General features: G+C 38.5%; 4 protein-coding genes across 4 annotated transcripts; 2 read left to right on the top strand and 2 right to left on the bottom strand.

Moving 5' to 3' along the window:
* Window positions 1-32,236: 32,236 nt before the first annotated feature.
* Window positions 32,237-33,493, top strand: LOC113306881 (peptidyl-prolyl cis-trans isomerase FKBP43-like). Its single transcript, XM_026555805.1, has 5 exons — window positions 32,237-32,451; window positions 32,552-32,625; window positions 32,790-33,012; window positions 33,121-33,193; window positions 33,307-33,493. Exons 1-4 carry the CDS (start codon window positions 32,439-32,441, stop codon window positions 33,150-33,152), a joined length of 342 nt encoding a protein of 113 aa, XP_026411590.1. The 5' UTR covers window positions 32,237-32,438; the 3' UTR covers window positions 33,153-33,193; window positions 33,307-33,493.
* A 663-nt stretch (window positions 33,494-34,156) lies between these two features.
* LOC113306863 (peptidyl-prolyl cis-trans isomerase FKBP43-like) lies at window positions 34,157-35,509 on the top strand. The gene is made up of 4 exons (XM_026555779.1): window positions 34,157-34,332; window positions 34,421-34,494; window positions 34,700-35,021; window positions 35,103-35,509. The coding sequence occupies exons 1-4, from the start codon at window positions 34,317-34,319 to the stop codon at window positions 35,153-35,155; spliced, it is 465 nt and encodes a 154-aa protein (XP_026411564.1). The 5' UTR covers window positions 34,157-34,316; the 3' UTR covers window positions 35,156-35,509.
* Window positions 35,510-59,408: 23,899 nt separating this feature from the next.
* Window positions 59,409-60,656, bottom strand: LOC113303408 (ankyrin repeat-containing protein ITN1-like). Its single transcript, XM_026552439.1, has 2 exons — window positions 60,428-60,656; window positions 59,409-60,283 (listed from the first exon to the last, which is right to left on the bottom strand). The coding sequence occupies exons 1-2, from the start codon at window positions 60,452-60,454 to the stop codon at window positions 59,663-59,665; spliced, it is 648 nt and encodes a 215-aa protein (XP_026408224.1). The 5' UTR covers window positions 60,455-60,656; the 3' UTR covers window positions 59,409-59,662.
* A 1,026-nt stretch (window positions 60,657-61,682) lies between these two features.
* LOC113304249 lies at window positions 61,683-62,361 on the bottom strand. Its single transcript, XM_026553316.1, has 2 exons — window positions 62,205-62,361; window positions 61,683-62,040 (listed from the first exon to the last, which is right to left on the bottom strand). Exons 1-2 carry the CDS (start codon window positions 62,308-62,310, stop codon window positions 61,766-61,768), a joined length of 381 nt encoding a protein of 126 aa, XP_026409101.1. The 5' UTR covers window positions 62,311-62,361; the 3' UTR covers window positions 61,683-61,765.
* Between the last annotated feature and the right edge of the window lie 9,728 nt (window positions 62,362-72,089).

The following is a 72,089-nucleotide window of genomic DNA, read 5'->3' as shown; positions in this document are numbered from 1 at the left end:
TCGAGGAGGAGGAAGAAGAGGAAGAACAGACTACCAAAGGCAGTCGTTTACCAACAAAGACAACGACTGTCGTTCGTGGGTCATAGGTTTTCAACGACAGCAACACTTTATCTCTATCGTTGATTCTGGACGCCTTCTGTGGGTCGCATAATCCTGTTTTATATCATTTTCTTGTTTTTCTCTTCATTGTAAAACACTTTTGAGCATCAATGCAATATTTTGAGAGGTTTTCCAACATGATGAGCGACTAAAATACCTGGTGATTGAGGCGACGGAGGAGCTATTTATTCATGTTTGATTGGTAAATTCTTTTTATAATTTCTTAATTATTTATTTTATTTAATTCACTTGGATCAATAAAAAAGAGATAAAAATGGTTTTCCTAATTAGTTGTGAATCAGTTTGATGTTTTATGCTTAGAATTAATTCTTTGATAAATCATGCTTAAGGATTACAATTTAATATTTGGACACCTTATAGATTAATAAGTGATTTAATGGAAAAAGAGCTAGATAATAATTATGAAATATTTTTGTAACCAATCAACTTGAAGTAATAGTGAATCCGGAGCCTTAGTCCATTTTAAATCTTGACATCACTCTTTGAAAAATTAATTTTCTTTATTTTTATTAAATCTAAAAATTATTTTCTTCATAAATCTGAAACGAATCTTTTTACCACTATCACTACAACGACCATTTGAAAATACATCAAATTTTTGGCGTCGCCGACGCGGATTTGTGCTTAGGTAGAATTTTTAGGTTTTTATTATTTTTTATTATTTTCATTTGTTCCTCTTTACGTTTCTTTGTTTGTGTCTTTGATTTGTAGGTTTGAAGATTGGACACTAAGGACTTGGAACAAAGCTCAAAGCTAAAAGAAAAGAAAAAAAAAGAAGACAAATAATTTTTTAGGATTTAGTTTTATTATTATTTTTTTTAATTTTTAATTTTTTTTTAGAATTGTATTAGGAAATTTTTGTAATATTTTTGCACTTTACTTTGGACTTGGACTGTGACGTTGGACATTTTTAAGTTATTTTTACCCTACGGAAGGGTACCTTAAATACAAACTGTGTGCAGGGAAGGACGACGATTACGATATCGTCTCGGCCCCTCGGGTTCGTACATGACATATGAGTCGTGGCCCGATTCAACTTCAACGGTTCATCCCCCGTCTGGTACGGGAGGTAAGTCCATCGAAACACTCGTGAATCTCCTGTAAGCGAGTTACTGTATTCCTTAAGGTGATTCATTGATTGAGGACGAATTTGGACTATTTTAAAATTCCTAGTAAAGGGCAAGGCCTGGCAAATACAAGATAAGGGTTCGGATTTCATCACCGCTCCCTTCTTGCCTGCCTTGGGAAAACGAAACCTAACGCGAACCTAAGCCTAAAATTTTGACTAGAACGAGACCTATAGGGTAACGAGCTTAATAGGACAGTCATTCGAAAAATATTGGTTACTCTTTTGAGCATACTTCGAAGTTCAGGATTTTTTCTGTGAGTTGAATGCGTGACTGCGCCGCCTTGAATACTGGTGAGGCCTTGGGTATCAAAGATCCACTGAGCTTCCCTCGCCTCTATTCAACTCACTTTGACTCGTACTGATTCCAGAGAATTTGCTCAGATTGTAACGAATTCCTTTTCGAAGGATTATAAGTTGGTCTAGAAACAATCTAAGTGGAGCCATCATGCTTTTTGTTTGCTAGAAATTTTTAGGTTTGATTTGGTGGAGTCGGCATGATGTGTGTTTGCTTAGAACCTCCCTTCCTTAGGATTTTTGTTTGTGTATGCCAAGAGCGCTCGAGTCCTTTACAGAGCGTGCTTGGAAAAGAGATAATTTTGGCCGTTTGATTAGTGACGAGCCTAAAAGATATTCTTGTTTAAGCAGGGAGCTCGAAGACTCTTCTTTTGAGAGCCCCATTTTTGGAAACTTCAGTTTTGAGAATCTGTCTCTTCGTGAGGAAAGTACCCCTAGTATTTCTGTTGTGCCACCGATGGAAACTTTGAAAGATTACATGTTCCCAACTAGGTCCAACCGAGATTCGTGCATTAAATTTCCAGCCACTACGGCTAATTTCGAGATAAAATCTAGTATTCTTCAGATGATCCCTATATTCTTAGGAAAAGATGATGAGAACCCTTATTTCCATATTAGGGACTTTGAGGAAATTTGTGGGACAATTAGAATAAACGACCTTACTGATGAAGTCTTGAAACTTAAGATGTTTCCCTTTTCCTTGAGAGATAAAGCCAAGACCTGGCTGAACAACCTACCATCTTAATCCATAGAAACATGGCAGGAACTTATCGCTGCCTTCTATATGAAGTTTTACCCTAAGCATGAAACTGCAGTTGTTATGCAGAACATTAGTACTAGTGTGCAACAAGAGGGAGAGTCTCTTTATAGGTTTTTAGAGAGATTCAATGATCTCCTATCCTAGTGTCCCCACCATGGATTTGATAAAATGAAACTTGTTGAGATTATTTATAATGGTTTAGACTATTCGACCAAAGCCATGGTCGAGTTTATGTGCGCTGGTGAGTTCACTAGTAAAAATGTTGATGATGCTTTTACCTTCTTAGGAGATATCGCTGAGAAATCCCAACAGTGGGAGTCTTGTGTGGAACCACCTAAAAGACTCTTGGTCAATAGAAGTAGCACCAATATGGTAGATACGAGTTTTGCGTCAGATGCTAAGTATGCTGCTTTATCTAGAAGGTTAGAAGCATTAGAAATGGGTCAACCTAAAAATAAGTCCCTTGTTGAACCTAATAGAGCCTCTCAAATCTCTAGTTGTGGAATAGAGACCGATAACTCATTTTGGGAAGGTCGGGTTAGTGAAGAGCAAGATCATGTTGTCTATAACAATGCTAGGTTTGAGAACCGTCAGAAGTTTGACCCCTACTCAGAGACCTACAACCCTGGTTGGAGAAACCATCCTAATTTCTCTTGGTCTAAGGGCCAGAATCAAAGACAGTCTAGTAATTCTCAGCCTCCCCCAGGTTTTGGTTATACTAAGAACTCTTCAGGACAGACCCAGAACCCATCTGAGAATAGAATAACTAGCTTAGGGGAAACCCTTAGTATATTAAGGAAGAGCCAGGAAATGCTATCACAAAGCCAGGAAATGTTAGTAAAAAGCCAGGGTAATTTTCAAGAGGAAACCAAACAGAATTTTAAGAATAGTGCCCAATCGGCCAAATAGCTAATTATATTAATGAGAGAGAGGAAGGAAGGTTCCCTAGTCATACTGATCCTAACCCTAGAGGAGAGAAATCGTACAGTCATGTTAACTCTGTTTCGACCCTTAGGAGTGGAAGGAAAGTTGATAATAAGTTCGACATACCTGAAAGTGAACATGTTGTAGTTGACCCTTATGAGCCAGAAAATGAGGAGACTGATAGAGTCTCCAAAGAGACCAATGAGGGTCCTGATGAGCCCGACTTTGTTCCCAGAGCCCCGTTCCCCCAGCTGCTAGTTCCGACTAAGAGGGAGTCCAACTTTAATGATATATTGGAGGTTTTTAAGCAAGTTAATATCAACCTTCCATTATTTGATGCAATTAGGCAGATTCCCTCTTATGCCAAGTTCCTTAAGGACTTGTGTACGCGAAAGCGTAAGCTCAGTGTCCAGAAGAAAGCCTTCATAGCTAGTCATGTGAGTTCTATTATTCAGAATACCACTACTCCTAAGTATAAAGACCCAGGGTCCCCTACCATTGTTTGTAAAATAGGTAAGTACCGTGTTGAGAAAGCGTTGCTTGACTTAGGAGCCAGTGTGAACTTACTGCCATACCATGTGTACCTTAAGCTAGGACTTGGTAAGATTAAACCTACCCAGATAACACTTCAGTTATCTGATAGGTCCGTTAAAGTTCCTCGTGGTGTGATCGAGGATGTTCTCATAGAGGTTGACAAGTTTATTTATCCAGTGGATTTTGTTATCCTAGATACCCAACCTGTCCCTGACCCAGAGAACCAAATACCAGTGATTTTAGGTCGCCCGTTTTTAGCTACATCCAATGCGATCATTAACTGTCGAAATGGTATTATGAATTTGTCTTTTGGTAATATGACTATTTAGCTGAATATTTTTAATGTCAATAAGCTACATTCTAAGCTAGATGACACGTGCATTGAAGAGGTCAACATGATAGGAACCTTAGTTCTGAAGTCTGTACCAAACACCGAATCGGATGATCCATTAGAAAGTTGTCTAGCCCGTTTTAGCATGGATTTCGATGATGATAGCAACATTGAACAAGTAAATGCTCTATTGGATTCTATTCCTATGTTAGATACCGATAGATGGAAATCTAGGTTTAAACCATTACTAGCTACCGAATCTACCTTAAGCCATTATTTTGAAGAGCCTAAAGATCCTCCTAAGTTGGACCCCAATTATTCATTTGTAGGCCCATCTGAGATTTTGCCTATAACTTCCGATTTGGATAGTGATCATGAGATTAGGCCAGTAACCGTGCTTTAACACAATAAGGAAACTCTAGGGATGACCATAGAGGATATGAAACATATAAGTCCTATAGCTAGTATACCTCAAAAGAATTTAGAGGATGAACCACCTGATTATAACTCAGAGAAAGCAATTGACCTTTTTCAGGAACCGGATGGTCTAGAAATTAGGAATATTGTGACTAGTTTATCTAGAGACACCCAAAACTCTAAGTTTGGGGGTAGTGAACTAGAAGAAGCTCTAGAGTATTTTAAATACTCTCTGGATCCGGAAATTCAAGCCATAATTAAAGGTCTTACGGAGAATAGTGATTACCCTAAATTTGGGGGTAGAGATTGTCAATTATCACCAGTAGAAGTCCATAACTTGGGACTCAAGCCTAGTGCATCTGAGGTATCGCTTGAGTCTATTCAGACCCCACAACCTGATCCGCCTGATACTGTTCAGGAGGAAATCCATATATTAGAAACCTGTTTTTCGGATGAATCTATTTTTGAAGACACTCTTATGAAGCCCAACTGGAGGCTCTGGATAGATCCGGTTGTCTTGCAAGAAACCTTAGATGAGGATGTGCTCCTTTAGTTCATTTTTCTGAACCAGTGCAGTTGTCTCATATTGGTGTTAGCTCTATTTGGTATTATGGACCCACAACTTTTTAGGCTATTGGTATATGACTTTGGAAGGTGAAGATCCTTTTTGAGGTATTTGATGTCTGGCTGAAGACTTTAAACTTAGCACTTCTTGGGAGGTAACCCAATCTCACGCAACACGGTAATATCTTTCCTCAACCCTTTTTGCTTCAAGTGGTAACAATTTGTCCTTGTTCATGTTGTTAATTTTATCATTGGAAACATTGAGGACAATGTTAGATTTAAGTTTGGGGGTGGGGAAGAACCTTTTTGTTAGATTTTAGTTGCAATAAATAAACTCCAGAGCCTAGAAATTTATGCATATTCAGGATGGCACTAACTAATCTAAGTGGATGGGAACATCTTGGTTATAGGAGTTGAGGAACCAATCTGATTAGATGGAAACATCTATAGAGTCTATTCATAAAAGCACAGATCTCAGGTGTTAGAAATAACATGATAGTTGCACCATATCTCGTTGAGTCCTTTTCACTTCTATTTTTATTTTTTTTAAACTATGTTTCTCTAAGTGATAGGTGGGGACCACGATTCAAGTTGTTACCAATGCTAGGGTGAATTAGAGTGATTGAGATACCATGAAAAAAAAAATATTGAGACCAGACCATTTGACCAAAAGGAATAAATTCAATAAAGTCGACCACTGGTACCCTTGTATATGCCAGTTGTGTTGACCTAGAGTTAGGTTATCGACCACTGGTACCCTTGTATATGCCAGTGTGTTGATATTAGTCAGACTAATATCTCAATCCATTAGGATAGGTTCATTTTGGCGGAGGCCTTCAGACAGATATGGGAAACGCCGTTCACTTAGTAAACATCAAAACCATCTATGTTTTTCTATATCCATCTCTTAATCTTTCCATGTGATTAGTATGACTCTGAATATGATGTCCATAGTGCAACTATCTGAGTAGAGCTCTGTCACTTATATATGAATTTTAGTATGCTTGAGTGCAAACTCGTGTACATCAATTGGAATTTCGCATCAGGGTACTTCCTCTTGTAGTCAATAAGTATGCCAACCAAGGAGATTCTTTAGTGCCTTCCAAGGTTCGTTGTAGATAGCTAGGGTCTGGAGTAAAGGTTTTGTGGGTACACCTCTGGTAAACCCTCCGGAGACAACCACCACTAGGGCCACCTAGTGGTTTAACGGCTTGCTGCACGTGCTAAGTATAGTCATTTTACTTTCTAGATTAGATTTGCTCGAGGACTAGCAAATAATAAGTTTGGGGGTATTTGATAGACACATTTTTGTGTCTAATTTGTCCTCAATGTCCGTATTGTTGGAACTCTATTTTTGTACTAATATTGTGTTTTTATGTATTTTTAGGAAATAAACATTTTTGGAAAATTCGGCTCGAAAAGTTGATTTTGGCACCCCGGAGGACAAGTGTTATTCGGACTCTCGCTTTTGGATAAGGGGTAACCTAATTACTAAGGGCACCCCTGGGTCACCCCCAAGGCAGCTGCTATTCGCACCCCAGTTCTGGTTAGGGGGAGGACATCTTCTTCCCAAATTCAAAAACCAAAAATTGGCGGGAAAAATTGTTCTTGAACTGCCGTGACTAGGGTTGAGGATTTGAAGGTGTTCCAGTGAGATTCAATGGCCCAAATTAAATGGGTTTGTTCCTAGGGCCTAGATAGAGCTGGTATGGGTGTTGGATTCGGTCAAAATTGGTTAGATAACCGGTGGGAATCAAATCAGGGAAGATATTCTAAAATAGGAAAAATATTCTACTCTTGGAATTTTTGGATGGAAGTGACGTGCATGGGTTGATGCTATTGGCTGGAAAGAATCCCTACAGCTCAAGGATGACGCGTGAGAAGAGATAAAACAGGGAACAATCCGTAACAAATCAGAGAATTAAAGAAAAAATATTTCGGAATATTTTCTTTAATGGCCGGATATTCTTGGAATTATTACGAGGATTTGAGTGACCTGTTGTGTATAAATAGGTCCCTAATGTCGAGAAGCAGAAGCTAGCAAGTTTAGAGAGAATTGGGAGAGGTTTAGAGCACTACAGAGCAAGAAAATTGAAGTTGCAGAGATTCTGGTTCTGCTGCTGCTGCTGCTCGAGGAGGAAGAAGAAGAGGAAGAACAGACTACCAAAGGCAGTCGTTTACCAACAAAGACAACGACTGTCGTTCGTGGGTCATAGGTTTTCAACGACAACAGCACTTTATCTCTATCGTTGATTTTGGACGCCTTCTGTGGGTCGCATAATCATGTTTTATATCATTTTCTTGTCTTTCTCTTCATTGTAAAACACTTTTGAGCATCAATGCAATATTTTGAGAGGTTTTCCAACATGATGAGCGACTAAAATACCTGGTGACTGAGGCGACGGAGGAGCTATTTATTCATGTTTGATTGGTAAATTCTTTTTATAATTTCTTAATTATTTATTTTATTTAATTCAATTGGATCAATAAAAAATAGATAAAAATGGTTTTCCTAATTAGTTGTGAATCAGTTTGATGTTTTATGCTTAGAATTAATTCTTTGATAAATCATGCTTAAGGATTACAATTTAATATTTGGACACCTTATAGATTAATAAGTGATTTAATGGAAAAAGAGCTAGATAATAATTATGAAATATTTTTGTAACCAATCAACTTGAAGTAATAGTGAATCCGGAGCCTTAGTCCATTTTAAATCTTGACATCACTCTTTGAAAAATTAATTTGCTTTATTTTTATTAAATCTAAAAATTATTTCCTTCATAAATCTGAAACGAATCTTTTTACCACTATCACTACAACGACCATTTGAAAATACATCACCACACCATGCGCCAATGGCATGCCAAACCCTTGGCCCCACCATGCAAGCCAACCGCACCTTGCCTTGGCTCCAACCATGCTAGCCGCACCATGCGCCAATGGCATGCCAAACCCTTGTCCCCACCATGCCAAGCCAACCGCGCCTTGCCTTGGCCCCAACCATGCTAGTTGCACCATGCGCCAATGGCATTCCAAACCTTTGGCCCCACCATGCCAAGCCAACCGCACCTTGCCTTGGCCCCATCATACCAATCCGTACGTAAGAAACCCTTGGCCCCACTATGCCAATCCATCCGCGCCATTGGCCTTGGCCCCATCATGCCGTCCTTCCCTATGCGGCTACCAAAACGAAGGCGTGCGACGATCAACGGTCACCCTTCCATCCTAGATGCAAATCCTAACCGTCCAAGGTCGCCAAACAACGCATGGTAACCTTTGGCCCAAAACCTTAGTTTTGGCCAATCCAAACCGCGTCAAGGCATGCCAACCACCTTGTCGCGCCATACCATACCGGTCTTCCCCATGCGGCTACCAAAACAAAGGCGTGCGACGATCCACGACCACCCTTCCATCCTGGATGCAAATCCTAGCCATCCAAGGTCGCCAAACAATGCATGGTAACCTTTGGCTCAAAACCCTATTTTTGGCCACGCCAAACTGCACCAAGGCATGCCATGCCACATGTGCCAATGGCATGCCAACCACCTTGGCGAGCCACACCATGCTGGCCTTCCCTATGCGGCTACCAAAACGAAGGCGTGCGACGATGAACGACCACCCTTTCATCCAAGATGCAAATCCTAGCCGTCCAAGGTCGACAAACAACCCATGGTAACCTTTGGCCCAAAACCCTAGTTTTGGCCACTCCAAACTGCGCCAAGGCATGCCATGCCACATGTGCCAATGACATCCCAACCACCTTTTTGCGCATACCATGCCGGGCTTCCCCATGCGGCTACCAAAACGAAGGCGTGCGACGATCAACGGCCACCCTTCCATCCTGGATGCAAATCCTAGTCGTCCAAGGTCGCCAAACAACGCATGGTAACCTTCGGCCCAAAACCCTAGTTTTGCCATGCCAAACCGCGCCAAGGCATGCCATGCCACATGTGTCAATGGCATGCCAACCACCTTGCCGCGTCACACCATGCCGGTCTTCCATATGCAGCTACCAAAACGAAGGAGTGCGACGATCAACGGCCACACTTCCATCCTAGATGTAAATCCTAGCCGTCCAAGGTTTCCAAACAACGCATGGTAACCTTTGGCCCAAAAACCTAGTTTTGGCCACGCCAAACCGCGCCAAGGCATGGCATGCCAACCACCTTGCCGCGCCATACCATGTCGGCCTTCCCCATGCGACTACCAAAACGAAGGTGTGCGACGATCAACGGCCACCCTTCCATCCTAGATGCAAATCATAGCCATCCAAGGTCGCCAAACAACGCATGGTAACCTTTGGCCCAAAACCCTAGTTTTGGCCACGCCAAACCACGCCAAGGCATGCCATGCAACATGTGTCAATGGCATGCCAACCACCTTGTCACGCCATACCATGCCGTCCTTCCCTATGCGGCTACCAAAATGAAGGCCTGCAACAATTAACAGCCACTTTTTCATCTAAGATGCAAATCTTAGCCGTCCAAGGTTACCAGCTAACGCATGGCAACCTTTGGCCCTAATTTGGTCGCGCCTAAACAAAGCCAAAACCCTAACTTTTGGCCGCGCCTAAACTGGGACATATTAAATCCATATTGATCATACTTTCATGCCACTGCTACCAAACGAAAGGTTGCAATAATCAACGGCTACCTTCCTCTTAAGATGAAAAATCTCGACCGTTGAAGGTCACCACCGAGCCGGCAAGTCTCCCAAGCTCAAATTGCCATACAACAACAACATGCTACATGTTTTCCACGAAAATACTCGAGACATCAACACATGTCACAACCTGGGGGATGCTCATTGGGTATTGGTTTGGCGGTTTACAGCGTGCGGCGTACACTACGCTCGTTATTGGAAAGTGTTATAAGGATGAGGCGGTTAGTAAATTCAGGGAGAAATGGTGAAACACTTTTTTTATGGAACATCAACTCCAAGCGTTACCGGTTACCACCTACTACCATTTTATCACCCGTTTTCCATTTCTTAATGAGACCAGAGTACGTTTCACTTCGACTTGTATAAATAGGCATTACCTATTTCCACCGAACAACGTGTTCTGGTCAGGAGCATACAACAATCAGAAAACGTTTGCTAGCTTTCCCATCTGTTAGGTTCCCTCTTTCTGATACAAGTCACAAAACAACTAATTTTACAGAATCAACTATTCTGGTCTTAACACTCTCTTCGCTTCCCTCCCCAAAACCAACCCTTCTCCTCCACTTTGTGACCGAAGCAAGTCTGGAACGGCCATTTCTTGGTTTAGGCCGGACTTGTACAGATTGATCTCTCGAATCTAAATTAATCCCTTGTAGTACATTGTTTAGGGTTTAGATTTGTTTCTCACCCACATCACACGAAATTACCGAAACCAGCAGAAACTGTTTTCACCCTCAAACAGATAATAATCAAGGTGAACAGGAACCAATTGATAATCCGGTCTTATATTCCCGAAGAACAGCCTAGAGTTATCAATCACCTCACAATAATCTTAATTGTATGGTAGCGAAACAAGATGTTGAGGAATCACAAACAATGAGACGAAGATGTTTGTGATTACTTTTTATATCTTGCCTATCAGATATATCAATCTCAAGCCAATCAATCTGATTGTACTCGTACGATAGAAGATACAAGATCAGATCACACAACTAAGATAAAAGTAGTATCGGTCTAGGTTCACAATACCAATGAAGTCTTTAAGTCGTTAACCTGGTTTTAGAAGAAGAAAACCAAAGGTTAAAGGACGTTATATAGTTTTTACACCATTTCTCGTCAAAGCAATTTTCAAGATGATTGAAACATATCATGACTTTTGTCACATGGTAAAGATAAACTTGGTTAAAGAGAAAAGCTTACCAACTCATATTTCGAGATATAGATAGGCGAGGTATACTCGGCTCGAAATACCAAATGTGTATAATCAAAGTCTATATATATAGCATACGACTTCTTGTCTAAAAGAATAGGAAATAGAGTAGATAGGCTTTTGAGTGATAGATAAGTTCAAGTATTCACATACCTTTTTGTCGAGAAGTTCCACCGGTTCCTTGAGTAGTTCTTCTACTTGTACGATGAATCACGATGAAGTCCTTGAGCTCAACTACACTTTCTATCCTAGTCCGAGACTTATCTATAATATATTAGAAATCAAGACTTATAGTTTTGATCACTAACATTGACAAACATGCTTGAGATAGCAACGCATGCGAGTTTGACCGAGAAATGCTCTAACTATCTCCCCCTTTGTAAATTTTAGTGACAAAACTATCAATACACACTAGTAAAAAAATGATGTTCGGTAACAGTTGAAAATTGTTACTGTATTATTTCTGTAACAGTTTTAGTTTTTCTGCGGTGTTACTAAAGCCTCTGTTACGGAAAGTTTACAAAACCTGTTACGGAATGACTATGAAAAAATGACTCATAAATTCTAAAACTGTCACTGTTAGTAGTTTTTGGTAACAGTTTATTCAATATGTGTTACTGAATAATTGTTGCGGTAATTTTTTTCATAAAACTGTTGCTATTGTTTGAGTAACTGTAATAGTTTTTATGAAAACTGTCATAAAAAACAGCATAAATGTAAAAATTTATAGGGAAACTACCACCACCTCCACCACTAGCGACGCCACCACCTCCAACACCAGCACCGCTGCAACCATCACCACCATGCCCGCCACCATCGGGCCACCATTCCACAACCATAAGTTGGGCTTCTTGAGCTTGAAATATAAATTTTATAAAATTACTCTTCACAGGATTCGACCTTGAGACCTATTACACCTGACTATAACTCTTGAACCACTATTCCATGCTTTATTTTTGGTTAATGTTATCCATATAAAATATTTATCCTCATTAAACAATAAACTATCGACCTCCACCACAACCTTCGTTACCACCACCTTCGTTGTCACCGCCCACCTACAACACATTATATTGTAGTATTTCTACATATCATACCACTTGTTTATTATTTTTATTAGATTTGAGTTTCTATTAAACCTGAGATAACCATCCATGATCTAGTGCACGAAATTGAATCAACAAGTAACTTGTGTCGGTCTAGAGGTAGGTAATCCTTTTGAAATGGATTCCAGATAACTAGTTATGTGGAAAAATAGTAACAGTTGTTTTATAGAAATGTCATGATAAGGTCAACTATAGTGACATATTAAATCTGTTACAGTAACATTGGTATATGGTAACGGTTGGTATAAAAAATGTTACGATAATTTCAACTACGGTGACATATTAAATGTGTTACAGTATCATGGGTATATAGTAACAGTTTGTCTAAATAAATGTCACGATAATGTCAACTATGGTAACATATTAAATCTGTTACAGTATCATGGGTATATAGTAACACTTATTACAAAAACTGTTACAATATACAACCTAGAAAACATTATGTAACAGTTCTTACAAAAACTGTTACCATTATTTAACAACCTAATATTTAGTAACAGGTAATTTACGAACTGTTACCTTATGAAAGCTTGAACTGTTACTAAATGTCACTTTTCTACTAGTGACATATGGATTACAAAAAAGATAAAGAAACTTTAGTAGCTCCTATTCCACATGTCTAATCTTCAACCTTCCTCGAAATCTTTCTTCACTTCCAAGTACTCCAATGATCCCAAAGGTTATAAGTTTAGCATCACCGTTGTTGAAGATTCGTACCTATAACAATGAGAAAGCATCGGTCTCGATCATTTTTATAAAGTTTCGTAGTATTATTACACAGTGTCAAAGTCCAATTGTATCACAACCTGAAAAATAATACTATGGTGATATGTATCACTCCCCATTAGTCAATACTCCATCTCACATGGAAACCACTCCCCTTACACAATGATCCGAAAACCATATGTATTTGTAGTGTGAACTACGTATTAATTCTTCTCTTTTTTGTTAATAAAATTGGCAAAGGTACAAGAACGAGATCATAATGAAATTTCGGAGAGAGACATTTCATGACAAAGGAAAAAATACATACCAACTAATTTAGATGAAATCATAAAGCTGAAGCTAAATGCATTCATCAAGGAGTTTAAAGATACAAGATAACCCCTCTAAAATTCCACATCCGCACACCCCTCAATATATGACCATTAAGCACAAGTTCAAAAGAACTCTCCCCATTTGATGTCATTCCCGAAGGAACAACAAGAGCGACCTTAATTTCGAAAAAAAAGAAGGATTTTTTATTGGACACCAAAAACCATAAGAATGATTTTCTATATCTAAAAACTCAATCAAATTAATCACAAGTAAACCCATGATTAATTTAATCGGAATATGCAATCAAATTAAACTTAAAAGTGATCAATTCAATTGATTATGCTCAACATAAGAGAACTTATGGAGACACGAAAATACTCAACTAGATTAATTACAAGAGAACCCATAATTAATCAAATCGGAATACACAACCAAACTAATCACAAAAGTAATTAATTTAATTGTCATTTGTTTTGCTCGACATAAGAAAACTTACGGAGCAATAACTAAATAACCAAACAATATGATTAATTTAGTTCAATATGCTCGACATAACATATCTCACGGAACACCAACTAAGCTAAAAGATCGACTTGGTTGTATAGTGCTCAACATAAGATACATTACGGAGCCTCACAGTAATACATAAAATATGGATCAGGGATGATCAATACTGCAGAATACACAAGGATTCTTTCTATTTTCCATCACTATTTGGATAACGATATTTATAGACATAATCCTTGAAAACAAAAGATTTTAACCTATCTTCCATCAAATATTTGAAAATATAGGCTTAACTTTTGTATTTGTCAAAAGTCCATTCATTCTTTTACCAGTACGTGAATACCGATCATAAACGACTTTACTTTTGACAAAGTATGGGACAAACATAGTTCACGGACGTATACACCAATATCCCATAACAAATTTCAATATAACAAATCATAAAGATTAATACTGCAAAACATCATCTTCCAAATAGTTTTTAGAATTTAAACCAATAAACCTAAAAAAACAAGAAGATGAAAAATAATAGCTATGTGTAGTCACAATCATTGCTATTCAAAGCACTAGTTGTTCTTCCCACTAAACCAAAAAGAAGACATACTAGGCAGCATAAATCAAAAACAGACTTTTATCCCAAAGACGAACACGAACTGCAGTCATATAAACGGTTCTGGATCCTCATGAGTCTTGAGGTTTTCGAGCTTATGAACGACAACATCTTTTACAACTTTGGAGAGAATATCCTTGTTGGGAAGTTCCTTAACACGGGTCTTCATGAGAACAAGGTCAGAGTTAACCTTTTTCAACTCAGTTCTTACCTTATCAAGACACTTCATTTAATCAACAAGTTGTTGTTTTACATCCTCAAAGTTCTTTAGGAAGTCAAGAACTATATCTGACGAAATCTCTTCAACCTCCTCTACATCCGAATAAGAATCAAGAGATTGAGGAAAAGATCCTTAAATTTCAACAAAGGTTTTCTTCTCTTTATCAAATTCAAAATATACCGCTTTATCAACAAATTCTTTAAGTAAATCCCAAGAGCAGGAAGAATAAGCCATTGATAATAAGAAGCCTAGATTGAGAAGTTCAACTCAATAGGATAGGTATATAACTAAGATTCGAGAGATTTAGGGTTCACAAGCTTGATCCGTAGACCTCAAAACCGTTTGTGTACCCGCAAGAGGATGGTTCACAAAAGCCCGCATGAGAAAGTCCATGCCTTTTAAAATTCAAAACCACGTTTGAAATCAAAGCTAAAAAAAAGAAAAGGGTAAACAAAAATACTCATGTAAAAGTGTTTGACTAATTATCCATCTAAGAACGATAAAAGATTAGCTAGATAATCAATGACACTTTACAAGAAGTATACCTAATCAATTCTCACTTAGTTAGGATTTCACAAGTGAGATTTCAGCCTTGTGATTATTTAGCACAAGTACGAGCCATTGGCTCATTAAATGAACGTTTCTCTTGGTTATCTTTTTCCTTACGAACTGTTGGAGGAAAACTATTATGATGTGAATGGAAATCATAAAATTCATCCTTACAGAAATATGACTCAGAGAATTGACTCTTACCTGAATGAAATCGGCTTTTTCCTGATATCTTGTTCACATTGAATGTATCATTTCCTCCTCTTTTTGAGATAGGAAGATTCTGATCTTATCTTAGATTGTTAAGACATTCGTTCTGAGTCAGAGCATTTAAGGAACTCATAGAACTGACTGGTCCTCTTGAAACATGACAAGGACACACTTTCTGAATGTTAGAAAGTACTATCTTAACACTCTGTGAGGATTTCCTCTTTTTATGTGATGTGCACCATTTTTGACAAGAGGGTATAGGCACGTCTTTTACACAAGAAGACGATACTGATTCTTCTTCTGGATCTTCCTCAGTCACAATAGTAGTTGATGACGAAGGTCTAGAAAACTTTTTGAAACATCCTTGAATTGAGAGCTTGCTCAAGCGATGTTTAATTTCCAATATATCCCTTTCAAGACTTTCCTTAAGAAGAGATAAAGACAAAGCTTCAGAGTTTTTGGAATCATAGTCTCTTATTTCTCCAAGAAGAATTTTGATATGTTGTTTCAACCGATCAACTTGAACTTTAACATAATTTATCATAATTTCACACTCTTTGGCTGTTTCTCGTTCATTGCCAAAGAAGCTCTCTTTTGAAGGGTAATGAGATCACACATGTCGATGTTAGTCTATCTCGTCTGAACACAAGGTTCGTATATATTCGAGATTGAAGAAACTTTCTCTTTAATAGAATTTGACGAGATAGAACTTTTATTTCTGGCGACGCGTTTATCAGAGATAGTACTCTTTTCCATATAGTCAGACCGCTACAAACACAGACTTGTAAGGTTTTAAACGTGTTTTCTTGCTCTGATACCAATTGAAAAAGCGGGGGTCTAACAACACCACCCAATATTTCGCTTAGCAATTTGTATGGACTAACTCCGAAATACTTTATAGAGAATAAACTGGACAGTCAGACTCAATCTAGGTAAAAGTATCTCAAGGAGTTAATATCTCTCTCTTAATAGAAATCAACGAGTCTTTTAATCAAACAAAAAGAATAACTTGGATGGTACCAAAGACCAATATCCAAGGATAAATCAATGACAATCAACAACCAAAGGTTAGATTATTCTAATTGATGATCTAAACGCACAACCTGTATTATTTCAATTATAAAGATAAAACAATATAATGCGGAAATAGAAATAACACAGACACCAGAAATTTTGTTAACGAGGAAACCGCAAATGCAGAAAAACCCCGGGACCTAGTACAAGTTGAACACACACTGTATTAAGCCGCTACAGACACTAGCCTACTCCAAGCTAACTTCGGACTGGACTGTAGTTGAACCTCAATCAGTCTCCCACTGATACAAGGTACAGTTGTACTCCCTACGCCTCTGATCCCAGCAGGATACTGCGCACTTGATTCCTTTAGCTGATTTCACCCACAAATAAGAGTTTCTACGACCCAAAATCGCAGGCTTTGATAATAAACAAATCTGTCTCATACAGACAAGTCTATCAAAGGATCAATCTGTCTCCCACAGATAAACCCTAAAAGGTTTTGTTCCGTCTTTTGATAATAATCAAGGTGAACAGGAACCAATTGATAATCCGGTCTTATATTTCCGAAGAACATCATAGAGTTATCGATCTCCTCACAACAATCTTAATCGTATGGTAGCGAAACAAGATGTTGCCGAATCACAAACAATGAGACGAAGATGTTTGTGATTACTTTTTATATCTTGCCTATCGGAGATATCAATCTCAAGCCAATCAATATGATTGTATTCGTACGATAGAAGATGCAATATCAGATCACACAACTACGATAAAAGTAGTATCGGTCTGGTTTCACAATCTCAATGAAGTCTTTAAGTCGTTAACCTGGTTTTAGAAGAAGAAAACCAAAGGTTAAAGGAGAAACGACTCTAGCACGCAAACTAGTATCACACGTAAGGTGTGGGGATCAGTTTTGCATATATACTAGAGTTCCCCTTATATAGTCTTTCAAATCAGGGTTTGCAATTAAGTTACGTTGGTAACAAAGAAATCAGTATCCACTGTTAGATGAAAACCTGATTTAGATTCAAGCTAATATTTCTCAACCGTTAGATCGAATACTTAGCTTGTTACATACACTTGACAATGCACGCTTCTAGGTTTCTTAAATGTACCCAAACATATGCACTTGTTGGTTCAACAATAGTTAACCAAATGGTTATCCATATGAGCATTCCATATCAACCAAGTTCTTCTTCACCATAACTAGTTCAAATGACTTCAAATGAACTAATTGGGGAGTTGTTCAATTGCAAGGAAATCTCATGTACTACACAAGACACAATTGGAGCAAAGATGATTTGATTCACTCGAATCGGTTCATGAACTTTTATAGCCACGGTTTTCAAACTGCATTCCTTAGTCTTTTTAAGTTTAAGTTCAGAAATTATCTTCAGATATATAACCTTCTCAAGTTCGCAGACTAGATTCGCGGACTTAAGTTACCGGGCAGAGTTTACAAACTCCAGCAAAAATTCTCGGGTATGATAACTTCTCCAGTTCGAGGAATGGGTTCGCGAACTGAGTTCGCGGACTTAGTTTCACGCAAGTAGTTTGTCAACTCCAGCAGAAATTCTCGGGTTTGAGAACTTCGGCAGTTCGTGGACTCAGTTCACGGACTTGGCTCACGCCATTCTTCCGGTTCTCTTGATCAAAAAAGTTCGCAAACTTTGGTTCAAGGAATAAGACTTATACATAAATGTGTTTCCACAACAATGCCAGCTGCACCACTGCGCCAATGGCATGCTATGCCAGCCGCACCTCCGCGCCAAGGCATTCCAACCATGTCAGCCGCACCACTGCGCCAATGGCATGCCATGTCAGCCGCACCTCCGCACCACGGCATGCCAACCAAGCCAGCCGCACCTCCGCGCCAAGGCATGCCAACCATGCCAGCCGCACCACATGTGCCAATGACATGCCAACCACCTTGCTGCGCCATACCATGCCGGCCTTCCCTATGCGGCTACCAAATCGAAGGTGTGCGATGAACAACGGCCACCCTTCCATCTTAGATGCAAATCTTAGCCGTCCAAGGTCGCCAAACAACGCACGGTAACCTTTGGCCCAACGCCAAAATCCTAGTTTGGTCGCGCCTAAACCACGCCAAGGCATGCCGACCATGCCACAGGTGCCAATGGCATGCCGCTCCATCCACCTTGCCGCGCCTAAGCCATGCCATGTCGGCCTTCCCTTCACGGCTGCCAAAACGAAGGCGTGCAATAATCAACAGCCACCCTTCCATCTTGATGCAAATATTAGCAGTTCAAGGTCGCCAAACAACGCATGGTAACCTTTGGCCTAACGCCAAAACCCTAATTTGGTCGCGCCTAAACCACGACAAGGCATGTCGACCATGACACATGTGCCAATGGCATGTCGCGCCGTCCACATTACCGCGCCTAAGCCATGCCATGTCGGATTTCCCTTAACGGCGGCCAAAACGAAGGCGTGCGACAATCAACGACCACCCTTCCATCTTAGATGCAAATCTCAGCCGTCCAAGGTCACCAGCCAACGCATGGTAACCTTTGGCCCAACGCCAAAACCCTAGTTTGGTCGTGCCTAAACCACACCAAAGCATGCCGACCATGCCACATGTGCCAATGGCATGCCGCGCCATCCACCTTGACGCGCCTAAGCCATGCCATGCTGGCCTTCCCTTCACGGCTGCCAAAACGAAGGCGTGCGACAATCAACGGCCACCCTTCCATCTTAGATGCAAATCTCAGTCATCCAAGGTCACCAACCAACAAACGGTAACCTTTGGCCCAACGTCAAAACCCTAGTTTTGGTCACGCCAAACTGCGCCAAGGCATGCCGGCCATGCCACATGTGCCAATGGTATGCCAGCCACCCTGTCGCGCCATACCATGCCGACCTTCCCTATGCGGTTACCAAAACAAAGGCTTGCGACGATCAACGACCATCCTTCCATCCAAGATGCAAATCTTAATCGTCCAAGGTCGCCAACCAACGCATGGTAATCTTTGGTCCAAAACCCTAGTTTTGGTCACCCCCAAACTGCGCCAAGGCATGTCGTCCATGCCACATGTGCCAATGGCATGCCAGCCACCTTGCCGCGCCATACCATGCTGGCCTTTCCTATGCGGTTACCAAAACAAAGGCTGGCGACAATCAACGACCATCCTTCCATCTAAGATGCAAATCTTAGCCGTCCAAAGTCGCCAACCAACACATGGTCACTTTTGGCCCAACGCCAAAACCTTTGTTTTGGCCACGCCCAAACCGCCAAGGCATGCCAGCCATGCCACATGTGCCAATGGCATGCCAACCACCTTGCCGCGCATACCATGCCGGCCTTACCTATGCGGCTACCAAAACAAAGGCTTGCGAAGATTAACGTCCGCTTTTCCATATAATAAGAAGATCTTAGCCCTCTAAGGTTACTAGCTAACGCATAACAACCTTTGGCCCGACGCCAAGCCCTAATTTGGTCGCGCCCAAACAAATCCAAAACCCTAACTTTTTGCCGCTCCTAAACTATGCCATTTAAAGCCGTATCGTCCATGCTTTCATGCCACTGGATACCAAACGAAGGGTTGCAATAATCAACGGCTACCCTTCCTCTCAAGATGCAAAATCTCGACCGCTCACCACCGAGCCGGAAAGTCTCCCAAGCTCAACCTGCCGAACAACAACATGCTACATGTTTTCCACGAAAACACTCGAGGCACAACACATGCCACAAACTGGGGGATGCTCATTGGGTATTGGTTTGGAGGTTTACAATGTGCGGCGTACACTACGCCCGTTATAAGACAGTATCATAAGGATGAGGAGGTTAGTAAATAGAGGGAGTAATGGTGAAACGCTTTCTTTTATGTAACATCAATTCCAGGCATTACCGGTTACCACCTCCTCCCATTTACTCATCCGTTTTCCATTTCTTACGAGACCAGAGTACGTTTCACTTCGACTTGTATAAATAGGTCTTACCTATTTCCACCGAACAACAAGTTCAGGTCAGGAGGATACAACACTCAGAAAATATTTTCTAGCTTTCCATATGTTAGATTCCCACTTTCTGATACAAGTCGTGAAACAACTACTCTTCCAGAATCAACTATTCTGGTCTCAACACTCTCTTCGCTTCCCTCCTCAAAACCAACCCTTCTCCTTCACTTTGTGACCGAAGCAAGTCTGGAACGACCATTTCTTGGTTTAGGCCGGATTTGTACAGATTGATCTATCGAATCTAAAGTACTCCCTTGAGTACATTATTTAGGGTTTAAACTCGTTTCTCACCCACACACCCGAAATTACCAAAATCAGCGGAAATCGTTTTCACCCTCAAAAAATTGGCGACCACAGTGGGAGGTTGATCTTTCGGTTACGATGTCAATTTTCAATCCTCGATCGCATACCTCGACCTAGACGTCAGGAAAGTAAAATCAAACGATCCGTTCAGAAATCGACGACTCAGCTACTAGGCGGCTCGATTACCAGTCGTGATACGGCAAGGGACGACTGGGACTTCCGAGGGGTTAGAAGCAAACGATCCTCCCAAGGATCGGAAACACGACAAGGAATGACACTTTCCACAGCCACGACGATGTTTCCCATAAAACTCGGTCTTACATCCGGGAGATTCCTTTTTCACCAGAAGATCCAAAAACCGAGTAAGTCTTGCCTAGACAAAATATGTGGTTTACTACTTCAGGTTTTCACGGGAATGATGAAACCAATAGACATGTTATGTTTCTTGTCATGCTCTCCGTCGACAAGCAATGCTCACGATTCAGTGGCTTTCCTAGGATGTTTGCATCATTCGCAATCGTAACAAAAAAGCATCGTTATTCTAAAAACAGTTCGTTCCAAATAATAATCCAAAACCTTCAAGGTAACATTTGTATGTCAAACCAAAAATCCAGGAAATCAAAACCGTAAACTAGGCGTTTCATTTGCCTTTCAAAAAAAAATACCTAAAATAAGAAGTTCAGAAGACAGAAATGCGTTCAAGGAAAGTTTTTCAACAATGGCTTGCTCTTCTTGGAAAAAGCCTCTTTCGTGCTTTGGAGAGCCTCCCTCTTCAACTTCAGCTTCCTGGAAAACTTTTCGACTTATGCTTCCTGCTTCTTCACCATATCCGCAGAAGGACCTTCGACTGTTTCGGCCAGCAACTTTTCAACCTCAGAGAAACCTTCAACGAACCAAGGAACATTGAACTCGAAGTTTATACACGTGTCACGATGGAACCTCCAGCTCGAGACTACATCCTCATAAACAGTATTACCAGTCACATTGCACATGTCGTCAATCGAAGACAAAGCTTTCTCCACACGCTTAACCAACGCAAATAGACTAGTAATTTTCTTGGTCGTGGCGATATGTCCGTAGCTTTCCCATATCCTGGTGTATAGCGCCGCGTGTTTGTATGGCACGCTAAATTTCCCGATCAACACATGATCCGGATGAGGAACCATATATGGAGGGTTGAAAGTGGCGCCTGCGACTGCATCAACAACCGGGAAGGGATTCCTAACGACAATTGCACCTGAGGCCACTGGAGTACTCTCTATTGTCTGAGTCACAATGACGTTTTCATCTTGATCAACATCCATTTCAAGGTCGCCCGGTGCGGATGTCACAGTTGGAGACAAAGTTGTATCTCCGCCAGTCTCCGTCTCAGGGCCATCTTCAGAAACGGCTTCCCCCTAGATATCACGGATTAGATATTTTCCAAAGAGAAAGGAAGAGAGGAAAGAATAAAAAACATGCTGGAGACTCACTGATTCGCTTTCAAACCGACTAGAGTGAGATTCAGCACTGCTGTCGGAAGAACTACTCCCGCGATCACTGGACTCTGAACTTTCATCTTTCTCGGGTTCCCCATCACCATGGATAGGCTCAGCACCGCCACCCTCCGTCTCGAGAAACGATGTTTTCTGACTACTTGCAAGTTTGGTAAAGGTGTTAACGCTGCTGAGACCCTGGGAAAGATACAAAGACGGATACTTAGAAAAGAAACAAGGATATACGCGATCCAACTAAAATCAAGAGGAAAAGCATACGTACCCGCATATTAGACGAACTGAAAGTCGGTAGGGATGTCGAATATGACTGGGAACCGTCTGCACGACTTTTAGACCTTCGCTCATTCACTTGGGGACTATCTGCATTCGGGCTAACGAATTTTCTCTTGGCCGAAGAAGGATCCCTCAGTAGTGGGTTCTCCGCTAAAACCGCAGGAGAAGGCTTACCGCGACGGTTTTTTACCACATCATTTACGAATCCATGGATAGCGAGAAACTCATCGTGCCAAAATATGTTATATTTGGAGGTTGTTGATGGATTTCGTTCCGCGAGCGGAAAAGGGAGAATTTTACCCGACACAAGAACACCAGCATCGAGAACAGTTGGCAACGAGTCTTCTGGAACAACCGGCTGACGAACGAGTTTGACCCCTTGGTCAAAACCCATATGCCGAGCCACCCTATCGATATTGTAAGAAACTGCTTTGCAAGATCCTCGAAAGAAATACGGAAGATGACCGGGCGTGCAGCTTCGCATGAACACCATCTCTCCAACACTCATATCTTCTTTATCAGAAGACAAATACATGCTCGGAGTAGGAGAAAAGGTATTGATATGAGTTACGGACACATGCACCGGATCCCATGAACGAAAATTGAACGTGTACGAGTTGTCAAGTAATCCAACCAGGTTCGAACCAATATTTGGGCGCCTATTCGACCAGCGCAGTATCCTAGAACCACCCCAATACTTGGGAAGTACGACCAAAGGTTTTGGAGCATACCTTTCGAAGTGCTCCCATAGCCACGCTTGGAGAAAGACGACATGAATGTACGAATCCACTTTCATGTAGCCATTTGAAGCGCACATGTCCGCGAGCAGATGATCCAAGTTTGTGCACAGAGAACCAAGAAACAAGTCGCTAATAGGGAGAACGACACCTTTTGCCAATTTTATGGAAAACTTGATAAGTTCATGTCTTGTATCCTTCTTACCAGAGCCGTCATCGAAAATATCTCTGGATAACCGAAGAGCCAAGAACGCTGCGACATGAAGTGTACTATTTTTCTGATTTGGCTCCAACTCATCAGGAAACCATTGAGACACCCACCAGCCATAGAAGCACCTCGTCTCGTTTTCTTTCCGAACGAATCCTTTTGATTTCGCAACCAGAGCGGCGCACATTTCTTCTTCATCTGCAGACAACTTGACATCGAGGTTTCCTATTATGGGAAGGTTCAGTAGGACAGCCATGCTCTCTAAAGATATAGTCATTTCACCCCACCTGCATATGGCCGTGTGAGTGTCCGGACACCATATGGAAATAAAATCAACCAAGCCTGGAATAGCTTTCCTAATTTGAAGAACTGCAGAAGCCGCGACAGCATCAATAATCTGCGCCTTTGATCAAACTGGCTTTTACACATTCCTGGCTCATCATGAATCGCATCCATTTCTGAAAGGGACGCAACGGACTCACACAAATTTTAAAGTCAATGGGAGAAGCAGAATACTCTTTCCTCTGAAGACAAAACCTTATTACACCTCCAGGCCGAACTGACCGGGCCTCTCCTTCACTTTCCGGACCAGTCAGAAGAATCGATACATACTTGGGATGATTTTTCCTAATTGTAGCGGATGTTGTAAAGAACTCATCGTCTATATTTGGATTGGAATTTCCAACATCTTTCGGTACGGCAGAACTTTTCTCAAATGACATCCTAACAAAATTCTCTCACGCTACTTTCACCTTCGAAATAACTATAATGAAACAATACGAAGAGAAATTATTACTGAAAGTGCATGGAAATTATTTTATCATACACAGGAGATCCATCCTGGACGAAAAACAATTTGTTGCAAAGTCATAATGTGCATGAGCAAAGAAATGGGGACCGACAGACCATGCATCACCACCTCATGCCAAGGACGTACCCTACAGTAGGAAATTTGCGCCCGGACGAGGAGGCGCGCCCCACCATGGGAACAATACACACGGCCACACCAGGAAAAGGGAGGAAACCCTATAAGCTAGGTTTTCACGGGAAGGGAATGAAATTTACTAGCTCATGCATGCCTAATTTGCACAGTAACTGAGGCGGGCAACATTACTACGGTATTCACGCCTAAATGTTACTACAAGTTCACGCAAAGCATATTTACGGCTAGGATTCATACCAACACAAAAGAACAATATTTTTATAAGTTCATGAAAAGGTACGTCTACAGCTAGGGTTTGCACTAACACAAGAAAACAAGAAAAACAACTTAAAGAGGAAGTGCTGGAAGACATACCTGGGATTCGCTCGTCCGCCTTACTGTTACCACACGCCCAGAATAAAAAAATAAATATACAAAGGTGTGAAATAAAAGGAGAGGCCGGACCCCTTTTATAGGCGTGGTACTTGGGAGTTTGAATAAGGAAAGGACTTCATATTTGGGTCAAGTAAGGAAAATAGGCAACCGGCCCCGCGAAGAAAAATCACCATGCCAAGCCGTCCGCGCATGCTTTGCCTCACCAAACCACGCCATTTCCTTGGCCCCATCATGCCAAGCCATCCGCACCATTCCTTTGCCCCACCACGCCAAGCCGTCCACATGCTTTGCCTCACCAAACCGTGCCTTTCCTTGGCCCCACCATGCCAAGCCGTCTGCGCCATGACTTGCCGCGCCAACACCAACAACTCGCCAAGCCAGCGTCATGATGTTCCCTAACCCAGCGAAGGTGATACATGACCATACTAAGCCGACGATATTCATCTCACCACTTCACGGTCTACACCACAAATAGAATCTACGCAAGGCCGCAAAACATGAGGATCATGAACTCTCTTACCTATCGAAAAAGGTTCGTCGGACTTTCCTGACCATCTTTTCACTACCTGTCATTTCGATTTTTGTCCTTGCCTGTCACCATCTTATGCTTACCTCGCAACAATGCTCATGTTCCGAGTTAAGCAGGGACTTAATGTTGATGGTTGTTTTTAGCTTAGGGTCAAAATCGTAAAATTGTACATCTGACATGACGTCACTATGACCATTAGCACATTTATTGAATCAATCAACATGCCTACGTAAGAATTACCGGAGTACCCTTTTTTTTTACATGGGTCATGTTCCACGACAAAACTCTTAACACTGACTGACATCATCTATGCCAAACCCTAATTCTCATGCTACCGCGCCAAGGCATGCCAACCATGCCAGCCGCACCACTGTGCCAATGGCAGACCATGCTAGCCACGTCACCGTGCCAAGGAATTCCAACCATGCCAGCCACAACACGGTTCCAATGGCATACCATGCCAGCCACATCTCCGCGCCAAGGCATGCCAACCATGCCAGCCTCACCTCCGCGCCATGGCATGCCAACCATGCCAGCCGCACCTCCGCAGCAAGGCATTCAAACCATGCCAGCCGCACCACTGCGCCAATGGCATGCAATGCCAGCCGCACCACATGTGCCAATGGCATGCCAACCACCTTGTTGCGCCATACCATGCCGGCCTTCCCTATGCGGCTACCAAAACGAAGGCGTGTGATGATCAACGACCACCTTTCCATCTTAGATGCAAATCTTAGCCGTCCAAGGTCGCCAAACAACGCATGGTAACCTTTGGCCCAACGCCAAAACCCTAGTTTGGCCGCGCCTAAACCACGCCAAGGCATGCCGACCATGCCACATGTGTCAATGGCATGCCGCGTCATCCACCTTGCCGCGCCTAAGCCATGCCATGCCGACCTTCCCTTCACGGCTGCCAAAACGAAGGCGTGCGACAATCAACGGCCACCCTTCGATCTTAGATGCAAATCTTAGCCGTCCAAGGTCACCAAACAATGCATGGTAACCTTTGGACCAAAACCCTAGTTTGGCGCGCCTAAACCACGCCAAGTCATGCCGACCATGCCACATGTGCCAATGGCATGCCGCGCCATCCACCTTGCCGCGCCTAAGCCATGCCATGCCGGACTTCCCTTCAAGACTTCCAAAACGAAGGAATGTGACAATCAATGACCACCCTTCCATCTTAGATGCAAATCTCAGCCGTCCAAGGACACCACGTAGTTTGGCCGCGCCTAAACCACGCCAAGGCATGCCGCGCCATCCACCTTGCCGTACCTAAGACATGCCATGCCAGCCTTCCCTTCACAGCTGCCAAAACGAAGGCGTGCGACAATCAACGGCCACCCTTCCATATTAAATGCATATCTCAGCCATCCAAAGTCACCAACCAACACCTGGTAATCTTTGGCCCAACACCAAAACCCTAGTTTTGGTCACGCCCAAACCGCACCAAGGCATGCCAGGCATGCCACATGTGCCAATGGCATGCCATCCACCTTGCCGTGCCACACCATGCCGGACTTCCCTATACGGTTCCCAAAACAAAGGATTGTGATGATCAACGGACATCCTTCCATCTAAGATGCAAATCTTAGCCGTCCAAGGTCGCCAACCAACTCATGGTAACCTTTGGCACCAAACCCTAGTTTTGGTCACGCCCAAACCGCGCCAAGGCATGTCGGCCATGCCACATGTGCCAATGGCATGAGAGCCACCTTGCCGCGCCATACCATGCCGGCCTTCCCTATGCGGTTACCAAAACAAAGGCTGGCGACGATCAACGACCATACTTCCATCTAAGATGCAAATCTTAGCCGTCCAAGGTCGCCAACCAACGCATGTAACCTTTGTCCCAACGCCAAAACCTTTGTTTTGGCCACGCCAAAACCGTGCCAAGGCATGCCAGCCATGCCACATGTTCCAATGGCATGCAAACCACCTTGCCGCGCCATACCATGTCGGCCTTCCCTATGCGGATACCAAAATAAAGGCTTGCGAAGATCAACGGTCACTTTTCCATTTAAGATGCATATCTTAGCCGTCCAAGGTTACCAGCTAACACATGGCAACCTTTGGCCCGACGCCAATCCCTAGTTTGGTCGTGCCCAAACAAAGCCAAAACCCTAACTTTTTGCTGCGCCTAAACTAGGCCATATTAAAGCCGTACCGGCCATGCTTTCATGCCACTGGCTAACAAACGAAGGGTTGCAATAATCAACGGCTACTCTTCCTCTCAAGATGCAAAATCTCGACCGTCGAAGGTCACCACCTAGCCGGCAAGTCTTCCAAGCTCAACTTGCCGAATAACAACATGATACATGTTTTCCACGAAAACACTCGAGACATCAACACATGTCACAAACTGGGGGATGCTCATTGGGTATTGTTTGGTGGTTCACAGCGTGCGGCGTACACTACGCCCGTTATAAGACAGTGTCATAAGGATGAAATGCTTTCTTTTATGGAACATCAATTCCAGGCATTACCGGTTACCACCTCCTCCCATTTACTCATCCGTTTTCCATTTCTTACGAGACCAGAGTACGTTTCACTTCGACTTGTATAAATAGGTCTTACCTATTTTCACCGAACAACAAGTTCAGGTCAGGAGGATACAACACTCAGAAAATATTTGCTAGCTTTCCATCTGTTAGCTTCCTACTTTCTGATACAAGTCGCGAAACAACTACTCTTCTAGAATCAACTATTCTGGTCTCAACACTCTCTTCGCTTCCCTCCCCAAAACCAACCCTTCTCCTTCACTTCGTGACCGAAGCAAGTCTGGAACGACCATTTCTTGGTTTAGGCCGGATTTGTACTGATTGATCTCTCGAATCTAAATTACTCCCTTGCAGTACATTATTTAGGGTTTAAACTCGTTTCTCACCCACACACTCGAAATTACCAAAATCAGTAGAAATCGTTTTCACCCTCAAACAGCTGTATATGAAGAACTTTTGGGAAAATCACTCCTCAATCATGGGAGCATCTCTTTTTCTAGAAGGAAATCTATCAAAATGGTCGAATTATAATTTCGGGTACCATTTGTTCTCCAATCTCAAAATACAAGACTTGGGTGCTATCATTGTAGATCGCTCTTTCTCTTCGCGATTTGTTTGCGCTTTGCATCTTTCTTTGTATTTATGTCATATTATGATGTACTCGTTCTTCTTGAAAACCATCATATAAACATTTCTATTTGGAATGAAATACTTATAGTTTGATGATAAAAAAAAAAAAAAAGACAAAACCCATTTAAATTGATTAGCATATACACTCCAGTCTAATGGAGCGCATATCTTCTAAGTTCTAATCTTTGACAATCTTCAGATTAATCTCAAATACAAGCCATGCATATTTTGGTACATCACTTCGTGCGTTCGGTCCACAGTAACTGAAACAAAAAAATATATTTATTCAAGGAACAAACTACATGAAAACCAATTAGAGGTAAAAATAGAAAAATTAAGTTATATTTTGATATGTTAATTTCCATCATGGCTGTGTTAATACATACCCCATGGATGGTGAAACTATGAGTTAAAACGGCCGGTGCTAAGAAAAATAAGGTTACAGAGCGGAAACAAAGCAGGTTAACAGCGAAAAAGCTCTTTGTTTTCTATCTCAATTGCATGCAATGTTTTACCATTAATTCTCCAACCTTTTAATAAGACCTCCTCTGCCTGCAAAACATAAAATAAGTCGCAAAATAAAAAGGGATCGTCTATGGATGTGCAAACAATAATGCATGAAATCTGCGTAATAGCTGATTTATTACTTAATTGGAAACAATTTTTCTACGGTGAGGCATAATTTGATTCAAATACATAACTAGTTCTATTTATTTGAGCAAAATAAAAATAACGGATACACACCTAAAACAAGGTTTGAGTGATTGAATGAGTTCACAATTCCATTTTAAGTATTATCAAAATCATATTCCAAAAACACATACCACAATTAGAGAGAGAGATGTACCACACATCCATGACAAGCTGTTTGGCGGTCCTTACGTGACGAATATTAGTCTCTACCCATCTTCAAAACATTAACCTCGCTGCAAAACATAGTTTCAGCAATCCATATCATTTTCATCAACAACAATAACAGTGGGAAAGGAAATTTACAAAATATTCATGATGAAGGCTAACTAATAAAATATAATAGTTACATGCACAATGGAAAGTTATGCTAACAATAGAGCAATTTGAGCTATCATTGCATTTAGGTATGGATAAAGAATATCATACGAACAAATATATACTAGATATTGTTAGTCAAGCATATATAAGCAACAATTGCTAGCAGCATAAGTAAATTTAGATAAGTCAGAAGATGTGGATCAGAGGATAAATACATCGGACCCATAACTTTTGATCGTGGAAACAAATCCATCTGTAACACCAAGATAAATAAAACAATATAATGACGATAAAACTGGGTTCGCAATCCATATCTATAACACCAACATTAAGGACTTACTTTTTCACCTTAGTTACTTGAGATGCATGACCAGAACCATAATTTTCCACCTTCCTTGTTATAACCAGAAGAAGAAAGATGAGGTTTTGATATAAGAAAAAATTGTCAATTGGCAATGGATTGGATGCTCACTCGAATAGTCCTACATGGGATATCAGTGCAAAAAAAATAAAAAATAAAAAATAAGAAAAAGTCAACTATTCAAATTAAATTAGGAAAATATAGCTTTGGCTTGTATATATAGCATTGTTACCAACTTAACTTGGATCAAGCTTATTGAGAACATTAACTAAAATATATGTTTATAAATTAAGTCTGAGTCTTATGGGATAGATTTGGATTCTATGTTAGACAAAACGCGTTGCAAATTCTTCTCGAAGCGTTGTCTATTCTTCAACACTACTTCTCTCTTCAGATATATATTGAATGTCAACTAGTAGCGAGATAGTTGCGCTGCTTCATTCAGCGTAACCAAAATTTTACTTTTCGCGGAATGGTTCAGCGAGATTGTTTTATTTTTGATCCGACGGCTGAGATGGTTGCGCTGTTCCATTCAGTGCAACCACGTGGAATGGTTCAGCGCATCTAGATGCTAGATTAGAATGACCATAAAACTTAGGTGGGTATTCTAGTTGACGTGGACTTCCAATCTAGATGCTAGATTAGAAGTCCATAAGACTAAGCCTGAGAACTCAATTGATAAATTGCGGAAAAAAAAGAAAGAAAGAAAGGAAATCACAATCACCAGTCCTAGATTGGCCATTATGGCAGAGATACAAACCAGTCGGATGCACACTTCTACCGCCAATAACTTCAAAGACAATATCATATTCCTTTTCCTTGAATTCAATATTCAACGTACATGATGCATTATAAGCGTGCAATATGCATAAAAAAACAGGACTCATGTTTCCTACTTTACATTGAACAAAAATATATCCCTTTGATGAATTAAAATCTCCAAAGGTCGCCCGCAACATTAATCGGACGACCAAAAGGAGGCCTTCTATAAGATGAAAAATAAAGCATATGTTCGTCATATTCGGGCGTGCAAAAAACCCGTTTTTTTTTTTTGTTGGAAGAAATTCTTTCAAATTGAAGCAAATCTTCATCGTTTTTATTCTAAAAATTCTCTGGAAAGTTATGGTACTTGCATCTCTCAAAAATTGATTTTTTTCTTCAGATTTATGATCTATCAACGAAGAATTTCAAAATTAAAATCTCACCCGGAAGAAAAATTCGATTTTCATCACGATCATATGTTTATGTTATTTTTCTTCGAATCTCTCTCAATAATAGATAGATTATCGTTATGGTTTATATGGTTGAAAGGAATTTCGAAATTTTTTGATGGATGATGGAAGCTTTTGCAGTTTCAAATTTAACCCAGAAAAATGGATCTTTCAGTTTGAAACACTTATAGCTGTCACTAATTTTGTGAGGCCCAAAATCATTATAAAAACTTTAGGAATGGATTTTCTGTTGCTAATTTATTTTGCACTTCAGTCGGTCCCCACTGCTACGCAGTCATCTGGTTGAAGCACAAGACAGAGTATATAAGGATACCTAATATGGGTAAAGATAAACTGTCAATCAGTTTAAACCATCCAAGCGACAAACTTATTGAGAATAATTTAGATTCTGAAACATTTAATGTAGCCACAAAATTTCAAATAATTGAAACATAAAATCAAACAGTAATGTGAACACTAAATTTATACAAAAATGGTCAGACAAATAACCTGTATATATTAGACTAAGATTTTTAGAATATTAACCTGAGAAATACGAAGCCTTCCGAGTGAGGTATTGTAGTTGTGGATCTAAGGCTGTTCCGGTCCTAGTTTCACTCCAAAGAAATTCCGAAAATCTGAAAAACAACTCTGTTAAAAGAGCAATAGTTTTATGGAACAAAAACTTATTAGCAGCTAATGATATGATATTTAGTATGGTACAGTTGTAAGATTAAGAAATGAACTAACCCCACAATACTATATCTTTCTTCTGCAACTCTAGTAGTCTCAAAAATATATAGAAAGAAGAATAAATTGGAGGTCTTGTTATCTCTCCAAATCCTATATTATCCATCTTTTAAAATCTCAATCCTATTAAAAAAACAAAAACACTTTAGCATTGCAATACTTCAATTTTCTAAATAAAAAATTAAACAAAAATCCCATATGTACCTTAAAGTTAAAGTGGGAGGTTCCCCGAACAATTTTACGTGTACATTATCATATAAGCTTTGGTACAATTTTTCTTTAGAATCCAAATAATAATGAAATTAAAGCTAGTATTTTGATGATACGTTTGTCTTGTGAAACATAACAATCCTATGAAAGATGAGCAATAACCGAGACGTATGATACCATCATCTACCATTTTTAAAATCGAATTTGTGAAAATTAATTGTTTAAATTATAGTCGGCAGAGCTGAGGTTAGATGTCTCGAATTAGAGAAGAAGTTAAATCAAAGCATATCTCTTGGTTGTATTCTCTTTTTTACTCTCATGATATATAGATTAGGTGAGAATGGTAACACTCAATTCGTCTTACTCCACTAGTGTTTGGCTTTCAAATGGACCTCATCAAAAGGATTTTAATTTTTTTAAATGCTTAGTTGGAATCTTACCAAATAATATAGATCTTCATGAGTTTCTCTTTTTCTACATTTTCGAAAGCTGATTGATCAGTTGATTAAGATCGGTTGCTTTTATTTAAGGTTTTCTGCTTTTACTTGGGGTCATATGCATGATTAAAAAAGGTCTTAAAAAAAGAAAAATTGCTTTTGTTAACGCCGAGCTTGACTTGTTTGTTGAAAGCTAAACTTTGAGCAGTTTCATCTATTAGATCTTTAATCATCAACATCCATTCAAGGTTAAAACAGCAGTTGAAATTCCGCCACTGAAATGACATTCTGGGGTTAGTTTTTTTCTTTGAATTCTGGTTTGTCGTCCTCAATGATACTTCATACTTACTGTATTATCTAAGTTTGTTTGTTATGTTCGCTCTTTCTTCCCAGGAGTAGAAATCTTTCCATTCGAAAATGTTATTCTTCAACCAGATGAATCTAAAGGGAAGCTTCATATATCTCGGGTATCAAGATCAACACTTTAACAAATTTAGAAATGTCTAGTTAAGACTAATATGTTGCATAATCTGTAAATTTACAAATGTTTGTTTCTCTTGAAGATGCCATCGTTGTCCTTCTTTGGTTTCTGTATTTGGTAGTCTTAACAACCCCCGATTCGACGTTGCAGGCAACTTTGGGAAAGGCCCGGAATGAAAATAGGTGCATCGTTCTGTGTAGTGTAGGAGGGCGTGATTCTGTGAACTTATGCTCGTTGAGGGCTGAAAAAAATGAGTCATGTGAACTGGATTTGGACTTTGATGAGGACACCGAAGTTTATTTTTCTGTTGACGGTCCTCTTAGAGTGCATCTTACAGGGTATTACCGCGAGAAACGTAAATCTAGCAAGAATGGTAAGGGATTCCGCTCGAATCATATTTATGCGTCTGATTGAAGTGCGGTATTTAATTAGATCATCTTTTCTAGTATGGACTAATTAATTCTAAACGAAAAATACTCAGATGATGATGAAAATCAAACTGAAGAGGACTAAAAATGGTCAAAGGAAATTTAAGGTGTTAATCTCAAGTTCAGGTAAATGCTGTATTCATTTAAAAAAATTGTGGTAATCTATTCTAGCCAGTTTGAACATTGTGCTGATGCGAATTAGCTTCTTTTGAAAGGCTGCATATATCTTGTTTTTACAGGTTCGAGGGCAACATGGTATTATGGGGGACTAGCAGTAAAATCAGAGTGCCGTGTCTATTGATGCTTTCTTGCTTAATGTAAAAAAATAATACTCCACATTTGCACTTGTATTGACTTCTGTATTACATGTTGAAAGATGTTCTGAAAACTTGGGAATCAAAAATTGAAACCACATGGCATTGTGATAAATGTTGCACTCGTATTTACATCAGAATGCCGGACTGAAACAACAAATTTTCAAATACTTGAATGTTGAAGTAATTGTTCTGACCGAACGCAAACGAAAGTTGTGCAAGGGTTAAATTTTGCCATGAGCACAAATGTCCAAACATGCACCCCTGCTTTATTTTTCACAGTCAAGAAAAGGGATGCGTCTAAAATGGGTGTGGCACTTGCCTTTGCTCTGCAACCACTAGTATTGTAAATTGCTCGGTTCTCATATCAATTCCTATGAACTATTTCTGTTTGTGTTTCAAGAACCATTTTAAACACTGACCTCTATTTTGTGTTATCTTAGGAAAACTACCTAAACTCATAGTTTTAAACACTGACCTCATATCTACCTTAAAAGTTAACAATTCAGAGTATATCTCTTAGTTGCATACAGTATTCTCTTTTTCTCTCGCATATTATATTCTAGTGTAGGTGAGAATGTGACGCACACAATTCGTCTAGCTCCATGACATCTTACACCACTAGTGCTTGGTCTTCAAATGGACCTTCATCCAAAGTATTTATATTTTTCAAATGAGTAGTTGGAATCTAATCCAATAAACATAATTTTCATTTGCTTCTCTTTCTCCACATTTTCAAAAGCTTATTGATCAGTTTATTGAGATTATTTGCTTTAATTTGCTTTAATTTTAAGGTTATCTGCTTTTGCTAGCTAGGGGTCAATAATGCATGATTAAAAAAATGCCCATGGTATGTTTTAAATAGAGAGTAGTAACTAGTAAGTTTTTAAGCAGTTTCGTTATTATTGAATAGCAGTTGAAATTCCGCCACAGAAATGTCGACATTTTGGGGTTAGTTTTATTGAATTCTGGTTTCAATTCAAGTAGTAGTCCTCAATGAAATTGTATTATCTAAGTTTGTTTGTTGTTTTCTTCTCAGGAGAAGAAATCCTCCCAGAGAGAAGTTTCATGCTTTTTGCAGATGAACCTAAAGGAAGGCTTCATATTACCCGGGTATCAAGATCAACACTTTAACAGATTCATATGTAATTAGGATAATTTAATCTTTCAAAAAAAAAAGGATAAATTTACAAATGTTCGATTCGTGTTATGTTGCTGTGTATGTCATTGTTGGGGATCACAAAAAATGCCATTGTTGGTCAGGTCTTCTTTGGTTGTGTATTTGGTAGTTATAAAAACGCACGATTTGATGTTGTAGGAAACTTTGGGAAAGTGTCCCAACGAACACGATCGGATGATGTTGGAGGCAGCTATAGAAAAGGCTCGCAATGAAAACAACTTGATGTTGCAGGCAAATATGGTAAAGGCTCGCAATGAAAGTTTAAACAGGTGTAACGTTCTGTGTCGTGTAGGTTTTGGGCCTTCAGTTATCTTATGCTCGTTGACGGCGGGGAAAAATGAGTCATGTGTGCTTGATCTGGACTTCGATGAGGATATGGAAGTCATTTTTTCTGTTGATAGTCCTCACAGTGTGCATCTTACTGGGTACTACCGCAACAAGGGTAAACCTAGTGAGGATGGTACGCGATTTTGTTTGATTTTTTTATTATGCATCTCATCGAAGTTCAGTATTTATTTAGTAACTTTCTTTTGTATGACAGATTGTTCAGGTAAGTGCTGCAGAAGCTGCTGCTGCTGCTGCTGTATTCAGTGAACATATCCGATGCGCAAAACCTAGAACTCTTGTAATATATGGGGCACATCTCTGGCTTTCATGTAGCAACAAGAGATACTGCTCAAAGACTTGGATGTCCACATACTACTGAGTACTGAGAAATTGTTGCAACTTTATTATCCTACCAAATTTAAAGTGTTGATGTGAATTAGCTTCTTTTTAATCTAACAATTAGCTTCTTCCGGAATGGTGTATATTGTTCTTACGGGTTCGAGGACTAGCAGTAAAAACTGAGCGGTGTGTCTAGTGATCCTTTATTGCTTAGTGTAAAAAAAATAATACTAATAACGCTATTGTGGAAAGGATTGATATTTTTTGCGACTTATTTTGAAAGATGTTGTGCAATCTTTGGAGTACAAAGGTGAAACCACATGGCATCTGATGAATGTTGTACTCGTATTACCTCTTCCCCGCACTTGCACTTGCACTTGTTGCCTTGTATCAACTATTAACTCCAGTAATCGCTCTAAAGGCCGAACTGAAACAAGTTGGACACAATTTCTTAAGCGTTCACTTGAGCTATTTGATAACAGAATAGATTGAAAAGGGGAAGTTAAGATGACAGGCCATGTACCGAGCATTCGAGGACAGGCCATGTAGCAAGCATTCCATGACAATTTGTCTGAAGCAAAATGTAACTTATATGGGGGTCAAGATTTGTCGTGGGTACAAATGTTTGGACATGGCACACCGGCTTTTCACAATCAAGAAAAGGGATACTTCTAAAATGGGTGCCAGGGTGTGGCACTCACATTTGCTCTGCACCCACTAGTAATGTGAATTGCTGTTCCATGTCCATCCCTATCTATTCTTAACGCATGGAGATGTTTGAGTTTCCAAAACAGGGAATAAATGAATGTTATATTCCAACAAAAGCTGATTTCAGAAGATGTTGGAAATTGGAGTACCCGAGAATATTAACTAGCCTAGTGTACTTTTATAGACAGATGGAGAAAGAGGCTAACAACCATTACTGAAGACATTGGACTTCACAAAGGATGTCGCGTTTGGCCTTGAAAAAGCCTTGTTTCCTGTAAGTATTTCAAAGCATCTGTTCATTATTCATTTCGAACGGCAGGTTTCATCAAAATGGCTTTCTGGTGTAAGTTTTAGGCGCATCTTTCTTTTCTACTCCTGCAAAAAATTTCTTCATGCATTTTGTTTTCCTTCTACATTTTTTTATGTAACATGTTGGGTTATTTGTTCTTAAACAGCAGTTGAAATAGAACCCGACAAGCCTTTAGCTCATCGATTCGACAAAGCACTTGGACGGCTTCATATTTCCCAGGTTTGATAATCGGCTTAGCTGCAATTTGTTTTTGAGGCACAAGACTTGGTTCTCAAGATATTCAATTCCTAATATAACTCAAACTAACCTAAATTATATCTCCTAATTATATTCTCCTATATTATTTCCTAATACTTCTAGTACTGAGTATTAATATTTTGTTTAGCAGCGGCCTAAATGAGATCACATATTGGTGTTACAGGTAACCCCGGGAAAAGGTATTATCTATTCTGACTATGATGACATTCGTAGATATGACAAAGAAAGTGTTGTTCAATGTATCGTTGGTGATAGAGGTCCATTTACCTTATGCGCAATTCGGTTGGATTCTCAAAAGCATCGTGTGTCGCTAGATATCGAGTTCGAAGAGGAAGATGTTGATGTAGTTTTTCTGGTCAATGGCAATAGAAACGTTCATCTTACTGGTTACTATCTAGGCAACTGTCGTCGTATCGAAGGTAATGATTCCAGATAACAATTCTCGTAATGTTGCACTAAGGTCTAGTTGACGTTGAAAAACGATTAATAAAAAATAATTTTTTTAAAGTTTTAATAAACAATTATAATTTATTATTTTCTTTTGTGAATGAAACTTATTAGTCTCACATTGTGGAGTTTCCAATTTTTAGTAGTTTTAAAAAACTATATAAACCTTTTAGTCCCATATCAGGGAGTTTTTCTTCTTAAGTTGTATTTGTCAATTATATAAACAAATTCACTACTTTTGTAAAATCTATGGGAAAAGGGTTGCTCTAACGGAAAAAACATTTTATATTGTTTTCTCGGAGTTGTCAAGCTCAAGTTGATCATCTACTACATATGCTAGTAGTAGGTGTAGTAGAGTGTTTTATCCTGAAGATATTCGTCCTGTGAGGGCTATAGCATCACTCTTGAGTGTAGCCGGGTGCTAATGTCTTAAGGGCAACGTGTTGAACACGTGACTCACTCTGTTTTTCCAAAGTTTTGCCTTGTTGCTGTTGCGGAGATATGGGAGCTCGTCCGTTTCATCAAATCGATCACTTCCATTATAAGAGAGCTAAGTATCAATAATTTTTGCTTATTTGATTTTTCCTTGTTTTTGATTATTGCACCCAACAATCTTAAGACATTAAAATTAGTAATAATCGAAAATGGTTGGTTGGTTTGTGAATCATGGATGTTAATTGTGGAGTGAAACACAAAAACGAATTTTTTGTGAGTTGTAGAGTTTTGAGTTTATCTCTTAACCTAGAAGGAATTTCGATGAACCCTTTTGACACAACGTAGTAGACATCTTGATAGTTACCCATGTAAAATTTCAGAATTTATGGACTTGTAAAAGTATTTTATTGATATTTTACAAAACAGAGAAACGTTCCTGAAAAATTCTGACGGGCAGAATTTTGTTGTTAACTAAAGTAGTTTTTATGGGGTAACCATGAGTTTTTTGATATGGTGGTTCAAACGAAGTTTATAAATCTAGAAATTATCTTCAAAACTCATATTTTATCTGAACTAAGGTTTGTGAGATGTGGTGTATTAGGTGATTGGGAAATTACCGTATCCGTGGTCAGAGTATAAACGAAGTTTGTGACATGAAATTGAAAAGGAACATGGCTACCAGGCGCATGTGGATGAAAACAAGTCTTCTAAAGCTTACAAAGGCGAGAACATCAAACACAACTCTAAGCATAGTCTTCACAAGAAAGGTATGTTTCGTAAAACTGAATCCGGTATTACTTTAATTAAGGGTGATTGTTATGTTTGTAAGATTCCTGGCCATACGGCAGTAAAGTCTAGAAAACATAAAACCCTAATGAGTAGAAAGTTAATGCTAATTTAGTTGAAACAAATTAGAACGAGTTCATTGACATGATGTCGGAAGTTATTTTAATAACCAATGTGAGAGACTGGTGGGTGGACTCTGGAGCCACTAAGTATGTTTGTTGAAACATAGACCTGTTCACCTCTTATCAGAGGATAAGGGATGTCGAGAAACTCTATATGAGTAACTCATCTGCGACAGAGGTTGCATAAAAGGGAAAGGTCGAGCATAAGCTCATATCTGTAATATTCTCACACTGAATGAAGTTTTCATGTTCCGAGCATATGAAAGAATCTTGTATCTTGTTCTCTTGAAGATGGTAAAAGATTGAAGATCTTAATTAAATGTGGAAAACTTGTTATAACTAAGGGCATTGATTTTTTAGGCAACAGTTATAGGACTTAGGGTCTATATAAGTTTAAAAGAAAATATGATGAAGTGAACATAGTTGATTCTTGTGCTTTCTTTTGTGTGTCTTTGAATGTTTTTCATGGTAGACTTGGAACCGTAAAATTATAAGTCAATGCATAAACTGCCTAGCATAGGCTACGTACCCAAATTTAGTTTAGATATTGAACACAAAAGTGAAATGAATATGCTATAAAATATTTTAGCACAAATGTTCATATTAATTCTAAGCCCTTAGAATTAATTCAGTTAGGCCTAGTTGACATGAGTTCAACCCAAAACCACTATGGTAAAAGATGGTTTATAACTTTCTTGGATGATTGTACGATGTATTATCTTGTATACTTTCTTAGGGATAGGGATGATTCCTTAGAAGCCTTAAGATGTATAAACTTGAAGTTCAAAACCAATTAGAATCCTTGAACATAACAACTGTATCCTTAAGAAGATGATATTTGCCATGTTGATTAGTTCAGAGGATTACCTGCGGCCTTGTGGGGGGAGGCAGTCCTCTTAACTAGTATATCCTGAATATAGTACTCTTAAGGATCATGAAACTCCATATGATTTATGGAAAGGTAGATGACCTTCTTATGAATGCGTCAAAGTGTGGGGGTGTTTGACTAAGATTGTCATTCCTCTTCCTAAATGAACTAGATAGAAACCAAAAATGTTGATTGTGTATTCATATAGGGTATGCTGAGTATACTTCTACATATAGATTTTTGGTTGTGTGTTCTGATTTTTCATACTTTGGTGTGATTTTTATGACTTTGTTGTGAATACCATTACATAATCTAGGGATGCTTAGTTCCTTTAACATGTTTATTCTTAAACCTGTACCTCATTAGAAATGTGTTGTTGAACCCTTAGATTTATTTTCAAATAGTCAGAACTTATCTTAAAGGAAGATGAAGTTAAGGTTGAGCCTAAGAGAAGTAAAATAATTAGACTTGAGACTTCTTATGAAGCCGATTTCATAACATGCGTAGCTTAGTCTAAGCCTTATACTTGTAAAGAAGCCTTGATATCTACTGAAACCCCATTCTGGTAAGAAGCTTCATTTAGTGAAATGGACTTAGTCCGTCGGAACCTGACTTGGGAGGTTTCTAGTTTACCTCCAGAGAGTAAGACCATGAGATGTAAATGAGTCTTTAAGAGGAAACATTAGGTATATGGAACTGTGGAAAAATATTAGGCTAAGTTGGTAGCTAAAGGATATAAACTAAAAGAAGGTGTATATTTCCTTGATTCTTATTCACATGTGACGAGATTTACTTCCGTTGAGATGTTAATTGTTATTGTTGTCATAAACAAATTAGAGATACATCAGATAGATGTTAAGACAGCTTTTCTAAAATTGTGAATTAGATAAAGAAATTTACATAGACCAACCTGAGGACTTTGTAGTGAAAGTTTATGATGACAAAGTTTGTAATTTGAACAAAATTTTGTATGGTTTATAAAATAAGCACGTATACAGTGACATGGAAAATTTGATCATGTGATAATGTGTAATGGATTTAAGTTAATGAATCTGATAAGTATATTTACAAGTAACTTGTTAAAGGATGCTTGTGTGATTGTATGCTTGTATGTTGATGATATGCTTATACTTGATACAAACATAGATGTGATTAATTCCACTAAAAACATGCGTTGAATGAGAACGTTGACTTGAAAGACTTAAGCTGAGGATTAGAAAATAATCTAACATATGTAGTCTTAGTCATTCTCATTATGTTGAATTTGTGCTTAAGAGATACAATCAGTGTGATTGTAAGCCTGCTTGTACTCCGTACGATTATTCTTGTAGACTCAAGGAAAAAAGGGTAATGGAGTATCTTAACTTGAATACTCAAGAGTTGTAGGATGTCTGATGAATTTAATGAACTGTAAGAGTCCAGACATTACCTATATTGTGAGTAAGTTAAGTAGATATAATTGTAATCCAGAGCAATAGCATTCAGATGCACTGAGTAGAGTATTATGGTACCTAAAATACTTTATTACCTTTTATTTGATTTATGAAAGGTATCTTGCTGTCCTTGAGGGAATTTGTGATGTAAACTGGATAGTTGACTCAGAGGAGTCTAAGTCTACGAGTGGATATGTTTCACCCTAGCACGAGGGTTTGTTTTTTGAAGATTTACAAACAAACATATATTTCTCAATTCATTATGGAATCTGAGAGTATTGAGTTAGATAAAGCATGAGAGGGGGCCGAGTGCCTAAGATGCTTTTTAGAAGACATTCCTCTCTGGCATAGGCATGTGCCAGCTATATCTATACATTGTGTTAGCCAAGTTATAATAGTTAAAGATGAAAATAACTAATTTCAATCGGCGTTATTTTCATTGATTGGATAAAGTCCAAGGAGAATATCGCGCAACCTTTGACGAAAGGTTTATCCCAAGAGATAGTTAGAAATGCATCGAGGGGAAGGGGCTTAAGCTCATAAATTAAACTTGCCATGAAGGATACTCAACCTTGCTGACTAGAGATCCCAAGATCAAGGTTTCGAATGAGACAACTAATTTGTGGTGGGTAAAGGTAAACACTATCAGAGAATTTTATTCTCTGTCCCTTCCCTATGGTGTAGACGCGATAGTGTGACTGCATGTGAAGGATGACTTTTAAGAAGTCTTAATGAGTTTTATAGTTTCAATTTAAGATTGAAGTGGGGTGTAGCAGTAACACTCTTTATGGAAACTCACCTATCTGAATGAGGAGGTGGGCCGCTTCCTATGAGAATATGAGCTTTGATTCTCTAAAGCATTCTGAGAAACAGGATATGTCCAGGGCCAAATTGGAAAAAACGGCACGAGCTTGGCAGCAACCTTGGAGATATCACCCGTGGTTGTTATCGCGAATTACATCAAATGCTAGCAGTTCAAGACATAGTTCACTGTCTCTAGCAAGTAATTCCGGTAATATCTCACTAAGCAAAGGTTCAAGACCTCATGGACACCTCTGCCTAAAATGGTATTTCATGCGTTTTTTATGTGATTTTCGTTTTGATGGTTTTGGTATTACTGGAACTTAGGACCTAAAGGTCACTAAGGGTCACTAGTTCATGCTTTTTCACTTTGGTGAAAGATACCTATGGTGAGACTAAAGATGAAAGCTCTCAATACTATTATGATTTGTGCAATCCATAGTATGACCCTTGGGTCAACACACTTTTGTGTGAGGGAGAGGACGTAGAAATGACTAGTATGATTTCAACACTTTCACGATCAGTCTGTTTGGATCGTGAGATTGGGATGTTGATTTACCAAAATCTATCTGTGTTTTCATGTTTTATTGAGTTTTCATTCATGTGGGGATTGTTGGAAAACGATTAATAAAAAATAATTTTTTTAAAGTTTTAATAAACAATTATAATTTATTATTTTCTCTTGTGAATGAAACTTATTAGTCTCACATTGTGGAGTTTCCAATTTTTAGTAGTTTTAAGAAACTATATAAACTTTTTAGTCCCACATCGAGAAGTTTTCTTCTTAAGTTGTATTTGTCAATTATATAAACAAATTCACTACTTTTGTAAAATCTGTGGGAAAGGGATTTATCTATATTTAGAGGGACCCCTAAGGGAAAAAACATTTTATATTGTTTTCTCAAGTGTTCGAGATTTTCCTTTATGATTTTCGGAGTTGCCAAGCTCAAGTTGAGCATCTACTACATATGCTAGTAGTAGGTGTAGTAGAGTGTTTTATCCTGGAGATTTCCTTCTTGTGAGGGCTATAGCATCACTCTTGAGTGTAGCGCTAATGTCTTAAGGGCAACGTGTTGAACACGTGACTCACTCTGTTTTTCCAAAATTTTGCCTTGTTGCTGTTGGGGAGATATGGGAGCTTGTCCGTTTCATCAAATCGATCACTTCCATTATAAAGGAGCTAAGTATCAATAACTTTTGCTCATTTGATTTTTCCTTGTTTTTGATTATTGCACCCAACATTTGATTCTAGCCTCATATTTATAAAGCTTGCACTTTAGTTCCATAGAAACATTTGAAGTGTGTTATCGTTTTTCTGTACTGAGTTGTTCTTATACATCATTTGCAATTACAGATAAGGGACGGAAGTTTGCAATTGTGGAGAAATCCAACCTGACACTACCAGCTTGCTTACTGATTGTCTTCATCTTTTTGGATTATTTGCTCAAAGATTTCGGTCATGAATTTGCTGCGGGGTGGTCCTCGATTATCAAGTTTGCTGGTGGAGTTATGGAACCATTTTTCTAGTGCTTCAGATAATGGATTTTCGATTTTGACTATATATCTCCAGACTCCAGTTTGTTCACCATTATGTTTGAAATTATTCCTGTAAACCACATTTTCTTTTCTTTAGTACTTTCAGATTGATGTAAACGTTTAATTACTGTTATAGCAATTATTTTTTGGAGGGATGAATTCCTTTTCCATAAACTGGGCCGAAGGGCTTAAGAACACTTGTAGCACTACTATTACAAATCCCTCAGTTAACTGACTCCAAAATGAAATGCCTAAACACCTCCATGGTTTTCTGTTTGCTGTGAACCAAGAAAAACTACAAAGAAATTCACTTAGTTAACCATGAAGGTGTAAGACTGAAGGTGTTTCCTGCGTATTTTGGCGTAGGATGAGAAAAACTACAAAGAAACTCACTTAGTAATGAAGGCTAGATACATTGGGCCATAAACCTGCAGGTTTCAGTACTATGTTTGGGAAAAAGTTGAAATGGATGTTGAGTTGTTTTTGTCAGGGAATTAGAATTAATGAAGAATCAACTCTTATACAGATTCCAAAGCGGACTACCTGTCCAGATTCCCAACTAAACAATTTGAATTTTGAATGTGGAATTTGGAAGTTGAAGGTAATGCAGATGAAGCTACCCCCTTAGAAGTTAATGAGGCGATTTGAGTAGATTATAAATGGAGAGAGCCTCGAGATCAGTAATATTACTTGTAGACTGCATTGAGATTGGGTTCTGTTTTTTTAAAGGTTTTAGCTATATAAATCGAGTGCCTTTCAATTGAGATTTTAAGTTGCCGAAGTTAGTCCATTGAAATTTCTGCAACAAAAATGAGTTTCTGGGGTTAGTTATCTTCCTAATTCTTATTTCATTGCTTAGTGATAGTGTACGATTTTCTTGTAATATAATTAAGTATAATGTGAATCTTCTGATTCTTTTCAGCTGTTGAAATAGGCGAAAATATGCCATTCACTCACAGGTTCAATAAGACAAAAGGAAAGCTTCACCTTACTCAGGTTGGGTATCATACATTAATCCAAAGAGCTAGCTTATGCAATCAATTAATGGGAATTTAAATTTTCTTTTTAATCGTATCCTTCTATTATTTTCATTGGTGTTTTGTTTTAAGTTTTAATAACGAGTAAGTCTAATCTTGAATTTTCAGGCATCTTTAGGAAAACCAGTTAGCAGCAATTACTGCAGAAACCCTTATATGGTTCAATCCAATGTAAGGTGGGAGATGATAACCCATTTGTTCTATTTTCATTGTCAACGGACAATGGAGATGTTGTCTTTTCCGTTGGTGCTACTGTGGGTCAGACCATACATCTTATTGGTTTTTATATCCTTGCAATATTGCTACTGCTGGGTGTCGTCTTGGTCGCGGTAGTTAAAATAAATATACATTTTATAGGCAAGTTCTGTTCTTTTCCTACATTTTTAATATGTTCAGTATTTTTTGTAAACTTTCATGTTTAGATCATGCAATTGAAGAGGAAAAAGTAGGAAGAAATTTCCACCAAAGGCGATGCTGATAATGTCCGTGATGAAGATCAGAGCAAGGAAAGGAAGGAAGAAACTGTGGAGAAGATGAATAAGACGGAAGTAATAGTCAAATTCGAAACATCATGGAAGACAATTCTGCTGATTGTTATTGTCTTCATCTTCTTTGGCAACATAGTCCTGAAAGAATCACAGTTGGGGAACCCACAATTGAATTTCTAATTGTTGGCGTCCTAGTCGCTAGGTGATTCTATCATGCAAGTCGGTTATCTAATTTCTGTTTTAATGCAAATTTGGTTAGTGTTATTATGAACTTTGTTTTCTATTCTTGTTTCAACTCATTTTATTTGTGCTTTGATTAGTTAGCACAAAGTAATCTGATTAATTATCTTATTTGAATACAGTTTGCTCATTTATTTCTAAACATATTCTTCTTACTTCTTATCAATGGATGCAATATTGTCTAGTCTTGTCACCTTTATTCTCTCGACTAGCCAAACCCAACGTGTTTTTTTGTTTTTGTTTTTGGGTCAGATGTAGTAGATAGGAGGGAGAGACAACGTCATGGTGACGTTTTGAATCTCTGCTGCTCGCAATAAAGCCTCTCTGCAACGCCCCATTTCTTTGTCCCTTGGTCTAGTCTTGTCACCTTTATTCTCTCGACTCTTTTCCAAGAAGAGTTTATCCTCTCCATCCCCCGCTTTCATCTCATCCACCTTTTGTCATCATGATTCACTCTGGCTCGAACCTGGATATTAATTAGGTGCTTACGAAAGAAAAATGAAACCCCAGAATCTAGAAACTTAATGTTTATCTGAGCTCACCGGAGCTCTCGAGAATTTCCTCTGCTTCTCGCCCGAAATTGGTTAGATGATACACAATCGATCAGTGGTACTTAGAGTCAGTACTGTTTAATAGGAAGTTAAGAAGAACACTGAGTAAAATAATAGAATATAAAGAAAGGGACACTATTGATTTTTCTAAACTTCTTCTTCTTCTATTGCTTTGAAAGAAGACTCTATTACAGAACCAAAACTATGGTCGTACTTCTCTCTCGTTTTCTCTGCCTTTCTAGCCTATAAGTCTCCTCCTTTTATATGAGTGAGAACTTGCTGTAAAAGTAATAAAATTATGAGTTTTAGAACTCATCTAAACTAGGAATCCCATCTAAGTTAGGAAACCTCAAATTTCTAGGCTAAGTTAACAAACTTTACACCTCTTCTAGTATCTTCTAGATACACTCTGGCAGCCTATTCTCATCTGGCAGCCTTAGCTGTCCTTGCCTATTAAACCTAGGCTAATGATTAGTCTCATCTGGCAGCCTTAGCTGTCCTTGCGCTTGTGTGAATACAATCTTCACACTACGTAGATTTTGTGCATACGACCTGCACAACTATTCTAGCCGTGAAGATGATCTTCACAGCATTCTTCTTCTGCTACGATGCTCATGTATCATGGCTCCCCCATTTTAGGAAGCCGGAACTCCCGTGTAAGCTTTAAATTGAAGATGGGGAAACTCAGCCTCCCCCTGTTCTTGATTGAACCATCTTGCTTTACTTGGTACTTTACCTGCACGTCCCACACGAAACATTACACGATCCCCTCTTCTGGTAAGTGTCACTTTCTTCTCAACAATGCAATCTTCTTTGAGAACATCTTCTCGTTCTACCCACAAATCTTCTATAGGTGGTAGCTTCAGTTCTTGATCTTCCTCTTCATTAAGTAATGGAGGTTCAAGTAACTTCACATATTCTGCATTAATGACATAGTACATATGCATGTATGGCGGTAAATCCAGCTGAAAAGTATTATCTCCAAATTGCTTCAGTATTCTGAATGGACCATAGCGTATGGGTTTAAGCTTCTTTCCTTCACCTCTGAGCCGCTCTTTCCCTATACGTAACCATATCAAATCTCCTTTAGAGAAATTACAAGGAACACGATGTTTGTCATGTTTAGCCTTGTACTTAGCTTGGGACTTCTGTAACTGAGCTTCTACTAAAGTATGTATCTTATGTATTCTTTCAATAAAATTTTGAGCTCTACCTAGGCAAACTTCAAATAGAGATTTCAGAGTACTCCCATGAAAAGCTCTATTAAAAGAGAACTGTATGAAAGGTAAACTGTCATCCCAAGTTTTAGGATGTTTAGAATTATACCCTCTTAAAAGATGTACCAAAGTTCTATCTACCACTTCTGTTTGACCGTCCGTTTGAGGATGAAATGTCGTGTTTTGCTTGAGTCCTGTGTCCATTAAACTCCATAGCTTGGTCCAAAACTGACCTAAAAATCGACTATCTCTATCGGATATAATGGATGTGGGTAATCCAAAATGTTTTCAAACATGGTTGAAGAATAGTTTGGTTGCACCTTCTTGATAGGGTGTAGAATACAACCTATTTGTTATCTACTGGTTATGCTTTCTTTGCTATTTTTCTTGTAAATTATGTATTTTACGCTTGTTTTAAGTTTTATAGCTACTCTGGAGTCATGCGGACGAAAAAAAGAAGAAATCATCCAATAAGAGCAAAAAGAACAAAATTGTCATTTCATGGGCGAACACTATCTGGATCCCAATCAAGGTTAAGGGGCAACTCTATTTGGAGGAGTACTAAATACAGTCAAGCTGAAGATAAGGGGATTTCGAGTTGGGTGGTTCTTATACAGTGGGGTGTCTAAATCCACCCCAATCATTTGTAACCCCAGAATCGAGAGAGTGTCTCATTACTCTCATTTGTCCTTGCACCTGAAATTGAGAAGGAAGAAAAGCTGCGCAACCATAAGCAGAACCGAGAGGTGAAATTGAGAGACTGAATCCGAGATAGAGAAGATGATGGAATAACCATAGATTGGAGATGGGGTTTCTGTGAGATTCTCCGACAGTTATAACTGAAGCTGTTAGATCGAAGCCGAGCTGTTAGTGAATGAGATAATAATGAAGAAATTAGGGTTTGTATTGGTGCTGTTGAAATCGAGTAGAAGAAGAGATGGAGTCAAGAACAGCAGGGATGGATCAAATCGAGACAAGGGAAGAACATGAAATCTGTGGGTTTTCTGAAATCAACAGATGAGAAGAAATCCAGAAGAAGAAATGGATCTGGGGACCGTCTCTAGGGATGAATCTCGAGTCTTTGATGATTTAAAGTAATGGGTTTTGATTGAATTCGTTGTTGGTGGTTGGGATGAACGAGATATTGAATCTGAGAGTTATTGAAGATGGTGGTGATGATATAGAAGATGGATTTGATTCTGTGATGAATTTGAGGTTGTCTGCTGTGATTTGAAATAAAGAGAAGGAAGAGATGGTGGTGGCTATTGCGATGAATGAATACCTGAAGTACATTAGATGAATGTTAAGCTTGTTACAGGGAAGAAGAAGATGCCATAATTTGGCCTGGGAAATCAGATCGAGAAATTAAAGATGGTGGCGTTGTTGAGAGGCAAAGCAACTAAATGGAGATGAATTGGCTGCAGTGAAGATAGTCGATTGAATTGAAATGGGTTTGATTGATTTATGGCTGTGAAAGAGTAGGTTTTGCAGCGGATTGGAATCGAAACATTCAGAGAAGAAGAATAGATAGCTGTTGCTGTGAATTAAACGGGTTCGTGGCTTTGGTGATGGATTTTGTGATTGTTAGTCTGTCGATGAATCAGAGATGGGGTTTGGACCGAATCGATTAATGGAGGAGTTTTGGGGCTGAATTTGTGTTCAAAATGATGGAGAAGCTTAGAAGCTGTAGAAGAAGTTCATGGGTATGTGATGTGGAATTACAGAGTAGAAGCTACAATTGTTAAGAAGAATGAAAATGGGTTCTTGCTGCAATTGGGTTTATGGTGGAACTGAATTTGAGAGATGTTGATGTTGTTGGTGACGCTCAAGGGTTGGCTGAAATTGATGTTGCTGTGAGTTTGAACAAAGAAGAAATGAAAGGAGGAACTGATGGATTGAAGTGACAGAAACCAGAATTGGCAGTGTGCAAGAATGATCGTTCTAGATGTATGTTAGGTTCTTAACAGGTGAAGAAATAAATTGGCCTGGAGAAACACCGAGAAACAAACAGAACTTTGCCGCAGTTATGCTCGAATGAGTTGACTCAGTGACTCGGTAAACCTAACTCGAAGAGTCAGCCGACTAAGATAATTCAGACCCTGACTAAGATCAGCTGACTTAGCTGACTATCCTTCTCTTGACCCAGTTGACCGACAGCTTGACCAGTTTGACTGTTAACTGTAACGGCGACGGGACAGAATATTCTGTCAGTGGCGATGAAGATTCCAACGACCTGCTGAGAGCTTTCCGGTGCCGTATTCTGGTGGTACCAGTGAAGTTCCGGCGGCTCAATTAATGAAGAATTTTCTAGACTCATGGGTTTGAAGAATTGGGCTTGGATTTGGAAAGAGAAGATGGAAGATTTGAGAAAGACTTGGATTTGGAAGTTGAGCTACAAAGGGAAAGGGATTCTATTTCTAAGAGGAGTTGGAGTAAATTGAAGCCTAGAAATAGAGAAGTTCTCTACACACAACTTCTACACCTTTTACACACACAACACTTGTGTTTTTGCTTGATTTTCAAAATTCTTCTTTTAATTATTTGTGTGAACTTCAAAAATTCTCCTTTTAAATATTTGTGTGAATTTCAAAAACATGAGTAGCTAATTTTCTTATTGATTGAGGATGAATTCCTAGTTCTTAACATGTTTTGAGTTTTGAATTTTTAAATTTACTTTGAAGTTTTTCACATGATTATCGTTTGTTTTTACTAATAGGAATGTTTATACATTCATGGTTGATTGATAGACTGTTTAGGTGGCCAACTAAATTGATTTGTTAATTGATCTAAAGCTAGTGAAAGTTAGGGGAAAAGTAATCGTTTCTTGACTCTTTACACAAGTATCAAACACGAGACCTTGCGGAGGGATTTCGCGAAGCAGTTGTGTGTGAAAACAACGTTAGCAAGTAGACCTTGAGCTAAGAGTCTAACTACTAATATCAACCTAATAAATTCATAAATCTTAATGCGTTTAACTAAATTACATCTTGAGTGAGCTACTACTAGATGGTTTGGTGAATAGACGTATCCGGTGATACTAGGGATTTATGGGTTTAGCACTGAGCTAGCTGCTTTACCTACGGTTGGTGATAATCTGTCACTAATAAAAAGTGAAAAAGAACATAACTTGAATCATTGTTTTGCAACGAAGAAGGATTCCTTGATCTAATCTCTCTTATTGGTTTCAACATACACTTTTAATTGCTTTGTTTATTTTCTTTTGTTTTTAAAATCTAAAACCAATCCCCCCTTTTTGTGACAAATTTACAGCTAAAACCTCTTGCTCCTCGTGGGAACGAACTTGACTATACTATATTAATTGTTAATTAGGTGGAAAAATATTAATTAATTTGTTGTGGTTACGACACGCATCACTTCTCCTGTCACTGTCTTCTTACAGGGTATTAGATTGATCATCTTGTTGAATCTATCAACAACAATAAATATGTAATCGTTCCATGCTTTAGTCATTGGTAAACCTCCCAGAAAATCCATTGAAATACTTTCCCATGGTCTGGTAGGATCTGGTAATGGCATGTATAACCCTCTTTTCCTATTAGATGGCTTCGAAGTATTGCAAAGAACACACCCTCGAATATATTTGGTGAAATCGAGATGCATCTTTGGCCAATATATATACCGCTTCAAATTAAGCAATGTCTTCTCCATACAAAATGACCAGCTACGCGAGAAGTATGTGCTTCTCTAATCCAGTGCATTCTATCTTCACAACATGGAATACATAGTGCAGTTCCTTTGTACATTAACCCATCCTCCAAGAGGCACAATATATTTGGCATGTATGTCCTTGGTTTAATTTCTTGTACTCTTCGCCAAAATCTCCATCTTCCTCATATGTATGGGCATAATCACTTGGTAATAATGCCTGGGTCTGCATTGCTACGACCAACGCCTTAGTAGAAGGTGATCTGGATAACATGTCATCTAACTTATTGGTTACTCCTTTTTTGTATTTGATGTGAATACCAAACTGCTCTAAGTAAGATGCCCATTTCATATGTCGAGCTTGTTGTAACTTCGATTGAGTCTGAAGATACTGTAAAGGCTTATGGTCAGTGTGAAACACAACTTTCTTTCCCAACATATATGGTCTCCAATGCTTCATAGCTTGATGCATGTCATACAACTCTTTGTCATATGTAGGATAATTCTGAACTGGTCCTGTGAACATTTCTGAATGATATGCTACTGGCTTACCATCTTGTAATAACACTGCCCCTAATGCATAGTTAAATGCATCTGTCTCCACTTCAAAAGGTCTTTGTAAGTTAGGCAATGTCAAAACTGGTGCTTCTGAAATATTCTTCTTCAGTAATTGAAAAGTAGCTTCATGTTTATGCTCCAATTTGAACACGGTATTGGCCTTGGTTAAACCATGTAGAGGAGCTGCAATTTGAGAAAAATATCTGATAAACTTACGTAAATATTGACATGCTCCTAAGAAACTCCGAACTTCAGTAATATTGGTAGGTGTTGGCCATGCATAATAACAACAACCTTTCCTGGATCGACCTTAATCTCTCATTTCCCAATTACAAATCCAAGAAAAATTAATTCTTTCCTTCCAAAATCGCATTTCTTTTCATTCAACCGTAACGAATTCTCTCTTAACACAGACATCAACTTGGAGACATGCACCAAATGTTCCTCCCATGTCTTGCTAAAGATCAAAATATCGTCTAGGTATACGATGACAAAATCGTCAATGAAAGTTCGTAATACCTCATTCATAAGTCGCATGAAAGTAGCTGGCGCATTACACAACCCAAAGGGCATAAGGAGCCACTCGAACAATCCTTGTCGAGTCTTAAATGATGTCTTCCAAGTATCCTCTTATTTAATTCGTGCTTGATGATATCCAGATTTGAGATCAAGTTTGGTGAAGAATATAGCTCCTCCTAACCGATCAAGAAGATCGTCAATCCTTGGTAATGGATATCTTTTCTTGATAGTAATCTTATTTAAAGCTCTGTAATCTACACACATCCTCCATCCTCCATCTTTATTTGGTACAAGCAAAACTGGAGAGCCACAAGGAGAGCAACTTGGTACTATCACCCTGTGTTCAAGTAACTCTTGTACCTGTCTCTTGATTTCTTCAGATTCAGTTATAGAGGTTCTGTATAACCCCAAGTTTGGTAAGGAAGCATCTCCAATAAGTGTAATTTTATGTTCCACACTTCTTTTAGGTGGTATGATAACTTCTTCTTGAAATAAATCCATAAACTTCTTCTTTAGTGAACTTACTTCACTTTCTTGGCTGGTGGAGAGTGTAACATGTAATGTTACTCTCTTTTCTCCGGTATTCACTGGCCTGATTAATAATAAAGTGAATTTAGCACAAGCATTAATCAATCTCTTGACTTGGTTGGTGGTAACCATTTTCATGGGTAGATGAGTCTTTCTAGCTAGTATTCGAAATTCCTTCCCATCCTTTTTAAACAAATAAGCACGTTCTCTATGATAAAGAATAGCATCACGTTCCCAATAATATGGATTCCCAAAAATCACTTGTGCTACATCCAATGGCACAACATCACAGACGACTTCATCAATAAACTTATCAGTGATAGCAAATTTAAAACGACATTGTGTCGTTACCTGGAGCTCAGTATCCTTTTGTATCCACCCCAAAGGATAAGGATATGGATGTGGAGTTGTGTTCAATCCCATTTGCTCCACCATTTTCTCCGAAATCAAATTCTTTTGACTACCAGAATTGATGATAGCCTCGAAAATGCTTTGCTTTACTTGAATCTTGACATGAAATAATTCTTCATGTAGGTTTATTTGTTCTGTCTCTGCCAGTTTTGTCATCAACAAGAGTTATGGATCTGGTTGTTCTATCTCGTATATTGTTTCAGCATCAGCATCTTCCACAATCATAGTGTTCTTCTTTAGGATTCTTTGTCCTTCAGCTTCACGTAACTTCTTTGGTTTCAGATAGGGATGGAGAATCCAACAAGTGTCTTTTATGTAACCTTTCTCCTTGCAACGCTCACACACCCTTTCTTCTGATTCAGCTGAAAGTGTCTTGATTTTACTTGTTTCAGTCCTTCTATGGGTTTTATCTTCTCCTCTGATCGAACTTTATATAGTGATAAGAAGGTTGTCGTTCTCTCGGACTTGTGAAGATTGATTTAAGATTTAAGATTATGGAAAGAAATGAGACTATGGATTCCACCATTGACCAATTTTTAAGTGATTCAGTTAACAACAATATTTATGCAATTCATACGTTCAATTTGATTATAAGATATTTCCAATATTAGATTTCCAAAATATTAATTGTTAATCGCAAGTATGGAACATCAAGAGCTCTAAGCTAAGCATGCACCATCAAGAGGGAACACAACTAATTAATCAAAATATTATAATCAATTATAGTTCAGTGCAAATAATCATAAAGAAATTGCAATAATAAATTAATAAGAAAATACCACTTTATTATTGGAACAACGCTTCCTCCATAATCCCAACATGTGATGTTAGTTCCTCATTATTATAAAGAAAACTAAATAGAAGAAATAAAAAAATTGTGAAACTGGCTACCGGCTCACCAGCTCTCCAATAACTCCCCTGGTTTCCTGTTCTCGACATCAATATATAGATTTCAACAAAATTTGACCTTCCTCTTTTAATTCTCTTCCACATGTCATTTCCAATGGGAGTGTGCCACTTGTCCAAGAATACACAATATCACCTAATAAAGACTCACCACATGTCTGACCACTTGCTTTTATTTTCATGGGAAAGAAAATATTATATGAGCACATACTGATTTTATGCTCAAAATCAATCTTCTTTAGCTGCAAAAGTCCTCCACCATGTCGAGATACCTCGTACATTAAATATTGAGTAGGATTTTTCATTTTACGTGATACCTCCTAAATTCTTCGAGAACTAATCACCAAGTCCTTCATCCTAAAATCCACGAGACCAAAATACCCGAGCATGTTAATTTCTTAAACCAACTTCAGCCCATCATCTCCTTCACTAACTTAAATTGGGCCTATTCCATTTAGATCCAAAAGTATCCACGACCCCTGTACTCCGTAGTCCATATTTTCTTCTTGGAATCCTAGGTTTAGCCAATTTTCTTGGAAGAGCCCATTTTATTCATTTACCTACAAAAACGCAATAAATACCAAAATAAACACCAACAATATATATTTTGGGTAGTAAATATGTAAGAATTAATCGCTCATCACACCCCCAAACTTATATTTTGCTAGTCCTCGAGCAAATTTATTATAGAAAATATAAACTCACTAGGTGGCCCTAGTGAGTTTATATTTTGTCTCGGGAGGGTTTACCCACAAAACCTTTACTCCATAACCTAGCTATCTACGCAGAACCTTGAAAGGCACTAAAGAATCTCCTTGGTTGGCATACTCTCATTGGCTACAGGAAGAAGTACCCTGATGCGAAATTCCAATTGTTGTACATGAGTTTGCACTCATTATACTAAAATTCATATATAAGTGACAGAGCTCTACTCAGATAGTTTCTGGACATCATAACCGGATTATATCAATCACATGGAAAGATTAAAAGATGGATAAAGAGAAAAAATAGATGGTTTAAAGTGAACGGTGTTTCCCATATCTGTCTGAAGGCCTCTGCCAAGATGAACCTATCCTAATGGACTGAGATACCGGTCTTACTAATATCAACACAACTGGCATATACAAGGGGACCGGTGGTCGATAAACCTAACTCTAGGTCAACACAACTGGCATATACAAGGGCAGCAGTGGTCGACTTTATTGAATTTATTCTGGTTGGTTTGATGGTCTGGTCTCAATTTTTTTTTTGGTATCTCAATCACTCTATTTCACCCTAGAAATGGTAACAACTTGAATCGTGTGCCCCACCAAATCACTTAAAAAAAGGATTAGGAATCAACGAGATATGGCGAAACTACCATGTTTTTTTTAATTCTAACACCTGAGCTTTGTGTTTTTATGAATAGACTTTTTAGATGTTTCCATCTAATCAGATTGGTTCCTCAACTCCTATAACCAAGATGTTCCCATCCACTTAGATTGGTTAGTGCCAACCTTAATAATCATAAATTTCTAGGCTCTGGAGTTTATTCACTGCAACTAAAAGTTTCTCCCATACCCCCAAACTTAAATCTAACATTGTCCTCAATGTTCTAAAGATAAAATTAAAAACATGAACAAGGAGAAACTGTTACCACTTGAAGCAAAAGAGTTAAGGAAAGATATTACCGTATTGCAAGAGCATGGGTTATCTCCTAAGAAGTGCTAAGTTTAAAGTCTTCAGCCAGACAAAGAAAGGATTAGTCACCTTATAGAATCATAAAGTAATAGCCGGAATAACTGTGGATCACCGAAACCAAATAGAGCTATCACAAGTAAAAGGAATCTACACCATGCCAAGAAAGTTAACAAATAAAGCACACCATTGTCTAGTTTCATGTTTAAGACAACTACATCTAGTTGTGATTCAGGTTCAGGTTCTATAACTGGGTCTAGATAACATATTTTCCTGGGTTGCATTTCCTCAAAAGTTAGTTCCGAATGTTCAGGTTCTAGAGTCTGGAAAAACTCAAATAAAAACTTAGAAGAACATAATAATAACCTAAATAATTGCGGATCCTTAAAGTCAATCAAATTTGACTTACACAACTGACCACAAAGAGAGTGGTGGTCTTCCTTAAACAAATATGTCGACCCTAATCTCCTAAAGTAATTAGGTTTAGTCTCGAAACTTAACATCTGACACATTTGAATTTCATAAGTTCCCACAATTGGAGAAAAAGTTTTTGGTGGGAAAACAAAGTCAATCGAGGTATCGTAGCCTGGGTTAACCACATCAACCAGAGGATGGGTTTCTAACAACTGAACTTCTTTCTGGACATCATTAGGTTCAGGAAAACATGTATGAAGATAATCTTGTAAAATGGTTGAGGCATATATGTTAAGTTCCAAGTGAGGGACCTTTGTAAGAGTTAAAGCACATGGAGAATAAAAATCACCCCCAAACTTAGAGTTTTCAGTGTCTCTATAAAGACTAGTCACAACTTCCCTAGTTTCAAGGTCATCAAATTCCTGAAAATGGTCAATTGATTCTTCTAAGTCAGGTACATCCTCACTCATCTCTACGATTTCATTTTTTTTCTAAGACTAACGTTTCTAAATCGCTAGACTCGAAAACAATATTCTCAGGATAAACCCGCTCCTCTAAACTATCATCGCCTTCGTAATCAAAAGGAAATACTACATTATCTAAGGAAGTCTTATCTTTAGTCAAATCCTCGTCCTTTTGAATAGGTGAATAATTATTAAAATTATTTGTATTTGAACTAGAAATAATATTATCATTATAAAGATCAGTTGGAGTAACAAATTTCTGATCACTATGCCTAAATTTTTCAGATTCTTCATCATCATTATCCTCATCATAATCATAATAACATGAAAATGGCTGAACCTCATCTAAAGTATTGCTTCCAATTTTATCCTTCTCATCTTGATTATGTAAATAAAAATTTTCCTCACTTTCAAGGTTGATTTTTGAAGCCATGTATTGGAAATTCAGTGTAATTCGAGCAATTATTTCTTCCGTCTCTAACTCAAGCCTACGTGTTGACTCAGCAAACTCACATGTTGACTCAGTTAACTTACATGTTGACTCAACTAACTTCCAGAGGTTATCTTCTAAAGAAGGTTCACTCATTGTTATATTTCTTTCGTCTATAACTAAGTCATCTGTGTCTGCTGACTTATGTGTCGACTCATGTAACTTACGCGTTGACTCAAGTATCTTACGTGCCTCATCTAAAGAAGAAGAATTATAGGAATTTTGCTCATATGACCGGTATTCAAGTGAATAGTAATTGGGATCACCATGGTATGAGTCATAATCTTCAAAAGGTTGTCGTTCCCAACCACTATACAAAATATGGTCAAAGTAATGTTCATTTTGAAAATCAGTCGAATATTGGCTATTGTAATACCAGTTCGATATTCTCAACATAAAATAAACCCACTGACAGGGGATTCGTGGGTGGATAGAGCCTTACCTCCCGTACCAGACGGGCGATGAACCGTTGAAGTCGACTCAGTCCACCGACTCCAATGTCAGTGTACGAACCCGAGGGGCCGAGACGGTATCGTAACCGTCGTCCTTCCCTGCAACAGTTTTATTTAAATGAACCCTTCCTTAGGGTTTTTAAAAATAATAATGTCCAATGTCCAAAAATAAAGTCCAAAAAATGTCCAAAAATAAAAAGAAGAAAAAAAAATACAGCAATAAAATCCTAATTACAGTTTCTAAAAATAAAATAAAATAAAATATCTATATACAAAAATCTTCTTCTTCACTCCTTTTGGATTCCTCTTTTCTTTTCTTCTTTGGCTTCGCTTTTGTTTTCATCACTTTATCCCTTTTTCTTTAGCTCAGCTCCAAATCTGAAAACACACAAGAAATACCAAAAGGCGTAAAAAAGAACAAAATAATAAAAATAAAACCTAAAAACAATCTATACACAAGTCCGCGTCGGCGGCGCCAAAAATTGATCGAATTTCATATAGTGGTAAGAAGGTTGTCGTTCTCTCGTACTTGTGAAGATTGATTTAAGATTTAAGATTACGGAAAGAACTGAGACTATGGATTCCACCATTGACCAATTTTTAAGTGATTCAGTTAACAACAATATTTATGCAATTCATACGTTCAATTTGATTATAAGATATTTCCAATATTAGATTTTCAAAATATTAATTGTTAATCGCAAGTATGGAACATCAAGAGCTCTAAGCTAAGCATGCACCATCAAGAGGGAACACAACTAATTAATCAAAATATTATAATCAATTATAGTTCAGTGCAAATAATCATAAAGAAATTGCAATAATAAATTAATAAGAAAATACCACTTTATTATTGGAACAAAGCTTCCTCCATAATCCCAACATGTGATGTTAGTTCCTCATTATTATAAAGAAAACTAAATAGAAGAAAATAAAAAAAATTGTGAAACTGGATACCGGCTCACCAGCTCTCCCATAACTCCCCTGGTTTCCTGTTCTCGACATCAATATATAGATTTCAACAAAATTTGACCTTCCTCTTTTAATTCTCTTCCACATGTCATTTCCAATGGGAGTGTGCCACTTGTCCAAGAATACACAATATCACCTAATAAAGACTCGCCACATGTCCGACCACTTGCTTTTATTTTCATGGGAAAGAAAATATTATATGAGCACATACTGATTTTATGCTCAAAATCAATCTTCTTTAGTTGCAAAAGATATTTAGTTTCCTTTCTTCCTCCACCATGTCGACATACCTCGTACATTAAATATTGAGTAGGATTTTTCATTTTACGTGATACCTCCTAAATCCTTCGAGAACTAATCACCAAGTCCTTCATCCTAAAATCCACGAGACCAATATACCCGAGCATGTTAATTTCTTAAACCAACTTCAGCCCATCATCTCCTTCACTAACTTAAATTGGGCCTATTCCATTTAGATCCAAAAGTATCCACGACCCCTGTACTCCATAGTCCATATTTTCTTCTTGGAATCCTAGGTTTAGCCGATTTTCTTGGAAGAGCCCATTTTATTCATTTACCTACAAAAACACAATAAATACCAAAATAAGCACCAACAGTATATATTTTGGGTAGTAAATATGTAAGAATTAATCACTCATCATCCTATTACGGAAACTCTCTTGTTGTCAGATCTAGCAGTACCCTTAGTTTTCTGCTCAATGGCCACAGCCTTGCTGATAGCATCTTCTATGTCTTGTATACTGAAAAGTTTCAACTCTCTCTGTATAGTCGAGCAGTCCACCATTATACTTTCGGAAAGTCTCATCACTGGTCATATCTACATCCAAAGTCAGAGCTTGGTTGTAGAATTTTGTAGTGTAATCTTGAACAGTTTGTTGATATCGTTGTCGAAGATGCTGCCACTTATACCATCTTCCATCCAGATACCCCACAACGTAAAAAAATTTCCTCATGAGATTTTTAAATTGTGACCAAGTCATGTTTTCTGTAACATACCTTTTTTTTATAGGCCTTCCACCATGTTGAGGCATGGTTTGACAACTTCAGACTTGCAAAACTGATCTTTTGTGACTCAACAAGTTGATGTACTGTGAAGTATGTTTCCAAGTTGTCTATCCATCCATCAAGTTTTTCAGCTTCCATGACTCCATCTTAATAAGATATCTCGAGCTTGAATTCAATTTTCAATCCTCCATATGGATTTTTGTTGATTATGTCATCTTCTTCTTCTTCAGATGAGCTTTCGTCATCATCTTCCTTTTCTCCCTCTGTACTTTCTTTTCTATTTTTAGGTTTTGACTTGGCAGTACTTGCCTTCATAAACGCAGCAAGGGTGTCGTCTAAATCTTGTATCTTAAGCTCAAGTTTAGCAAACTTGTCTTCATCTGTTAGATTAGGACCCTTATCATCTTCACTTCCCATCTTGGTCCTAGTACTTCCTCTAGGTTTTCTTGTGTCTGGTAGAACGACAGTTGCTTCTCCTGATCGCGTATACTGTTCACGTGTTAAGACCATGCACCACACTAACCCTGGAAGTCAGAACGTGGCTGTGATACCACTTGATACGCAATCGATCAGTGGTACCTAGAGTCAGTACTGCTTAATAGGAAGTTAAGAAGAACACAAATTAAAATAACAGAATATAAAGAAAAGAACACAATTGATTCTTCTAAACTTCTTCTTCTTCTATTGCTTTGAAAGAAAACTCGGTTACAGAACCAAAACTATGGTTGTACTTCTCTCTCATTTTCTCTGCCTTTCTAGACTACAAGTCTCCTCCTTTTATATGAGTAAGAACTTGCTGTAAAAGAAATAAAACCATGAGTTTTAGAACTCATCTAAACTAGGAATCCCATCTAAGTTAGGAAACCTCAAACTTCTAGGCTGAGTTAACAAACTTTACACATCTTCTAGTATCTTCCAGATACACTCTAGCCGCAATATGACTCACTTAAACCTAGGCTAATGATTAGCCTCATCTGGCAGCCTTAGCTGTCCCTGCGCTTGTGTGAATACAATCTTCACACTACGTAGATTCTGTGCATACGACCTGCACAACTATTCTAGCCGTGAAGATGATCTTCACAACATTCTTCTTCTGCTACGATACTCCTGTATCATTAGAGGAGAGAGGCAAACGCGGGGTTTCTCCGAATTCTAATTTCTATATGGTGTTTTAAACGTAACCCCGACAAAATAAGCAAAGAGGGGCCGCAGCAAAAACAGGCAACCACACCTGTTAGATACGGAGCCCATTCATATCTATTCCCAAGTATGATCGAGAGTGCTATGCTAAATGCAATTATCACACTAGTTACTGATATTCTAAGAGAGAAAAGACCGATCTTCAGCTTCTGCGTCACTAAGTAGTCAAAACGTGCTTCTGCATAACCCCCTAGGAAAAGGGTTAAGAAGACTTGAATTGAGAAAGTTGAAGAAAAGAGAGCTAGAGCATCTACCACCATGAATAAAGGAAATGACTTTTTCCCCAAGAATATTGGCTTTCCTTTGTTAGTTGCATCATCGTCACTGTAATTTCCACCTGGTACTGTGAATGCTGCGGCAAAAGCAACTGTAGCTACCAGAGCTGCCACCATTAGACATGATTCGGCTGTACGTATCGTGTATGCCTCTGCTTTTTTCGCTAAATCCTTGTGCTCTCGAGTGAAAACTTCTAGAGGGGTTTCTCCTTGATCATTTGTTATTTTTCCTAGAGCAGGTGGTACCCTCCTCGCCACTTTCTTTACAAGAAGAAGAAAGAAACGCAGAAAAACATATCTCACTTCAATGTTGCTTCGAGTACTTCAAAAGCAGAAAAACATGTACGTCTTGGCTAACCAATGTAACAACTAGACTTACAATTAACCAATAGTAAGAAATTGTACCTTAAACCAATCAATCTCGGTTTGCATTTGAAAAACAGGGCTACTGTTCACTCGGAAAGAAGGCACAATTTTTGCAGCGACATGTAAAAATATTACCGCCGTTTGGATCTACTATGCGAGTAGTTAAAATCTTCTCATCTGCGTTCATGTGACCTTATAAGTAACCGAAGGTTTTTTCTTGTCTGTTTTCGATCGCCAATTGAAGTATGTTTCTCCCCTCGCGAGGAAACCAAAGCTGATCCGGATAAGTTGAAATGCACATTTTTAAAATTTCAGTTGCACCTATTTTTGCCGCTGTTATTGGAAAATTCGAATTGAAGAAGAAATGAAACATGTCTTTCTTGTTCATGAATGAAATTTGCTCAAAAACTATTGTTACCAATTCTGGGATAACAATAGTAGGTCTCAATCTTTCACTGCGAAAAGCTGCAAACAAAATCATTAAAACGTCCGGTGCATTGCGAGGAGTTAAAGATGTTTATTTCTATAAAAGGTAAATACTAAAAAGAAGCTTAATCACGTACGTTCTCTGTGAAAATTACAAGAGGCATACGCATACCTCGGTTTAATGGGGAACGATACAATTGCTTTTGCGGAAATGTAGATGTCTCATCGATAAATTTGTACTGCTGAGTATCTACAAAAGAGTGGACATGCAAAATCAAACAAGCATAACTTAATGACGTAATTAAAAATTAGTAAAGTGGAAGATTTAATGATTTCTGAGATATACATGATAATTGGATATACGGCCGATCGTCGAGCAGAGGCCGGCCTTCGCGCAGAACCCTTTTGTGCTAGTACATCTAGCATAGTGGTGCCATCATCCTCTCGTGCAGTTGCTAAACTTGGGTATTCACGGATCAGAGTATAGGCCAATTCTGTATATATTACGCTTTGAGATAAGTGAAATACACAATATTGTTCTAAAAATTTTTAATTCTAAAGATTTGCCCCGTATTAATGTGCGGAATAAACCAAAAAAAAAGTAAAAACTGGGTGCTCTATTTTTCTAAGAGATTTGTCATTGTCCTATGGAAGTATCTAATTGATGTATAGTTCATTGAACCCCAAAGCCAGTTCCAAGAATAGAGGACATTAAGAAGATAAATGGACTCGGAATTACCGTATAAACCAGCACGAGATATACTGCGTATAAGATGAGCTCCCGGATGACCTTGAAAGTTACTTGGTTCCTCATCTTTCATAACATCACAGAGGAATCTGAAAATTTCCCTGTGCTCTACATTCACATGCACAGCAGCATTGAGTAGGGGATTCAACCCCTTTTTATTACATATATACGGGTTAAGTTTCTATTTTTTTGCACCAGCACTTTTAAAGCCCAGCAATAACAGCAAGATGAAGAGCTGTATTACCGTCGTAATTGTCTTTCAATTCAAATGCTTCTATGGGCATGCGTTCGACCAATTTTATTACGAACTCTGAGCTTCCTGCACCAGCTGCAATATGCAATGCAGACCTTCCGCATACTGTGATCGGAACTTCCACTGAATCGGGGTGACTTTTTATGAAATCTTCCGCTCCCTCCCATTCATTATCCATTGCAGCATTTAATAAAGGACGATATACATCGAAGTTCCTACCATATTCTGTATGAAGTGTCAAAAAGTTAATCACCATGGACATTTTTCTTACATCTATCAGAGAGGAATCACTAAGAAATATAACAATAATATTTAACTAGCTGTGGACGACTCGAAATACAACAGTATATAATAAGGTTATGGAAGTTGAGATCGGAGTTGATAATTACCTATTGTCTGACAGTAATCATCGTAATTAAAACTACGCTGCTCTATAGGAATACGAATTTCCTCCGAGGGCGCTCCTTCAGTGGCAGCAAAACTCCTGGTTTCCATGGGCTAGTCTTTGCTGCTACTGGTTTACAAGTTTGAATAACAAGATAGGGAGGGACCAGAGCTAGAAATCTAGTAATCTGAAAACTTTGGAACCAAACTAGAGAAGAGAAATTAATATAACGTTTTTTTTTTTTTTTTTGAAGCATTTCTCAAGTAAAAAAGTAAAAACACCAAAACTCTCAACGGCACCAAATAAAGCAGGCTAGATTACAGCCATAAAGTAAATGGAAATGAGGGAGCTAAGCAAAGGATATGTTCTGTACAGCCATAAAGTCATGAAATACGCTTTGGACCAGCTTTATGTAAAATATTCCCTTTTCTGAACCTCAAACAATCAAATATCTGCAATGAATGGCATAATTAATTAGTGGATAATTTTGATTCACAAATAAAATATTAGATAAATAGACAACTTCAAATTAAAATGTCTAGTCTTTAAGTGCTTATCATGCTAGTGGGTTCATCTAATTTCTGTTTTGATGCAAAATTGCTTAATGTTATTTTGGGTTTTGTTCTTAATTATTGTTTGTGCTTCGATTAGTTAGCTCAAAGTGATCTATTTAGTTACGCTTATCTGAATTCGGTTCGCTCATTTCTGTTTCTGTCTAACATAACATAATCTTCTTATTAATGGATGCATTATTGCTAGAAAGTTACAACTGACTATGTGCGTAAGGCATGTGACATTTTCATACGGAGACCTTTGCCAAAAGCTCTGGTGGCCTATTAAGTATTTTTGTTCTTTAACAACGTCTGTACGACTGTACAGATCAAAGCATACCAACTTAAAAAAAAATTTATATATCGACTCTATGTTTATGTTACTGGACTTTATAACGCAGCGGAATTTTGCCGAAGAGAAGTATTTTACTCCAGATAGCACATATGTAATCAGATAGCACATTGCTTCATTTTCTATAAAAATCCAGATAAGATTAGTTTGCTGTCCGATTCCCAAAACAATCCACATTTTTTTTTGTGTGGATACAATCGAACAATTGTGAAAAGTTTGTCTGTGCTTTGATGAACCCCAACTGTATGTATGGCTTATCCAAACTTTCCACCTAGCCAGTAGCATATATATAGCTTCAACGGTGGAATTAGTCCTTTCATTTTCATTCTGCTAGCCAAAAGCGTCTGCAGTTTGAGGTAGATGAGAAAATCATGCTTATAAAGTCTAGAAACAGACAGGAAAATCATTTCGCCCATGGCTTAGGCATCAATGGTGTACCGTATGTGCACAGCGCCTGCAACAAGTCTGCGTATGCCAACATTTTCGATGAAATGCAAGGGCCCTTAAGTTTTTCCAAAGAATAATACAATGGCTCACGTGTTTAACACTGGATCAAAAAATTGTATGCACAATTGCACGTTCATTCCAGTGTTATGGCTGCTTTGATCTTTGTTTAGAAAAGTAACACTGAATTGATTATGGTTCAGCTTCCAAAGGGTCAAGAGTTGAAGGTCTGGCAACGATTTTCAAACAAGCAATTTGAACGATAGACAGAGAGACCACGCATGCATATCATTAAATTTTGGCATTCTTTTCCTAGATTGTTCTTAGAAAATTTTCTACTATATATATGTAGATAGAGTCTTTAAATATTTAAGACTTGACTGACTGATTTAATATGTAAGTATTAAATTTTGGCACATTGCCTCACTGATTTCTTTTCCTAAACTTAACCTTTACAATTTCTGACTGATTTAATATGTAGTCTTTAAATATTACTGACTCTTTAACGATATAATGATATAGCGGTTTTGAATATAATGATAATTGTGCTTAAATAAATCAGTGATATATAATGAGATGAAAATGATTAGATGAGGCAATACAAACACTAAAGAAATCAGTGATATTTAATACTTACAGTTCAATCCGTTAAAATCATGTAGCTAGTAATTGTAAAGCTTTCCTGTATTTCAATTTTTTTCTTCTCATGCCCGCATAATCCTAAGTTCTTCAGAGATTTTAATTTCTCCCTTAATCATGTGACATAAATCTGGAAGTTCTTGGATAGTCTTCCTAGCTAGTTTTCCTATATAATGAAATGATATTTGTCAATTTTTATTGTTTAAGAATACAATAATATATATTTCAGGTGAGCTAAAGCTTACTTGTTTAGGGAATTTTGGAGCTTTTGGAGTCGGTATCTTCATCCGAATCAGCATCTCATTCATAAACACATGCAACGGGGTTAATCAAAACAACAGTAACGTGCATATGTATGGTGTGAAATAGTAACAAACATATGTTTTTGAACTCACTTTTTTTGTTTTTTTTTTTTTTTTTTTTTTTTGTCGGAGTGGTGGGTATGAACCTTGATCAACTGTGCTTGTCATCTGATTCGATATTCATAGACAAATCGCCGTCAACCATTGACGAATTGCTATCTTTGTTATTTTGATGGTGTCATCTCTAACAATTGACAAATCGTTGTCAACCATCATCGGGAACTCTTCAACTTAGCTGCAAATACCAAAAAAATAATATGAAGTAGTGTTAAGTTCTTTTCACTTGTTTTTGTGTTTATTTTAAAAATAAGATGAAACAGTATTGAGTTTAAGATATCGTACCTTTTTCTGAACCCAATCTCTTGCATGTCTCCATGGTTGTTTCATCATCCACTTTTTTTTTTTTGTTATTTTGATTTGTGTTTATGAAAAAATAAGATGTCACAGTGTTAAGTTTAAGATATCGTACATTTTTCTGAACCACATTCCTTTCTTGTTTCCATGGATGCTTCACTTAGTTTATTTGATGCGTCACTTGTTTCATCAACCATCTCTGTATTTTGTAATTTGTTTGTTTTTATGGAAAAATAAGGTGAGACAGTGTTAAGTTTAAAATATCATACCTTTGTTTTTTATTCTTTGAACCTAATCCCTTAGCTCTTGCCATGACTTCTGTATAAATTCTAGGAAGCTTTAGATGTTGTATATTCTTGAGCATGTGAGCTTTTATGTATAAATGTATATATACATATATGGAATTAGGATTTTTATCACATTTAGATTTTGGTCATTAATCTAATTGATTGTTTACGGTTAATTTATCCAAAATAGGTAGATTTTTATTTCATCACATAGATTTGTATTCATCTAATATTGGGTAGTAAATTCTATGTTTATCAAGAAACTCTATACATTAAAACCTTTAAAACCCTAAGTCATATAAGCCCCCACGTTGAACGGTGAGAATACCCAGTCTCTAAGAAAAGAGTTTTGGGCATTGGTAATGATACATGTGTATCTTCCTTTCCCTGGGAACTAGTGATCCTCAAGACGAATTGAGGATAGAATCGTATATTAGGAAGGATTCCTTGTTTAGGATAAATTCCTAGTTTAGGAAGGAGTATTTTTTTGAGCAGTATTCTTAGTTTAGATAATATACCTATAAAAGGAATTAGTCCTACAAAAGGAAATAGAATCCTAAGAGGTTTGGGAAACCAAACCAAGCCTATAAATAGGGATGTTTAGCTCATAACTAAACACATCTAGTGAGTGTGTTCTTGATACAGACGCACCTACAGATACTAGGCACAGAAAACCTAGGAGAAGCTTGGAACAATACTTGTGCAAGCTAGCAAACAGTTTAAGGTTGATCCACTGTTTAGAGAGATTGTGAGCGTAACAAAGAGAGAATTGTAATTGTTTTCTTGTTCATAATCTAGAGAAGATATTTTTCTTTGAATTACTATTTGTGTTCCGTTTTCTTAGTTTCTCGTCTATTAATATTCTGAATTCCACCTTTATAGTAATAGCTTCCAAGGTACAGAGATCATACGTATCAAGTTGGCATCAGGAGCAAGGTTAGTTTCTAGGGTAGATCCCTGTGGTTTATGGTTTTCACTAGATGTCTCTACATAAAGCTTGGTGAGGTACTCGAGAAGCTATAAGACGTTAAGAAAACAAGGGGATCAAGGATGACAAAGTCAGGTGATGATCCTAAGGAAGGCGAACCACAAACTATAGAAGAAAAGGTGGTTGCGCGGAAAACATACATGAAGTCTATTCAAGTTACCCTTCAAGAGCTGAGTGAATGTATTCTTTCTCATAGACTCAAGCCGAATACGAAGAAAAACATTACACCTACACCTGAAGCTTCGGAAAAAGATGATTCGGAAGAAGACGATTTAGAAGAAGAAGAGGAAGAAGATGAGGATGAAGATAAGAAGAAAAGTGAGCTTCTTAAAAGTTCTACATCAAATAAACCTCATGGTAAGAATCTGAAAATTGATTTTCGTGTTGATATTCCACTTTACGATGGAAGTGTCGATGTAGAAAAATTGGATGATTGGATTGAACGTCTAGAGACTTATTTTTCTTTCTTTGAATATGGTTCAAAAAAAAAGATTGCTTTTGCGGATTGATTCTACAAAAGCATGCTCTAACCTGGTGGAAAGCTTATCAAATACAAAACCTAGGTAAGGGAGCATTGTCGTGGAAAAGATTTAAGGCAGTTGTAATGAAACAATTTTATCCGGTTGGCTACCTTGAGGAGACATGGTTCAAGTGGTACAACTTTAAGCAACCATACAACCAAACCGTACAAGAATATACTTCGGAATTTCAGAATCAAGCTATGGTTATAGATTTAGACTTGGAAGATCATGCTATCTATATGAAGTATATTTCCCAGTTCCATGAGTATATACGGAAGGAGTTTAAGATATTTTCGGTGGATACTATCTCCGAAGCAAGTATAAAAGCTAATGCCATCGAAGATAGGCTTAAGAAAAATGATGTTGAGGGAAACACCAAGGGGAAGTCTGGAAGTTTCGTCGCTAAAGGAGATGAAAGTAGCAAAGAGGATAGGAAGTCTAAAGACAAAGAAGGTTTGATTTGCACTCATTGCAAACAAACAGGACATGTTGTCAACAAGTGTTGGATGAAGTATCCTAATCTAAAACCAAAAGGGTTGCAGAAGAGAGAAGCCATGCTGACAACACTAGTCGCACAAGCTCCAACAGAAGTCCAAGGACTAACGGAGCCCAACTCAAGGTTCTCTCTTATGACATGAGAAAAAGAAGGAACTTTAAAAGATGACCTTAGGGAACGACTCTTCACAGTTAAGATGTAGGTTAAAACAACACTTATAGATGTTGTTATTGACCCGGGAAGTCAGAAGAATTTACTTTCACATTCTTTGGTAGAAAAGTTGGGTTTGAAGACTTTCAAACATATGAAACCCTATCCTTTAGGGTGGCTTCAAAAGGAAGGTGGGCTACAGGTTGCAGAACAGTGCATGTTCAAGTTTGCTTTTGATGAGTCATACATTGACGAGGTTACATGCGACGTGGTTCCATTGGATGTTTGTCAAGTTGTACTTGGTAGTCCTTACTTGTGGGATCGAGATGCGGTTTTACATAGGAGGGAGAAAAAGTATACCTTTACCAAAGATGGGACAGCTTTTGTAATACGAGCTATTAACTCTCCTCTTGAGGGAGCAAGCTTGATTACAGCCACTCAGGTTAAGCGGTTGGTGAATGCTAGTACAAAATTCATTCTCCTTGTGATCCATTCTCTTGACGAGAATCCGAGTAGAGTTAGTTTGAAATACATTACCAAATTACAAGAAGAAGACCTAAGAAGGTTAAGTATGTTTGAACCACCATTATTAGATGATGATGGAGATGATAATATGATCTTGCCACATGTGGAAGACATGTGGTTTGATAGAGAAGAACCACTCGAGGAGTATTGCATTACGGAGCGAAGAGTGACTAAGACAAGATAAGAAGATAAGGACGCTTTTCTAATTGGAAGTCAAAGTCAAGTTCCCAGCAAAGAAAAATGGTTCAGCAAGGTGAAAGGAACTCACGAGTTCCCTAACCTACAAATATAACTTTCACAGGAGTTCAAGTTCTTGAAGGGGGCGCATGGTACATGTGTATCTTCCTTTCCCTGGGAACTAGTGATCCTCAAGAAGAATTGAGGATATAATCCTATATTAGGAAGGATTCCTTGTATAGGATAAATTCCTAGTTTAGAAAGGAGTATTGTTTTGAGAAGTATTCTTAGTTTAGGTAATATACCTATAAAAGGAATTAGTCCTACAAAAGGAAATAGATTCCTAAGAGGTTTGGGAAACCAAACCAAGCATATAAATAGGGATTTTAGATCATAACTAAACACATCTAGTGAGTGTGTTCTTGATACAGACGCACCTAAAGATACTAGGCACAGAAAACCTAGGAGAAGCTTGGAACAATACTTGTGCAAGCTAGCAAACAGTTTAAGGTTGATCCACTTTTTAGAGAGATTGTGAGCATACCAAAGAAAGAATTGTAATTGTTTTCTTGTTCATAATCTAGAGAAGATATTTTTCTTCGAATTACTATTTGTGTTCAATTTTCTTAGTTTCTCGTCTATTAATATTCTGAATTCCTCCTTTATACTAATAGCTTCCAAGGTACAGAGATCATACGTATCAGGTAATTCTGGAGAGGACACTTGGCGGGACTCTATTGGTCAAGGGGTTAAATCTTTGATAAAACAACACTTGAGTAATACTCTGACGATTATGGTCCTATTGAATCTGCACTTAAGTATGTATGTTCCCTAGCATATATGATACGATTTTAGAATCAGGATATATATCAATTGCAAACAGAATAGTAGATTGTTTTGACAACAAACAGTGTCATCTATGACTGTTTAGAATTGCTTAAAACTTTTAGTATGTGGGTTTGTGTACATGTACCTTGAGGCAGAGGTCGCTGATAACTTAGGCATTGTGAGCACACAAATCACGAAGGCATCCGAATGCTCACAACCAATCATCGTAATCTAGAGTGATTTGTGATGATGATATCCTAGTGTTGATTCCTTGGCTCAAAACCTTCGGGTTTATGATAGCCTCATCTAACAACTCCATGCGAGGTGTTTGCGCAAGGGATATAGGTAAAAACAAAGAAAGCAAAACATACAAGTAAAGATCCATGGTGTTAGACAAGTATAAAGTCCTGAAATGTAAACAAGACCGAGGTTTACGTGGTTCAGCACTAAGGCCTACGTCCACGGGGTTTGTTGTTTCACTATATTCTTCACGGTTACAAGAGTAGTCGAATGACTTTTGGGTTTACATGTTTTTTTCTTCTAAAGGATTACCTTACACTCGCAATCTCTCTCTCTTTCCCTTCCTGATTTTTCCGATCCCCCTTCCTCTTGGTGGAGAGGGGGTATTTATAGGGTTAGAGTGTGGGACCCATCTCTGAAGGCTGTTGGAACCTTATCTTCTAGTGTCTTGTGTCCATTACGCAGAGGTCTGCGTTTGCCACTTGATCACGCAGAGACATCCTCGCTCGTCCCACGGGTTGATCGACACGTATACTGCTCAGAGTGTTTAATGAGGGTAGTTGAGATGCCTGCTCGTGTCAGACAAGTGTCTTCTGCCCCTGTCACGTCCGTGTCAGCTAACTTTCTCTCCACCGTTGATCTTAGCTTCTTTTGGGGATGAGATAAAGTAACTCCTTGGGGTTTATTTGGTGTTCCGTAGTGCATCGTATTTTGATGTCCTGGCCTGCATGCTTTCCACGTATTTTTCTATATACACGCGTCTGATGGTGAGATATATGTATACACAATTTGCCCCTTTTCTTCGGGCTTGAATGTTTAATGGGTGCATTGAAGAAAACAGTTGTTGCTTATTCTTCTATCTCTCCTAATAACTTTTCCTAGATACTTGGGCACGTCTTTTATTTGTGCATTACTGCTCATGTAACGGGCACGTTTCCCATTCCTCCATCAATTTCCTTCTCTTTCTTTCGGGTATATTAAGGAGAGAAAGAAAATTAATTTCATTCTTCCTAAACATTCTCTCGATTTTAATTCTTCGTTCTTCTCTCTACTGTCCCCCAATGATGATTGGTATGTCCTCGGGGGTGCTAGTAACGGAGACGCTGTTGTTCAAGATGGTGGCGCGGAGGAGCATGGTGCGCATGTGGGTGTCGACATTCGTGTTGATGGGGCCGTGTCAGAAAAGGGGAAGTCGGTGATTGATTCGCCTGCTGCGGATCTCCCTCATTCGCCGACATCTGAGGGTGAGGACGCCATAATGGATTGGCTTAAGGAAAAGAATCTGCTATTTGTCCCTCATCCCGCCCCTGTTGTTGTTGGTGAAAAGGATTCTGATGCGTATACCCGTCGTATGATGGAAATGTCTTCCAAGGCGCGGGTGTCTGAGGCCTGGGGAAGAAATTTGAGTGTTCCCGAAGCTACCCTTGTGTCGGAGCCTCCTACTTCCGTTGCAGATATGATGGCCATAGCCGACGGGTATCAATATGGCTTTCCTCAGCAGTGTGTATGTACAGATTGAGCAAGGGGGTATCAGAGATAAACAAAGAAGTTGACCACCTTCGTCACATGGATTCGATGAAGCAGGTAGAATTAGATGCCAGTCAATTTACTCTCACAAACCTTCAGCTAGATTATAAGAAACTATCCGCGGAATATGATCATCTTGATGAAGCGCGAAATGCAGTTGTTAATGAGTATGAAGAAGCTTCGGCTTGTGTCGAAGGTATAACCCTATTCCATCGAGTGTGATTGTGTATTTTCTTTGCTAACTCCCTGGTGTTGTCTTTTTCAGAACTCGAGGGACAACTTCGCGCTGCAAATGAAAAACTTGAAAAGGCTCAATCTTCCTTAGCGCAGCAGGAAGAACAGACTAAGCATTTTAAGAGTTTGGCGACATCCCGCGAAGAGGCCGTCGGTGCTGCTTATAAAGAAGTGAGTCGTCTGTCTTCATTGTTATCCCAAGCACAACAACGGACAATAGTTATTAAGCATAAGGCTCGGTGTCAATTGGCTGAGGAGACGAACAAGATGCTAGAGAAGATAGAACTTGGCCTAAAGAACGAGCATGGTCTTGTGAAGAATTATCTGCATCGTCCAGTTCATGCTGCCTTGCCTGTCTCCTCGGGACCCTCATCTGGTGGGAGCGTCCCTTCAAGTCTTCGGAACGATCCTGCTGATGGGGCGGCATCATCTAGGTAGAGACCGCTGCATTTTGTAGAGACCGCAGCGTCATTATCCTTCCCCTTTTTGTAATTATGTAAAAAGAATATTTTTTGCTAGTATAAAAGGAATATTTTTTGACGTGTACTCTTCCTTGAATTGGCCCTTCACTTTTTGTAATCGTCTTTTATGAAATGGATCCTTTTCTTGATATACCTGCAATGTTGGTTTATTTTTATTATATGCATTGTGATGAAAGACTCTAAAAATAAAAAAGGATTTTAAGTGTTTGGGTGTGATCCCGAAGGGAGGTACCTTCGTGATCGGCTTGAGACCTGTCTCCCCGCTGGCGAACCCTTGGCCAGAGGATTCCCAGACGGTGGGGGCCGAGGCAACGTTCTAGGATATGGGGTTAAAAAATTTACATACACCCATTTCGTCGACCCGTTTCCTTAAGATTGGTTGGGTATCTCTTTCTGCTGGGTGCCTTCCCCCTGGTCTTACACTTATGGACGCTGACGGGGGAGCCCTGAGAGACTGTAGATTAACTACTTTCCCCAATATTGTCGATAGGTTTAGTGGATACATAGAAAGCTTGTTTGATTGATAGGTTGAGGCCTGCAATTCCTCGTCCAGAGATAGAAACATGTAGAGTGTTAACACTCCCTTCTTCTTCTGGTACCCTTCACGCAGTTGCAAGGCTGCGTTGCACCTATGGGAAGTATGGTTTGATCCACTTAGCATTCCAAGGATGTCGGAGGACTTCGCCTTTCATATTACGAAGGTAGTAGGAACCGCCTCCCGCAATATCATGT

Source organism: Papaver somniferum, chromosome 8, assembly GCF_003573695.1.
Source record: "Papaver somniferum cultivar HN1 chromosome 8, ASM357369v1, whole genome shotgun sequence".
NCBI lineage: Eukaryota > Viridiplantae > Streptophyta > Magnoliopsida > Ranunculales > Papaveraceae > Papaver > Papaver somniferum.
The sequence above is the reverse complement of the archived record's forward strand: the minus strand, read 5'-3'. Positions and strand labels throughout refer to the sequence as shown.

Excerpts from the sequence above, each read along its gene's own strand:
- LOC113306881 (XM_026555805.1), top strand. Across the intron at positions 32,626-32,789 it reads GGAAGCTTCATATATCTCGG|GCAACTTTGGGAAAGGCCCG; the intron begins GTATCAAGATCA and ends TCGACGTTGCAG. Across the intron at positions 33,013-33,120 it reads ACGTAAATCTAGCAAGAATG|ATGATGATGAAAATCAAACT; the intron begins GTAAGGGATTCC and ends AAAAATACTCAG.
- LOC113306863 (XM_026555779.1), top strand. Across the intron at positions 34,495-34,699 it reads GAAGGCTTCATATTACCCGG|GAAACTTTGGGAAAGTGTCC; the intron begins GTATCAAGATCA and ends TTGATGTTGTAG. Across the intron at positions 35,022-35,102 it reads GGGTAAACCTAGTGAGGATG|ATTGTTCAGGTAAGTGCTGC; the intron begins GTACGCGATTTT and ends TTTGTATGACAG.
- LOC113303408 (XM_026552439.1), bottom strand. The coding sequence starts at position 60,454 with ATGCAAACCGAGATTGATTGGTTTAAG. Across the intron at positions 60,284-60,427 it reads CCGAGATTGATTGGTTTAAG|AAAGTGGCGAGGAGGGTACC; the intron begins GTACAATTTCTT and ends CTTCTTGTAAAG.
- LOC113304249 (XM_026553316.1), bottom strand. The coding sequence starts at position 62,310 with ATGGAAACCAGGAGTTTTGCTGCCACTGAAGGAGCGCCCTCGGAGGAA. Across the intron at positions 62,041-62,204 it reads TGATTACTGTCAGACAATAG|AATATGGTAGGAACTTCGAT; the intron begins GTAATTATCAAC and ends CACTTCATACAG.